Source organism: Phascolarctos cinereus, unplaced genomic scaffold (genome assembly GCF_003287225.1).
Source record: "Phascolarctos cinereus isolate Bilbo 61053 unplaced genomic scaffold, phaCin_HiC Scaffold_4;HRSCAF=312, whole genome shotgun sequence".
NCBI lineage: Eukaryota > Metazoa > Chordata > Mammalia > Diprotodontia > Phascolarctidae > Phascolarctos > Phascolarctos cinereus.
The window spans coordinates 237049428-237121516 of record NW_027555847.1 but is presented as its reverse complement, the minus strand read 5'-3'; the positions used below and the strand labels follow the sequence as shown (position 1 = coordinate 237121516).

The 72089-nt window shown below is 37.8% G+C and overlaps 1 protein-coding gene across 1 annotated transcript; it reads left to right on the top strand.

Annotated features, from left to right (window-relative positions):
• Positions 1–11829: 11829 nt before the first annotated feature.
• Positions 11830–39568, top strand: NXNL2 (nucleoredoxin like 2). Its single transcript, XM_021009522.2, has 2 exons — positions 11830–12777; positions 38360–39568. Exons 1-2 carry the CDS (start codon positions 12476–12478, stop codon positions 38526–38528), a joined length of 471 nt encoding a protein of 156 aa, XP_020865181.1. The 5' UTR covers positions 11830–12475; the 3' UTR covers positions 38529–39568.
• The last annotated feature ends 32521 nt before the right edge of the window (positions 39569–72089 follow it).

Here is a 72089-nt window from a genome sequence, read left to right as displayed (position 1 = left end):
TTCTCTAATCTAGAAGTTTCATGGAACAATCCTCCAGGAAGACTTACCTGATAAGGATTGAATACTTTTAAACCTAGTCCCAGTTTACCCTCTCCTGTCCTTTCTTTCTTTTCCAATATAGAGTTGTCCTGCCCTTTCAAGGGCCTCTATACACCCTGGGATAGTGACCCAGGTGTCCCTCAATTGGCAGGTCTACTTTCTTCTGGGATCAGTCAGGTGACTTTCAGAAAGGGCTTGGGACAACCAGAGGTAGAAATGTTGGGAGATATCTTGCTTCATCACAATCCTAATTGTCTGGGGGTAGGAGAGGGTTCTTACCAAGGCTCAACACAAGAAGAGGACAGCCCCTTAGCAGAGGCACTAAGGGGATCAATGATTAGGCATCATCCTCCTGACAGGGTTCCTGTGGAGAGAAAAGTTATGATTGATGGGTTGGGAAAGACCTAATAGGTGGTGGTATGGGGCAAATCTGGGTACCAAATCAGATCTCAGGATAGGTTTCATACAAGAGACTTATGGCCTATTACCTACCTTAATAAAGATTACCTTGACTCATGGTGAGGATTAATTACCGTCCCAGAAGTAATATCTGTAACCTGATATTTCTGGTGTTTTCCTACTTTACACCAGATATTACCCACCACATGGAATATCTGACACTCAGTCCTTCTAAAGGCAGAATGAAGCCTGGGATTTCTGGTATAATGCCATTTAGTTCAGGTGGTAGACAGACTCAAATAAATATGGAGACCACTCATTGGTTCCCAAGGATCCCTGATGACCACATATTTAATTAGCTTTAAAATGTAAATTGGGAAAAAGCTGACCCAGAACCTACACAGATGAAATACCAGTGGTGGGACTAAGTGGTGGTGACAGAAGAAGCAACAGCTTCAGGAGCTCTCAAGCCAGAGATGGTAAGGGGACCTGGCAATTGGTCAGAAGGAGATTACAGGGTACACTTATGCTAGCGATAGGACCAGATTCTGTTTGGAAATTCTTGCTCATAGCTCAAGGTTGAAGAGAAGCACTTTTAGTTAAGAGGGAGTGAAAGTCTGGAGGAGCAGTATCACCTAGTCCCTTGGAAGAAGGGGCCCTGAGGAGCAGTATTAATTGTAAGGAATGAAGGCCTTTTCCTGGATGAGGACCAGAGTGCAGGCAAAGAAAGCAGTGACCGTGCCTCTTCCACACCCAAAGAACTAGCTCTGAAACCAGCAGTTTAAGAAAGTCTGAAGATTGAGAGAGTGCCCCTGTAACCGCAATTCTGAGAACAGAGCCCAACAGTAACATAAAATTCCAAATCAAAAAATAAGGAAGATGAGCAAACAAAAGCAAAACAAAACACAAAAAGAACTTGATTATAAAAATTTATTATGGTGACATGGACAATCAAGACACAAAGTCGAAAGACAATGAAGTCAAAACAGCTACAAGCAAAGCCATAAAGGAAAAAAAAATGTGAATTGGACACAAGGTAAACAAGAATTCCTAGAAGAGCTAAAAAATGATTTTCAAAATCAAATAAGAGTGGTAGAGGAAAAATTAGAAATATAGAAATGAATATAGAAATATTCATGTACATATGTATATGATATGAAAGCAAAGGAAAAAATTTTCATGAAAAGACAATAGCTTAGAAAAAGAGGCATAAAAATACTGAAGAAAATAACACCTTAAAAAACTGAATTGACCAAATGGAAAAAGAGATACAAAAGCTCACTAAAGAAAATAATTCCTTAAAAATTAGAATTGAGCAAATGGAAGCTAATGACTCTTGAGTCATCGAGAAACAATGAAACAAAGTCAAAAGAATGAAAAAAAGTAGAAGAAAATGTGAAATCTCATAGGAAAAACAACTGACCTGGGAAATAGAAATAAATTAAGAATTATTGGATTACCTGTGAGGCAACTGAGGGAAATATGGGAATTAGACATCAAGCGGTGGTGGAAATTGAATGAACCACAGTGACTCCACCTTTTGACTCAGTTCTGGAGCTAGCTCAGTTCCCTTTCTATTCAGTTATGGGTTTAGTTTAATTTCTGTCCTGTGAGAAAACTATTCAATTGTGAGAAAACTTTATTGCCTTGTTTGAACCTAGCCCTGCATGGCTGGGAAGCTGGACCACCACTACTATTGCTTATAGACTCTTAACTAAGGTGTTAGGTTATGCTGACCAGAAATCAAGTCAGATCTAAAGAGTGATGCAAGGAGTCTTCTCACAATTATATATCTGAAGCAACCCATATGTCAATCAATTATTGTTTCCATATTCCTTTGATTATTCACAGACACTTGGGGGAGTGGGACACCTCTCTTTCTGATTTCAGGGAATTGCACCTGTTTATTCTCCCCCTTCTGACTTGGAAAGTCCCTAATCTTTCCATCAGTTAGAAAGCAGATTACTTAATTTTGTATCCTGGTTAATTGTTTTCTTTTAATTAATTAGTCTTAATTAATTGTTTTTAAATGTATAAAAGTCTGTCCCAGTGCCAAAGCTGAAGAAGTTGACTAATCCTGATTTGTTAGACAATTGGCATGCATTGCTTCATAAATTGATATGCTTGGAAGCTCAAACATTTGTTTCCGTAGTCATTTTATCTTTCATCTACCACACCTGAAAGCCATGATCAAAGAAAGAGCCTAGACACTGTATTTAAAGAAATTATAAAAGAAAATTGTCCTGATATCCTAGAACCAGAGGGTAAAATAGAAATTGAGTCTCAAAATGAAAACTCCCAGGAATATTGTAGCCAAATTCCAGAGCTCCCAGGTAAAAGAGAAAATGCTTCAAGCAGCCAGAAAGAAACAATTAATCTACTGAGGAGCCATAGTCAGTATCACACAAGATTTAGAAGCTACCACATTAGAGGAGCAGAGGCTTGGAATGTGATATTCTAGAAAGCAAAAGAGCTGGGATTACAACCAAGAATATCCCACCTAGAAAACTCAGCATAATCCTTTTTTGGGGAAAAATGAATATATAATGAAATAGAGAAATTTAAAGTATTCCTGATGTAAAGATCAAAGCTGAATAGAAAACTTGACATTCAAATATAAAACTCAAGAGAAGCATAAAAAGGTAAATATGAAGGAGAAATCAAAGGGACTCAATAAGGTTAAACTGTTTACCTTTCCATATGGAAACGTAATACAGATATCTTCTAAGATCCTTATCATTACTAGGGCAGTCAAAAGGATTCTACATAGAAAGAGGGTGTAGGAGGGAGTCAAATACGCTGGGATGATGCAAAAAAAAAATGGATAGGTGAGAAAGAGGGATGCCCTGGGAGAAGGGAGCAGGGAGAGAAAGAATGAGGAAAATTATCTCACATAAAAGAGGCATGCAAGAAAGAACTTTTACAGCAGAGGGGAAAATGGATGGGGAGGGGGGCAAGGTTTCAACTTCACTCATATATATTGGTTTAAAGAGGGAAAATACATACACATATGATAAAATACATATACATATGATAATAGAAATCTATATTACCCAAAAGGGAAGTAGAAGGAAGGGATAAGAGAAAAAGGGAGTCATAAAAGGAAAGGCAGATAAAGAAAGCAGAGATCAGAGGCAAAACATACTTTAGAGGAGTGACAGGATAAAAGGAGAGAGAGAAAAATAAACAGAAGAAAATAAGGTGGAGGAAAATGCCCAGTTAGTAATAATAATTATAAATGTGAATGGGATGAAATCGCTCATAAAACCAAAGTGGATAGCAGAATGAATTAAAAACCAGAACCCAACAGTATGTTGTTTACAAGAAACACACTTGAAATAGAAAAACACAGTTAAAATAGGGGGCTGGAACAGAATATATTATGTTTCAGCTGAAGTAAAAAAGTCAGGGCTATAATCATGATCTCAGACAAAGCAAAAGTAAAAATAGACCTAATGAAGAGGGATAAGCAGAGAAATCACAACTTGCTGAAAATGAGACTACAGACAATGAAATTTTATCAGTACTGAATACATATGCACCAAATGGCATAACATCCATTTTTTTCTGGGGGAAAAGTTTATTGAATTAAAGGAGGAAATAGTAAAACAATACTGGTGGAGGACCTCAACTTTCCCTTCTCAGAGCTAGATAAACCTAACCATAAAATAAATAAGAAAGAAGTCAAGGAGATAAAAAGAACCTTAGAAAAGTTAGATATGATAGACCTCTGAAGAAAAGTAAGTGGGAATAGAAAGGAACATACCTTTTTTTCAGCTGTATATGACACCTTCACAAAAAATTGACCAAGTATTAGGGTATTCAAAATCTCACAATTAAATGCAAAAACCAGCAGAAATATTAAATGTACCCTTTGTAGATCAAAATGCAATAAAAATTATGTTCAATGAAGGCCCATGGAAAGATATGTTAAAATTAATTGGAAACTAAATAATCTAATTCCTTTTTTTTTTTTGGCAAGGCAATGGTGTTAAGTGACTTGCCCAGGGTCACACAGCTAGTAAGTGTTATATGTCTGAGGCCAGATTACTGTGCCACCTAGCTGCCCCCTAAATAATCTAATTCTAAAGAATGAGCAAGTCAAAGAACAAATCATAGAAACAATCAGTAATTTCATTAAAGAGAATGGAGACAATGAAGCAATAATCCAAAATTTGTGGGATTCAGCCAAATCAGTAGGGGAAAATTTGTATCTCTAAATGCATACATCAATCAAAGAGAGAAAGATCAGATCAGTGAATTAGGCAAGCAACTAAAAATACTGGAAAAAGAATAAATAAAAAATTGCCAATTAAACAACAACATGGAAATCCTGAAAAATCAAAGGAAAGATTAATAAAATTCAAATAAAAAGTAAACCATTCAACTAATAAATGAAACTAAGAGCTGGTTTTGTGTGTGGGGGGGAAATCAATAAAACAGATAAGCCATTGATAAATTCGGTTAAAATAAAGAAAAAAACAAATTACTAGTATAAAAAATGAAAAGTTAATTCACCACCAATGAAGATGAAATTAAAACAGTTATTAGGAGTTTTTTCCTCAATTATATACCAGTAAACTGACAATTTAAGTGAAATAGGCAAAAATTTACAAAAATATAAACTACCCATGGAATACTTAAATAGTTTTGTCTTAGAAAAAGAAATTCAACAAGCCATCAATGAGCTCCTTTAAAAAAAATCCCTAGAGCAAGGTGGATTTCTACTAAATATTTTAGGAATGATTAATCCCAATACTATTTAAAGTATCTGAAAAAAAAATCAGCAAAAGAGTCCTACCAAATTCCTTTTACAACACAAATATGGTTTTGAGACCTAAATTAGGGAGAGCAAAAACAGAAAGAAAACTACTGACCAATTTCCTTAATGAATATTGATGCAAATTTTTAAAATAAAATACTAGCAAGGAGACTACAGCAGTGTATCACTAGGATCATGCACTATGACCAGGAATGTAGGGATGGTTCAATAATAGGGAAAAGATCAGCATAGCTGACCATATCAACAAAAAAGACAACAAAGATCATATGATTAAATTAATGGACACAGAAAATAAACGCAACAGTACAGCCAATACAAAAGTAAAATATAACACCCAGTCTTATTTAAACAACAACTAGCAAGCATAGTAATAAGTGGAACTTTCCTCAAAATGATCAGTAGTATCTATCTAAAACCATGAGCAAGTATTATCTGTAATTGCGATAAACTTGAAGCCTTCTATCAATAAAATCAGGATTGAAGCAAGGATGCCCATTATCAGCACTATTGTTCAATATCATGCTAGAAATCCTAGGTATAGCAATAAGACTAGAAAAAGAAAAGGAATAAAAATAGACAATGAGGAAACAAAACTATTATTCTTTATATGTGATATGATGGTGTGCTTAGAGAGGGACAGCTAGGTGGTACAGTGGATAGAGTGCAGAGCCTGGAGAAGACTTACCTTCCTGAATTCAAATCTGGCTTCAGAGCACTTGCTAGCTGTGTGACCCTGGGCACAAAATCACTTAACCCTGTTTGCCTCAGTTTCCTCATCTGTAAAATGAGCTAGAGAAGCTTCATATATCAGTATCTTTGCTAAGAAAACCCCAAATGAGATCATGAAAAATTGGACATGGCTAAAATGACTGAACAACAAAATACTTAGAGAACCCTAGATAATCAATTTTTTAAAAAAATAGATTTTTGGGGTATGAGCTCAACATCTGACAAAAATTGCTTGGAAAACTAGAAAGCAATTTGGCAAAAACTAGGCATAAAACAACATCTCACACCACATACCAAAATAATGTCAAAATGGATAAATGATTTGGACTTAAAAGGTGATATCATAAGTAAATTAGGGGAGCATTGAAAAATGTATTTTTCAGATCTATGGATAAGGAAAGAATTAATGACCAACCTTGAGATAGAGAAGATTACAGGAAATAAAATATACCATTCTGATTACATGAAATTTAAAATAATTGCACAAATTATTAAAAATTAAAAATAATTGCACAAATTATTAAAAATAATTGCACAAACAAAACCAGTATGGCCAAGATTAGAAAGAAATCAGGAAACTGTCTCTGTGTGTGGGGAAACTTTTACAGCAAGTATCTCTAATAAAGTCCTCATTTATCAAATATATGGGGAATTGAGCCAAATTTATAATACAAATCATTCCCCAGTTGATAAAAGGTCAAAGGTTATGAACAGGAAATTTTAAGAAGAAATCAAAGCTATCAACAGTCACATGAAAAAGTGTTCTAAATCACTACTGATTCAAGAAATGCAAATTAAAATAATTCTGAGATGTCACCTCACACCTATCAGATTGGCTAACATGACAGAAAAGGAAATTGACAAATACAAAAATTAGGGCACTAATGCACCACTGGTAAGGTTGTACATGAGTCCAATTATTCTTTTTTTAAAATTTATTTATTTTTAGTTTTCAACATTCATTTCCACAAGATTTTGAGTTCCAAATGTTCTCCCCATCTCGCCCCTTCCCTCATCCAAATCCAACTATTCTTGAGAACAATTTAGAACTATGTCCAAAAGGTTATCAAATGGCTGGGTTTTACCCAGGAATACCAACACAAGGTATGTATCCCAAAGAGATCAAAGAGAAAAGGACCTATTTGTACAAAATATTTATAGCAGGCTTTTTTTTTGTGTGGTGGCAAAGAATTGGAAATTTAGGGGATGACCATCAGTTGGGGAATGGCTGCACAAGCTGTGGTCTATGATTGTGATAGAATACTATTGTGCTATAAGAATTGATAAGGATGGTTTCAGAAAAACCTGGGAAGATTTACCTGAACTCATGCAAAATGAAGTGAACAGAATCAGGAGAACATTGTACACAGCAACAGTAATACTGTAAGGGTGATTAATTGTGAAGGATTTAGCTATTCTGATGAAGACAATTCTAAAGAGTCCATAATGAAAAACGTAAACCACTTCCAGAGAGAGAAATGATGAACTGATAAAAGCAGATTGAAGCAGATTTTTAACTTTATTTTTGTTTTATTTTGTTTGCCTTTTCTTTTGCAACATGGCTAATATGGAAATATGTTTTGCATGACTTCACATGTATAATCCATATCAAATTGCTTGCTTCTCAAGGAAGGGGGAGGGGCAGCAAGGAGGGAGACAATTTGGAACTCACAATTTTTAAAAAAAGATTATAAAAGTTTTACATATAATTAGGAAACATTTGACAAAACAAAAATAATTTTAAAATAATGTAGTGTTATCTAGTATAATTGTGTTTTATTATTTTTTGGATATTTCATTTTTCCTAATTACATATAAAAACAATTTTTAACATTAATTTTTTAAAAATTTGAGTTCTAAATTCTCTCTCTTTCCCTTTTCTCTCTCTGAAATAGTTATACATGTGCAACCATGCAAAACATATTTCCATATTAGTCATATTTTGAAAGAAAACATAGACCAAGTGGGAAAAAAACCAAAAAGTGAAAAATAGTATACTTCCATCTACATTCAGAATCCATCAGTTCTTTCTCTGAAGGTGGATAGCATTTTTCATGAGGAGTCCTTTGGAATTGTCTTTGATCATTGTATTTCTGAGAATAGCTAAGTCATTCATAATTGATCAGCATACATTATTGCTGTTACTGTGTACAATTTTCTCCTGGTTCTGCTCATTTCACTTTGCGTCAGTTTATTATCTTGCTCAACATATTTTATAGCACAACAGAATTCCATTACAATCATATAGCACAACTTGTTCAGCTATTCCCCAACTGATAGACAACCCCTCAATTTCCAGTTCTTTGCTATCACAAAAAGCGCTGCTATAAATATTTTCATACAAATACATCCTTTTCCCTTTTTAAAAAAAATTTCTTTGGAAAACAGACCTAGTAATGGTATTGCTGGATCAAAGAGATGTGCAGTTTTATAGCCCTTTGGGCATAGTTCCAAATTGCTCTCCTGAATGGCTGGATCAGTTCACAACTTCAAAAAAAGTGCATGTGTTTCAATTTTCCCACATACTCTTGAACACTTATTTTTCATCATGTTATCCAATCTGATAGGAATGAGGTGTATCTCAGAGTTGTTTTAATTTACATTTCTATAATCAATAGTGATTTAGAGCATTTTTCATATGACTATTGATAGCTTCGATTTCTTCTAAAAACTATCCTTTGATCATTTATCAATTGGGGAATTAATTGTATTTTTATAAATTTGACTCAGTTTTCTGTATATTTGAGAAATGAGGATTTTGTCAGAGACACTTGCTACAAATTCCCTCCCCTTCCTCACCCCAGCTTTCTGCTTTCCTTCTAATCTTGGTTGCATTGAATTTTTTTTTTTGTGCTTTCTTTGGTCATAAATTCTACCCTTATCCATAGATCTGACAGGTAAACTATTAATGCTCCCCTAATTTGCTTACGGTATCACCCTCTATGTTTAAAGTGTATAGTCATTTTGACCTTGCCTTGGTATATGGTGTAAAATGTTGGTCTGTACCAGGCCTACACAACCTGCAGCCTGCTTACAGCCCATGGGCCACTTGTAGCATACCAAAGGATTTTGGACAGCCCACCAAAAAAAAATCCTCTACATATTTCATGGGCTGCCCAAAATCCTTTGGCATGTTGCAAGTGGTCCACAGACTGCAGGTTGTGCAGGACTGGTCTATATCTAGTTTCTGTCATACCATTTTCCACTCTTCCCAACAGTTTTTTTTTTGTTTTTTGTTTTCTTCTTCTGAGTTTGTGTTTCGATTTTTCCCTGTCAACCAAATAACTTGGCTATGGTCAGATTAATTTTCTTTCCTTCCCCCCCCCCTTATAGTACTAATACTACATTGGAGCCATTATTTCATGACTTTGAACTTTATGTTAAAGTTGGGCTCTGCTTCTGAGGTGGAGGAGGCATTGTCCCAAGCTTCTTTCACTGGAGGCCTGGGGTCTCATTTCTGGCCTGTGCTGGGGTATTGGGCTTTCCTGCTGACTTGCTGGGGCATGGCTTGCTGCTAGTTTGCCTGGCTATCACCTACACCGGACTGTGCTCCCCTTTTATTCAGTGAGACAAATCTTTCCTCCTGACTTTCTAAGTTGTAGTACGTTGGAAAATTGTTTCACCCTGTCCTTTTGTTTGTTCTTCCACTCCAGAATTCATTTTGAAGTGTTATAGTTGTTTGGAGGTGAATTTCTGAGAGCACAGGCAAGTTCTGGCATTCTTCTTCTGTCCTGGCTCAGGCCTTTTAAAATTTATTTTGTTAAATATTTCCCAATTACATTTTAATCTGGCTCAGGCCTCACTCAGGTGTGGTGGGTAGCATGTATTTAACCCCACTTCTCTAGAAGAACTTAGGACCTTGCCACCAAAGTGATGGAATCCTAATAAAGTTGCCTCCAGCCTCAATATTCTAACTTCCATGTGGACCCCACTGAACCACAGACATGCCATGATTTGACTATACAATCTAGCTTTGACTGCATCACAGGCCTCCAAACTCAATCATAAGCCTCACTGAAGAGCAAGCCCACTGCCTCTAGCTAGCCACTGCTCCCAGATTCTATCCTCTAGCTAGCCTCTGCCCCTAGATCCAATTCACATATTTCCCACTGAAACAAAGCATCCATGCATTCAACCACAACCGAATCATCCATTTAGCTCAAGATAGGACCACAATACCTAACTACCTATCTTGACCAGACAGGACCGAAATAGCTAGTCAATAAGAAAGCAGCACCACCTGGAAGCAAACTAGGATGCTTGACCACTAAACCATAGAAGATGCCCCCCAAATAGCACCTATGCAGTAATAGCAAAGAACTGACCTAGAGTAAACTTATGACATAGAGACACTTATTATAATATCATTATCATATATAAATGCCCCCTCTTTGGGTTTTTCTGTATGCATTGTGGGTAGCTGCATGCAAAATTCTACTGAGGCTTTGACCTATCCCCTACTACCTAATCCCTTAACAACCCCCTCCTGCCTTTTTAATATTAATCATATTCCTAAGGTCTATGTAAATTTTGTTTGCATGATCAGCATCATATACTCTATAAATTTGTCTGTCTTGCCTTACTGAAATCACTAATTCCTCTAAGGAACTTAGCCGTTCACTAGAGCATGAAACCTCAAAACCATAATAAATCTCTCTAACTGGCTTAGAGTCGGCCTGAGTCTTTGAAATTCTTTTAAGATGTCCTGCCACAACACAATCTACCTCATCAAAAGGGTATAGTGTGGTTGGAGCCACATATTTTAGAATTCCCACCACACAGCTTAAGATAATTGTTCTTTAAAAGGGAGGGAAGCTTTCTCCAAGACTTGTCCAATTTTCCTTCCTGTATCCCTTGTCTTGTATTCTAAAGTTTATTGAGAAGAAGACTCTCTGCTCTCCACTAAAAGTGAGAAGTGGATTACCTTGCTTGCTACTTTATGCCTTGGCTGTTAGTGAAGAAAGAAAAGAAGTGTTCATAGAATGTCCAGCTACTACCTTTCCAGCTGCCATAGCCGTCAGTGGCTGTGGATTTTGTGAAATATGGAATTCTACAAAACAAGGAATTTGTCTGGATAGTGATTATCTGGGAGGATTAGAAGGTAAAGCAGGGAAGGGTGATGGTAGGGGATGTTGAACGGTCATCAAAACCCTGAAAAACTTGTAAGGAGTCTACTTTCAGGGTCAGTATAGAGCAGTTTCCTACATAGGCTGATGAAGATGCTGCTGCTGCCCACACCTCCAGCTGACAGAAGAAAAATAAACTAACCAACCCACCCACCAACCCATCACTTATCATCAAACATAAACTAGCAACCCTTCCAAACTTCATTCCCCTGTCATACAGTGCTTCTGAAGGTGCTGTAATGAAAAGGCAATTCCAGACAGCAGATGGGGCACAATTCACTTTCCCTCCAGCCCCACCATCTTCCCTTGGATGTGGACTTTGGACTCTGTATCCTGCTTGGGGACATTGATCCCTCCATTCCTGCTCCTAGACCCTAGTACTTGAGAACGGCCCTGGGAAGCTGAACTTGTGGTTGATTCCTTGAGAGTTTCATAGATATTGTTTTCTCCCTTCCTTCCTCCTTTCTTTTCCTTTTTCTTCCTTCCTCCCTCCCTCCCTTCCTCCCTCCCTCCCTTCCTTCCTTCCTTCCTTCCTTCCTTCCTTCCTTCCTTCCTTCCTTCCTTCCTTCCTTCCTTCCTTCCTTCCTTCCTTCCTTCCTTCTTTCCTCCTTTTTTTCCCTTTTTTCCAACGGTACTGATATTAAATAGAAGCCTCTAGACTTCCTTTGGAAACTTGGGCTCCTGCAGCCTTCTCTCCTCTACCCATTTTTTTTCCCTTCAACGGTCATACTTAGCTAGGCCATAAGCTTCTTAATCGGCTCCTGTCATCGGCTGCGGATAGCTTTCAGCTCTGAATTTGTCTTTGTAAGGTCTTTCTGCTGCTTATTTCTCGGGACAGCTAACAAGATAAAAGAAAAAAAAAAGGTTTGGAAGACTGGTCAGCAGCGAAGCCTGGAGAGGGAAGTGATGCCCACCCACTCTCACAAAGGACCGTAGCGGCGTAGACTGAAATTTCCTAGGTCTCCTGCAAAAACGTATAAAGTTTCTGTGAGATTTGGGGACTTGGGAGAGAAGACCACTCCAGCTATAATTTAGCAGCCGTAGGAAAGGGACCGATCTCCTATTATTTAGAAATGTGTGCGTGATTTAGATATTTAGAAATTGGTGTGTGAGCGTGAAGAAAAACTTAGCAATCAAGAAAATTATCCTCCCCCCTCTAAAGTGACACAGAAGACCTCGGAGCTTAACTCCCTGGTGCAGTATCCGTCTAGTTGCGGGACAGGAGGAAGGCGCACTCCCTCTTTAGCCCAGGTTCTTTTCTCATCACTCAGCAACGCACTCGCCTCAGCATTTACAAAGCCTGCGGAGAGAAAGGAGAAACCTCCCTAGCGCCTTCTCCAGCTCCCAGGGGCAGAAAGAGCAGCAGCGGGGAGGGAGAAACGCAGCTGCGGCCGTGAGGATGGCGGACGTCTTCAGCGGCCGGATCCTTGTCAACAAGGATGGGGACACGGTGGAGCCCGAGGAGGTGCTGCAGAACAAAGTGGTGGGGTTGTACTTTTCGGCAGGCTGGTGCTCCCCTTGCAGGGACTTCACTCCACTCCTCTGCGACTTCTACACGGAACTGGTGGAAGAAACCCATCCGCCGGCCCCCTTTGAAATAGTCTTTATCTCCTCTGACCGTAGCCCGGAGGAGATGGTAGATTATATGCACGACATGCACGGGGAGTGGTTGGCCCTGCCTTTTCACGACCCCTTCAAACAGTGAGTAGGGGAAGGGAAAGAAGAGGTTGGGGAGAAAGGGGAGAGATTCTGCGAGAAAGGACATCCCTTTGTAATCCAGCCATATGGTCTCTTCCTCTTCCATAAAAATAGATTAATTAAGTGCCATAATAATCCCTTCCCCGGTAAAATACTCTCTTCGAGTTCACAGAATGTTCTTCTTTAATTGTTAGCTAATGAGCCTATTTCAAGCAGAGATGCTTTTCTTAGCCTCTCCTTACCACACGGTTAAAAGGTGGAACTTGATCTTGAGCACTTGTCAGTTCTTTTGAGGTGTGTTCATAGTTAAGTGTTAGGGCTCTTATAGGTACTATCCAGTATATCTTCTTCTAGCCTTTTGATTTAGTTTTCTAAAGCATCGTGAAACAAAAGCAAATGAACACTAATAGCTGGAACTTTGCAGCTGGAGTGGCTGAACAGTGAATGGTTTGAATATGGAACAGGTAGATGTTTATTGTAGTGTAATAAATATCACTAGTGTCAAGTATCTTGGAAAGTTATTTTGTCATATAAAATCTGCTTAGAATAAATGGTTTGTTTCTTGATGGTTAGTGATCTTAGATTTATAGCTTGTTTTTATTTGTTGTCTCTAAGCTTTTAAGATTTGTACCTTAGGAAGGAAGTGTGATGTTGTGCATAGAGTGCAGGATGTGGAATTAGGAAGACCTGGGTTCAAATCCTGTTTTAGACTCCAACTGTGTGATTTAAGTCACATAACCTCTCTGTACCTTGCCTGCAAAATGAGGATGTTGGACTTGATTACTGTAAGATCCCTTTTACTTCTAAAGCTATGGTCTCTATGATCCAAAGAAAACTGAGAGTCATATTAATCTCTAGGCTTACATTTGAAAGGAAGATCAGAAAAAACTAGGAAGAATCCTGGCAAGGTCCCTTACCCATAGTAAATGTAGAGATTATAGCATCCTTCCTATTCCCTATTTGATTTACTCACTGGAAATTTTATAGCCCACTGCTTTTGCTGTGGTTTTTGCAGTGTTAGTGACGCTGTATAACAAGAGGAAGATTGACTAGGAAGTGATGATTTGGAGTACTTTCTAGTGAGTATCTGTTAAATTATTTTTCAAGGAAGGGTTTTATTTCAGATCACAAGCCTTCTCTGCTTTATTAAATGGTCCTAGAAATTGTGTAGCTAAAAAAAAATCATTATCTGGTGACTATCCTTTAGTGATGAGATTTCCTTCGGGCTTAGCTAGATTGATTCTTGGGGAACAGATATTTAGCTCATAGCCAAGCCTGCTCTCAAAGTCTTTCCTGTTTATAAAACCTACCAGAATTTGTTCTCTAATAGACCAAATGTTTGAAAAACCTAGTTTACTTTGAGGCATCAAAGTAGGACTTCAGCTAGTTGGTTTTTTTTTTAATTTACCTGACACAATCAGGTGGGTGAAATTATTTAAATTGTTAATTTCTCTTATATTTATCAGTTTCTCCCTCTCTTTTGTTCCCTTTTTACCTTGCACATTTAAGCAATTAGTTCAAAATCTTCCTTCTTCACCACCTTTCTGTAGCAAGAATTTTCAGGGTCCTAGCTAGCAGCCATTTCATAAATAAACCAGCATAGTTTACTCACAGACAGGTACATTGCATTTTAACCACTCGAGTGTGATGCACCCACAAAGTAGGTGATTGATATGTGTGTCTCAAAATTCCAAATATTGATGTGCACATATCAGGTAGGTCACATAGGCAGGCTTACAAAGCAGTTCGGGGTAAAATCAAGGTGTCCAGGTAGGTACAGGAAAAAGTACATTTTTAGTAAAAAATAAAAAAGGGATGGTTAAACTGTTACAAAGGCCTTGAGCATAGTTATTTTTTACCAGACCAAAGAAAGTGGTATATTTATCAATCAGTTAATTAACCTCTGTTAAAGCTCCTACTGTGTGCCTTATTAGATAGGATAAAGAGAAGTGGGTAAGTTTCTAGGAACTACTTAAAATTGTATAAATTACCTTTTGTAATTGTAAAGTGATTGGGGCAGCTAGGTGATGCAATGGATAGAGTGCCAACCCTGAAGTAAAAAGACTCATCTTCTTGAGTTCAAAACTGGCCTCAGACACATAATAGCTGTGTGACCCTAAGCAAGTCACTTAACCCTGTTTGCTTCATTTTTCTCATTTGTAAAATGAGCTGAAGAAGGAAATGGCAAACCACTACAGGATCTTTGCCAAGAAAACCTCAAACGAGGTCATAAAGTGTCAGACACAACTGAAAACAACTGAACAACAAAAGTTATTGGGGGAAGGGAGATACTGAAGGAGACATTCATTACTTGCAGTGTCACATAGAAAAAGAAATAAAATAGCAGCAAATATAACACAAAATAGAGTCAGTGATGTTTTCCCCAAATTGGCTTTCAGTACCTCTAACCTATTTTAGTAACTTCATTTTACTATACCCTTTCCTAAGACTTTTTCCTTTGCTTTGTTCTCACAGCTAGGTAGTTCAGTAAATAGAGTTCTGGGATGGTAATCAGAAAGACCTGATTTCAAATGTGGCTTCACACATTTAATAACTGGGTGACCTTAAGCAAGTTATTGAACATTTTTTTGGTCTCAGTTTCCCCAACTATAAAATGGTGACAATAATAACACCCACCTGGCAGGGCTGCTTTGAGGTCAGATGAGATTTGCAAAGGGCCTGGCTTTTAGTAGGCACTATATAAATGCTATTATCATCATCATTATTATTTCTCTTTCTTCTGATTCATGGGCCATGAATCTAATTCTATTCCCTCTTGTGTCCCTCATGGAGACAAAGCTTTTGAAGTACTAGGTTTGAGCTCTCTCAAACTGCAATTGTCTTTGTAGATCACATCCTTTCAATCTGTTATTTCCTGCTGTTCCTGATATGCCTCACTTAGAAAGAGCAATTTACAGGGGAAACAGTGTTGTTTGGTAGAAGTCAGCCTGTGTCCCTAATTGTGAGGCCTGGCCCTGTCTTCACCATGATCAGCCCTCATTCCAAAGGTCATGCAATATCTTCTTTCTGTCTTTATTCACCCCAACACTCTAGGTACTAGTTGCTCCCAGGAAATCACACATCCTGTCTCCCAGGGTAGGATGCCTCCCAAGGAGTCACTACATTCTTAGATAGTCCAGCTTCCCAAAGATCAGACTCTCCCTGGACTAAACCCATCACAAGGACCTACTATCCCATACCCTTCTCTAGGGCAAAACCCACATACTCAATCCCTATGTTACAGTATTTCCCCTCTAACACTTCCATTCCATATCCCAAATCTTTACTGAGAAACTAGAAATATTGCTTTCTACAGCAGCGTTCACCCCAGGATTTAGTAGCAATGCATCACCCCTCCTTTTCTGTTGCCTTGTCCACTTCTGTATATTTATGCAACATCATTGCTACTATTTCCAACCACTGAGGTTGGAGGATTCATCAGTTCAACTCCTCCTCCTTTGATTTTCTTGAATCTTAAATTTCCCCTTAGATCTCTAACCTTCTAATCTAGACTATGGGAAGAGGGTAGTTAGCTAGAGGAAGACAGATCCCCACAAACACGCTGGTAAATAATTAAAAATATCCCAGGATGAACAATGATAAGCAAAACCAAAAAGAGACAGCCATAAGGTTGGTAGAAGGAACAGAGTTCAAGCAGGGCAGACCAGAGCAAGAGATAGGGCCACACCAGTGCCCAGGGCCGGGCTTGAGCAGTCCAAGGCTCAGCCTCTGAAGGAGATACGGACAGATTAGTGTTGGCCTCAGGGCTAAGACATCCTGCTCTGTGAGACAACTCACTGCTGCAGAAGAGAGGACTGAAAGAATGCTCAAGCAAACTGTGTTTAACCCAGCATCCAGGCAGTCCTTGCTAACTCCAGAGCCCAGCTGATCTGACCGGCAGGAGGAGACAATGCTATCCCACTTCCCAGGAACTCTTATGCCCAAGCCACAGTAGGAGAAAGTGAATCACACATATGGTCTTACAGGAGGCCTGCTAACAGCACAACCAAAATCATCTGGCTGGGGAAATAAGGCTTAGTGATAGCCTTTGTATCTAGGATTAAGCAGAGCCTGCCTACATCATCCAAAGAACAAGAGGGAGGACAGTCTGACCCAAACACAAAGCCCCAATCCAGAAACTGAGACTGGGAATTGAAGTAAACAGAAGGAAATGCTAAATACAAAAAAGAAGTACATTGGACTAAGAGAAGCCCAAGGGATAAACCCAGAAGAAAAAAGCAAGTCCATAACAAGTCCATATATAGCCTCAAAGGAAAAAATGACCTGGCCACAAGGACTATAGAAGTAATGAAACAAGAGATACAAAATATCATATTAGAGAAAATGATAACTAGAGTAGGAAAGAAGGGCAAGAAAATTAATAACTTAGAATAGGTAGTGTTATAAAATAAAAAAATTAAAATAAAAAAACAGGAAAAAGTAAAGTGTATACCTTAAAAAAACTGATCTACAAAATAGAACAGTGAGAAATAATCTAAAAATTATGGAATTATGTGACTTATAAAAGCCAAGATGTTGTATTACTAGAAATAATGAATGAAAACTGTTTAGTCCTATTGAGGAATGATTGTAGGCTCAAAACCTAGGTATTGTACTTGATACCTCACTCTTTCTCACCTGCCACCCCAATATCCAATTTGTTGTCAAGGCTGTTGATTTCAGTTTTGCAACATCTCTTGAATGTGGCATCTTTTTTAAAAAAATCATTTTTTACTTTGCTTTATTCTTTCTCCTTTTTTTCTTTAAATTTCATTAATTTATTTTGATTTATCAACAATCACTTCCATATGCTTTTGAGTTGAAAATTTTTCTCCCCCTTCCTCCCCCCCACCCTCCCCAAGACGTTGCACAATCTGATATAGGCTTTACATTTACATTCCTATTAAACATATTTGCACATCAGTGAAGTTGTAAGTAAAAATTAAAACCAACAGGAGGAATTGGTATAATAACAACAATAACCACCTGCCACCAAATGCTACACTTTTTAATGAATGGGTCTACGACCTCTAACTTTTCAGAAAGATGAATTGAATGTGGCATCTTCTCTCTGACACTGCCACCGCTCTGGTTTAGGCCCTCGTCACCTCATGCCCATACTATTATAATAGGCTGCTAGTGGGGCTGCCTGCTTTACATCTTGCCCCACTCTAATTCATTCTCCTTTCAGATGATTTTCCGAAGTCAAAAGACTGACCATGCTACTTCCCTACTCAGTAAACTCCAGTGGCTCACTATTGTCTCCAGGATCAAATACAAAATCCTGTCTGGCTTTCAAAGTCCTTCGTAGCTGAGTCTCCTCCCATCTTTCCAGTCTTCTTATACCTTAGGATGCCCCTTCCCCACCATATACTGTGTGCCAGTGACATTGGCCTCCTTGCTATTCCATGAAGAAGACACTCCATCTCTTGACTCTTGGCATTTTCTCTGGCTGTCCCATGTGCCTGGAATGCTTTCCCTCCTCTTTTCTGCCTCCTCACTTGCCCAGCTTCTTTCAGTTCTTAGCTAAAATCCCACCTTCTACCGCAAGCCCTTCTCAATGTCTTTTAATTCTAGTGTCTTGTTGATTATTTTCTATTTATCCTGTAAATAGTTTGGTTGTATATATTTCTTAGCATATTCCTTCCCATATTAGACTGTGAGCTTCTTGAGGGCAGTGACTGTCTTTTGCCTTTCTTTGTATTCTAGTGCTTAGTAGTGTACCTGGAACATAGTAGGTGTTTAATAAATGTTTATTAACTGATTGACAAAATGAAAAATAGAAAGAATCCATCGATCACCTCCTAAACACAAACCTAAAATTAAACTTTCCAGGAACATCAGAGTCAAAATCCAGAGCTTCTGGGTCAAAGAAAAAATACTTCACACAGCCAAAAATTATATTAATAATGAATGTATATTCACCAAATTCAGGGAGAAAAAGAGAGTAAATCCATAATGGAGGGGGGTCACAATGTATCCCTTTCAGAACTAGACAAATATAATAAAAATCTAAACAAGAAACAAGTTAAGAACCTTAACAGAATTTTAGAAAAGTTAGAGGTGATAGACCCATTCATTAAAAAGTATAGCATTTGGTGGGAGGTGGTTATTGTTGTTGTTATACCAAATGCTGAAGTTGAAGTCATGGGAACTGAATTTGAATCCACTTCTGCCACTTACTGCAAGTATTACTTAATCAAGCAAGTAGTTTAACATCTCTAAGCCTCAGTTTCTTCCTTGCTATCTAGTCATGCCTCTTCCATCTTGCAAAGTTTATTTTTTTAACCAAAGTGTAAGTCTTTACATTTATTCCTACTAAATTTCATCTATTTAATTCATCCCAATGCTGTTGGGATCTTTAACCTTTTTAGGATCTTTTTGAATCCTGACTTTATTGTCTACCATGTTAATTATCCCTTTCATCTTTGTGTCATTTGAAAATCTGATATTTACGTCATTTATGTTTTGATCCAAGTCATTGATAAAAAAAATATTAGCATACAGGGCCAAGCACAGATCCTTAAGGTACTCTATTGAATATCTCTTGCTAAGTTTTTTTTTAATTCAATTTTATTTTCAGCTCCTAATTATCTCCCTTCCACAACCCCCCTTTCATTGAGAACGCAAGAAAACCAAAACCCGTGACAAATATGTACAGTCAAGTAAAACAAGTTCTTGCATTTGCCATGTTCCACCAAACAATTCATACAATCACATCACTATTGTAAGAATGAACCATTTTGAAGGAGTTAGAAACTCTGAATAATAAAATACCTAACCATATTCCAGAGGACTGATGAGGAAACATGCCACTTACTTTTCAGCAGAAAGGAAATAATCATGAGTGCAATTTGAGACTTCCTTCTTTCCTTTCTTCTTTCCTTTCCTTCCTTCCTTTCTTCTTTCCTTTCTTTCTTTCTCTCTTTCTAAACATGGCCAATTTAGGAATTTGTTCTGCTTTTAACAGAAGTTTTGTTTTCCTTTACTTCTCATGGGTAGGGTGTGGGATAAAGAAAAAGTTTATTTGCATTGATGGAAAAAAAAGTTTAATTAAAAAAACACATGACATGTGTGACATGCTGCATCCTTAGTCTTCTGAAGTCATTATTAGTCCCTGCATTGAGCATACTTCTACAGATTTTCCAAGTTTTTTTTTTCCTTTACCTCATTATGGCCATTATGTACATTGTTCTCCTACTTCTGTTCATTTCACTCTGCATCAGTTCATATATGTCATCTCTGGTTTCTCTGATTTTTAAATTTTTTTTATATTTTTACATTTTATATGCGTTTTTACATCATTGCATTCATATACCACAATTTGTTCAGCTATCGCCTTGATAAGCACACACCTTGTTTTTAATTCTTTGCTAAAACAAGAAGTGCTGCAATACATATTTCAGTACATATGGGTCCTTTCCTTTTATCTTTGACCTCCATTTGACTAGATATGTGCCTAGTAGTAATCACTGTGCCAAACAGTATGTATTTTAGTGACTTTTGGAGAGTAGTTCCAAATTGATTTTCAAAACAGTTAGATTAATGCATTCAGTTGTTCTTCAGTCATGTCTGACTCTTCATGACCCCTTTCGGGTTTTTCTTGGCAAAGACACTGGTGTGGTTTGCCTTTTCCTTCTCGAACTCATTTTACAGGTTAGGAAACTGAGGCAAACAAGGTTAAGTGACTTTTTTAGCGTCACACAGCTAGTAAGTAAGCCAGATTTGAACTCAGGAAGATGAGTCCTCCTGATTCTAGGCCCAGCACTCTCTCCACTGTACCACCTAACTGCCTGGACTACTAAATAGTTCTGCCAATAGTGCATTAGTGTGCCTGTTTTCCAAGGCCCCTCCAACAATTACTATTTTCCTCTTTTTATTATCTTTGACAATCTGATGAGTGTAAGAAAGAACCTCAGAGTTATTTTCATTTACATTCTTCTAAGCATTAGTGATTTGGAGCATTTTCTCATGTAGTTGCTCATATCTTATAGTTCTTCAATTGAAAACTGCCTGTTTATATCCTTTGACAGGTTCTCTATTGGGAGATTGATTTTTATTCTTATATATTTTTATCAAACCCTCTTTATTTTGGATATCAATTTACCAGGGAAATTCACTACAAATTATTTTCTCAGTTAATTATTAATCCTTCTAATTCTAATTTCATTGCTGTTGCAGAAAAGCATTTCCACTTCATGATTATCTATGATGAACTCCTTCTTCTTCCCTCTATCTCATTTCCTATCACATAGATGTCTTTTGCCACTTTCTCTTCCTTTGCTCTTGTTTCACATGATGAAGTGGCCTTATACCTTAGCCAGGCTAACTCCTTTAACATGTTTAAGTGATCCCATTCCATCCCATCTCCTCCATCAAATTGCCACCTCTGTCATCCCTACTGTCTTACTTATTTTGAATATCTTCCTCTCTACTGGCACCTTTCCTACTGACTACAAACATACTTCTGTCTCCCACCCTGAAAAAAAAAAACAATCCTTACTTGATCTTTCCATCCCTGCTGTCATCCTGTTTCTCTTCTGACCTTTGTAGCTAAACTCCTCAAAAAGTCTATCTACACTAGGTGACCCCACTTTCTCTCTTCTCATTCTTTTTAACTTTTTACAATGTGGCATCTGATTTTATCATTCCATCTAAATGGCTCTCTCTAAAGGTACTGATGATCTTCTAATTGCCAAATCCAATGGCCTTTTCTCAGTCTTTGTTCTCCTTTACTTCTCTGCAGCCTTTGACACTGTTAATCACTGTCTCCTTGATACTCTTTTCTCCCTAGTTTTTCAGGACACCACTCTCTCCTGGTTTTCTTTATATTTATCTGACTGCTCCTTCTCTCTCTTTGCTGAATGCTCCTCCAAATCATGCCCTTTTACCACAGGTGTCTCTCAGGGTTGTGTCTGAGTTCTTTTCTCTTCCCTCTCTATACCACTTCACTTGGTGATACTATCAGCTTCCAAGGATTTAATTACCACTTTTAAGCTGATAATTCTCAAATCTTTCCTGCATCTCTTCTGGCCTCCAGGCTCACATCTCCAACTGCTTTTCAGATATCTCAAACTGGATGTCTAGTAGACATCTTAAACTCAGTATTTCCAAAACAGAACTCATTACTTTTCCTCCTAAACCTCCCCCTCTTCTTACCTTTCCTATTACTGTAGAGGATAACACATCCTCCCAGTCCTTCAGGTTTACAACATAGGAGTCATCCTAGATTCTTCACTATCTCTCACCACCCCCACACCACCCTATATCCAAATTGTTGCTAAGGCCTGATGATTTCACCTTTGCATCATCTCTTAAATATGCCCCCTTCTTTTCTCTAACACTGCCACCACTCTAGTTCAAGCCCTCATCACTTCACTCCTGGATTATGCAATAGCCTGCTGGTGAGTCTGTCTGCCTCAAATCTTTCACTATTCCAATCTATTCTCCATTCAACCACTAAAGTGCAAGTCTGATCATGTCACTCTCTCCCCAGCCCCCCCCCCCCCCCCCCGTCCCCCCAACACATACACATTCAATAAACTCCAATGGTTTCCTGTTGCCTCCAGGATCAATTACAAAATTCTCTGCTTGGCATTCAAAGCCCTTCATAATCTAGCCACCTCCTACCTTTCCAGTCTTCTTACATCTTACTCTCTAACATATTCTGATCCAGTGACACTGACCTCCTGGCTGTTCACGAACAAGACACTTCATCTCTCAACTCTAGGCATTTTTTATCTTCCTCCATAACTTGAACACTCTTCCTCCTCTGCTCTGACTTCTGACTTCCCCAGCTTCCTTTAAGCCTCAACTAAAATCCCACCTTCTATACTTGGGTTTATCAAACCCTGTGTTACTATTTCAGATTGTTTAGTATTTTTTTTAGTTCTATAGAGTAACTCTTTGGTAATTTGACTGGTATGGAGCTAAATCTATAAAATAATTTAAGTGGTATTATGATTTTTATTATATTTGCATGATGCAACCATGGACAATTAATATTCCTCCAAATATTTGTCTTTATTTTATAATGTTTTGTATTATATTCACATAAATTCTGAGTATATCTTAGAGCTTAACTTCCAGATATGTCATACTTTTTGTAGTTATTTTGTAGTTTCCTTTTCTGTATCTGTTTGGTTTTTGTTCACTACATACAGCAGGACTGATGCTTTTGGTGAGTTTGTTGCTACTTTAATAAAGTTACTATTTGTTTCAATTAGTACTTTGTTTATGGTTCTATAAATATACCATACAATCTTCAGATAATCATAATTTTGTTTCTTCTTTATCTCTACTTACTCCTTCATTTAAATCTTTTTTTTTTATTATAATTGATTTTAGAACTGTGGAAGAGAAAGTGGTGACAATGGACTTTTTTTTTCTTTTCCTTAATCCATGATAGGCCTCTGATCTTTTTCCCTTTCAGAGATTCTGAGTGACTGGATTTGAGAGATTAGAGCAAGCGTGGAACAAAGAATGGACTGAGCTGTGGCAGAGAAGGGAGATAACTGAGGAGTATTAATTCTGGGCTCTCTGGGCATCACAGAGAGAAGAATCCAGGCTGAGGGAAAGTACCAAGAAAAGGTTGGCACTTTCTCCACCTTTACCTCCTGAAGCCCGTCTTTCTACAGATGTTATAACATAACCTGCTGTTTCATTACCTAAATGTTTCCAGTAAACTGAATTTTGCCTCCATTATAAAGAGGTCAGGGGCTAACTAGAGATAAAGATAAACTTAAGGTTGGGCAAAGAAACCAACTTCTGCCTAGCTGTTAGGAATTTTTCCAAACTAGGGGCTCATAGTGATAGTGACTGAACTTAGAACATTTCATCTAAAAACTAACTTTCTCAAGCCAAAGATAAAGAAATGAGTTGGACCTTAGAGGACAATATATTACCCTCTAGGCTTAAAATGAACAAATCATACCTTCTTTTCTTTTTCTTTTTCTTTTTTTGCTACCTCCACTAGAGTAGGCAGAGAGACCAACCAGCAAACTATTGCAGTAGTCCAGAGGTGAGGTAATAAGGGCCTACAATAGGGTAGTAGCAGTATAAGAGGAGAGAAGAAAACATATACAAGTGATTTTATGAAAGTAGAATCAATAAGAATTGGCAATAGACAGGATTGGGGGGAGGTGAGAAAGAGTAAGGAGTCCAGGATGACAATTCGATTTTGAGCCAGGGTGACTGAGAATATGGTGATTCCCTCCCCAGTACTGGGGAAGTAAGGAAGAGAGGAGTGTTTTGCAGGAAAAATAATGAGTTTAGTTTGGGATATGATGAGTTTAAGATGTTTACTAGGCTTGCAGTTCAAAATATGTTCAGTAGGCCAGTTGGCCTAGAGGTGAGGAAAGAAGTTAGGGCTGGATAAGTAGATCTGAGAATCATCAGCATGGGGATCATTGAATTTATGGGAACTGATGAGATCAACAAGTGAAATAGTAGAGAAGGAGAAGAGGAGAAGACCCAAGACAGAGCTTTGAGGAACACTCATGGCCAATAGGCAGGACCTAGATGAAGACCTAGCAAAAGAAACTGAAAAATGGTCAGGCAGATAGGTGTTAACACAGAAATGATTTCATTTGATCTTTACTACAATCCTCTGAGGTGGGTGTTGTTATCACCCTTTTATACATAGGGAAATGATCTGAAAGAAGTTAAGTGACTCAGAGGGTCTGGTAAAATCTAGTAAGGATCTGAGGCAGAATTAGAACTCAGGTCTTTCTGACTCCAAGTCTAGTCACCTCTTTATAACTCATTTTATTTTCTTTTTTGCATTCTAAATGAATCTAAATCAGAGGGAAAAAAGGTATTAGCATATTTTGATGGAGATAAACTCAATAGCTCTGTCAACCATGGAGAAGAGGTCTCTTTTATAGGTGCAAAGCTCACTCCTAAATCTTTCCCCTACCAGCCTAAAAGAATGCTTGAAATTCCTGCAATTAAAATCAGTCCTTTAGGAATTGAGATTGACAATTCTTTGAGTGTCTCTAGAGAACTCCTTTAAATACTGTTGCAGAATCTTACCTAGCAGAGACAACATTAACTCATTAATACCCATTAATACATGAAAATGAAATGGATGATCAAATCAGGTCACTATCATTTCTTTATTGAATATTCACAAAACATTTATTAATTGCCTACTCTAGGCAGGCATTGTGCTGTAGAGATTTTTAAAAAATATCAATGTCCCTACCTTCAAAAGAGTTTACATTCTACCTAGGAGTTTTTATTTTATTAAAATATCATTTAGTGAAAGAAAGGCCCTAGTGGAATGGGATATAGGGCAGTCAAATTTTCATATGAAAAAAGGATTTTTAAAAAGTTGAAGTATGGGGATCTACTGTACCTGGGAAGAGTAAGTATACATAGGACATCACAGTGGAGGGCAAAGGAAAGGCATAAAGAAGCACTGAATCCTAGAGCCAGAAGTCCTCACCTACAGCTAAGTGGGAATCCCTGCTACAACATAACAACATTCCTGACAAGTACTCCTTTAGCCTCTGCCTGAATATATGGGAAATCCATTACATCTTAAGGATGTCTATTATACTTTGAAACAATTTTAATTGTTAGGAACTTTTTCTTTATATCGAGAGGGAATCTACTTTTCTGCAATTTCCATCCAATGGTTTTGCTGTCTCAAGCCAGAGAACAAATTTAATCTTTCTTGCCCATGTCACCATACTTTACCATGTTCTTTTTTCCAGTTTCCCAATTCCTTTAAGTAATTAGGATGTGGCATGTTTTCAAGTTTCTTCACCATTCTGATTATACTCCTCTATATGTGCTCCAGCTTGTCAAAGACTTAGAGGGAAAGTACCTAGAGGGAACAGAGTACTCTAGATGTAGTCAAGAAAGAATGGGAATATCAGCTTTCTTTTTGTGAAGGCGCTAACTTAAGATTGTGTTAAATTTTTTAGTTGTCATGTCACATTACATGAAAAGAGTAGATATGAGGTTGTGTGTATTTGTGTATTTGTATGCATTTGCACATGCATATGCATATATGTATGTGTGTGTCTATATGTGCATATATTTATACACACACACATATACACACACACACACACACACAAAACCCACATGTGTGTCTCTACCTTTGTTAGGGATCTATAAGGATGTAGAGGGCCACAGGCTGTTCAAGAGGTCTCACTGATGGGTGAAGGCCCCTCTCGGGTGCTGATCTTTGAGCAAAGGTCACCTGGTTTGGTGCTTCATTGTATGGATCTGTAACAATCTTTAACTCCCCTAGTTATTGTATGGTCATTAGCAGTCTATTCTGGGATTGGATTCAGATAAGTGCACAGGACGTGCATGCACTGTCCTTGAGCACAGAATGGGCTATACGTCATTGTATCTTGAGAAAGAGTTCCTGTTATTTTACTATATAAGCAAGTGCTTTGCTAAAAATAAACAGAGTTGCTTCCATCTTGTCTCCCACCTCATCAATGCGCATTCGAGATAGAAGGTTAAGCTGGTCTTATTCCTTCAAAGTTAGGATCCTGGCTCTACTGGCGAGCTGAATTAGTTGTGAACAACATACCTTTATCTCTGATTGGGTAAGGATAAGCAGGAAAAGAGAGTTGGAAATAGTGCCTCAAGGAAACTTGTCCTTCCCAATTTAGCCTCAGACCAGCCTTGAGAGCAACAGATGGAATAAATCAGATTACCCTATAGATTAAGCCCCTGAAATCAGACAACACTAAACAGGAGTAGGGATTTCCATAATCTGGCATGAAAGGAGAGAAATAATCTCTCTGAAGGTTAATGGAAAAATTCCCTAAGACAGGGAATTATCACTTAACCTAAATGATAAAGTTAGAAAGAAGTCTGATAACTTCTTGTTGTAGAATAATAGAAAAGGGTAAAAGATACATTGCTTTGGTAGTAATAATGGTTAATAATTCCTTGAATTTATTTAGAATTAAATTAAAGAATTAAAAACATCACGTTTTCACACTTTTAGGTGCATACTCCTATTTCCACTAGAATTGTACTGTTGACTTGTTGAGACAAAGAGGAGACCCTGGGTTTGGAAGGTAATGTTAGTGAAATGCAAGGTCAGACAGGTCCTATCAGTATGGAAAACCTCTGAGTACCATACTGGTGATGGACTATGGCTCTTGTTCTCTGGCCACCATGTTTCTGTTTGTTTGTTTATTTGTTTTTGCTACAGAACTTTATGAAGACTATTCTTTAAGGAATGGAGGGGATTACAAACCAAGTTTTTTTTTTTAATTTATCAGTGGGCATCTATATTGCTTCTAGTTCTTTGTTTCTAGTTCAAAATGTTTGCTGTAAATATTTTTATGTGTATTGGATCTTCCTTTCTTTAAAAAAAATTCAGTTAATTTTATTTTTATTCTGAATTTAATAAAACCCACATAAAATTAGTATTTCCATAAACATTATAGAACAAAAGGGAAGATTTTACATGAAAGTGAATCTCTATTACATAGAGCTTGCTTTTCTTTTAAAATATATAATAAATTCTAAATGTAACTTTCAAAGCTGTCCTGCCTGCCTGTAATTCCTTCTAGCCAATCTCTCCCCCCGCCCCCATCTCTCTCTCTCTCTCTCCGTCTCTCTCTCTGTCCCCTCTTTTGGGGGTGGGGGGTGGGAAGATCCTATCCAACCCTTTTCTATGCCTTCCCTGTTGATGAGAAAAAAAAACACACATGTAATGCATCTAAATACCATAGGGGCAATTATTCCAACTCCTCTCATTGGCAAATTGAGTCCCCAGAGCAAGATTGTCTCTTTCTCCTCAGGGTTTTAAATGGTTGTTTGCTGTTGTCATGGCCGGTTGTTGTTGTAGGACAAAGGTTCTTGACCTGAGGGGGTGGTTCACAGATAAATTTCATAGGGAACCTGTGAATTTGGTGGTTTTCTTTTTTTTAATATTTTAGAACTATTTCAATATAGTTTCCTTTGTAATCCCATGTATTTTATTTTATATATTTAAAAACATCATTCTGTGAAGGATCCATGACACAAAAAGGTTAAGAAACCCTGTTCTATGAATATCCCTGAGATATGTTCAGCTATTTATCTAGTGCTATTGACTCTAACTCCATTCTAATATATTCTCCTCACTATCAATTACCAGTCACATTTAGTATCTCCCTAATACCAGTGATTAGTGTCGCAGTATCATTTAACCAGTTAAAATCAATTAGCTTTCATGAAGGGATATTTGCTGAGAGGATATAGCAAGAACAGAAATACTTCCCCTTTAACTGAGGGTGTACTCTCCCCTGTACCTGTGTCACTGAGGAGAACTGACTCAAACTTGAAGTGATTTATACAAAGCATTCATTTCCCTTCCCTGCCCCCTGCCCACCAAAAAAGATCTCTTTCCGGATTCAGCAGGGTCAGTGCTGCAGAGTTGTCTTGCCGAAGCAGGACACTGACTCTCAGAGTGAACCCACTGCTGCATTGGATGAAGCATACTCAGGGGTCGCTGTTGTCTAACCTGGCTTTCCTGCTGACAAACTCTGGTATGAACTCTGGACCCCTTATGGCTAACCCAGTCTTTCAAAGCTCAGAAGATCACAGCTTAGTCCATACCATCTTCAATATTCTTTCACCCTAGGGCAGGAAAGAACAAATGCAAAGAAACAAAAAAGTACGTAGTCTATGCTCACAGACATGTTTTAGCCATAAGTGGCAAAATAGGAAGCTGGCAGCAAAAGGCCTTTACGGCTCGTACATCCCATCTGGGAGATTTTTTATCGGTTATTGTCTTACTTGCCGCCAGGAAAATGAGAAAATAAGTGCCCCAATTGGAGTCTTTTTGTTATGAATCCTCAGTTTTAGCCCAGCACTGGAATTGGTCATAAAATACCTACATATTTCTGAAGTAGAGAGGAAGGCTTTTCCATGACTTATCACTGCACACTTCTAGATGCAGGCTCACTACGCCTCTCTCTATGGTTTGGCAGCAGGCAGAACACACTGTATAAGTTCTGAAGTTAAGGCTCCCACTGATTAGTTCCCTGTTACACTTGTAACAAGTTTATAGAGCCAAGCAAAAGGAATTCCCTCATTGACCATGTTCATATATGTTTTTTTTCACTTTGCACATTGAGTCCATTACCTCTCTGTCACGGGATAGATGAGATGTTTCTTTATCAGCCCTCTGGAGTTGTGATAGGAGAACATTCTCTCCATCTCTTACCTCCTTGGTATGTGTATTGTATACATGTACATGCATATGCATATATGTGTATATGTGTGTATGTGTACATATAAATTGGGCTGGAAAAATTCCTTGTATTTTCTTCTTGTATTTCCTGACCGCTACTCAGTCTGCTGCTCTTTTCTGATCTTTGTTGGAGTAGTTGTGGGAGAAAGTTTGATCGTACTGCTTCCTCCTACTTTACTGTCTTTACTTATCTTAAAATTAGACTAATGTCATACATCACATATAACATGAATATGCAAGTAAAATGCTATACCATTAAAAATTAGAGAACCAAATCAGGTACCTCTCAAAGCTACATCACAGAGGAGAATTATTCACTCAACAAAGGGATGGAGGAGATCATAAAAGATAAAGCTGATAATGAAACAGAATCAATACAATTAAGACAGAGAGGGTAGCAGTCAGTTGGGAAAACAATTCTCTTCAGATATCTCTGAAAAAGGACTAATCAAGATATATAGGGAACTAACACCAACATGTAAGACCAAGTGCCATTCTCTTATGGATATATATGTATGTATGCATGTATAGGCAATCTCAATCCTCAATTCCTTTGGGTAGTATTCCTAGAAAATGGTGCAAAAGTGAAAAACATGAATACTGATACATTGAAATTGGGGATTAGGTTTCTGCAAACATAAAAAAACTGTAATCTTTCCCTAGAAATAGCTGAAAATACATTTTTGCATGTAATTCTTTATGGCAAAACACTAATTCTGACAACAATGCCTTTTTTCTAGCACAGTAACTGTGAAATAACCCATAAAATGCTGTACACAAAATAAAATTGGCAACATGCAAAACATTTTTTCTCTCTAGTAATTCCCTAGAACTCTGTGACCTTTTATGCTAACATCTAAAAAAATTGATTTCAGACAATATTCACTTTTTATGACACAAAATCTCCACTACCACAGATATTGTACAGCAAATAAAATTCCTAAAACTAAAATATTTTTTTGACCTGAATCTTATCTTCCCCTGTGTCAGGTGATGGTATGAGGTCAGTGTATTGTTTACTACACTGCTGTAAAGCTCTTTACCTTGGCTGCTCTCTGAAAACCAAAGGAGAAGTGGCTGGGACTTTAGTCATTGCTGTTGTAAGACACTGAGACCAGTCTCAACATCACCTCCAATACTCTATCCTCTGCTGGTGAATGGCATTGCAGATTCTGAAGGACACAGTAGCTTGAAATAATCACTCAGCTATGGCTGCTTCATGCACTGTTTGAGATCCTTAAGAATCCTCACAGTATGAGAACATAGCAGAGGTAAGGTGATGTTTAACCTTGAGGCTACAATAGATGATAGGATTGGCAGCCTTGATGTCTCTAGGCAGCTGGTCAATTAGTCCTACGTCTGTAGCTGCAGACATTCTGGCACTAAGTTTATCTAAAAACTCTTTTCTCTCTAAGCGGCATCATTGACTTTGCATGCTGGGGCTTAGAGTCCAAAAGACTTGCACTATGCTTTGGGGGTATGGTTGCAATACAAAACTTGAGTTTTAAAGGCAAACAATGAAAATATGCAACAAATGCACGGGGAGCTCTTTACAATGGTTGGGTGAACAAGATCAATGAAATGTCTAGTAGGATACCAGCTGCTCCACAAACTTGCATGCATTGTGCCCCTCATTTTTTTTTTATCATATTGCACATATGATGTGTGAGGTTGCCAATGTCAAATTGAAAATGAGGTTACTGATAAAATCAAAAGAATGCTTGAAGTTGCAGAAGTTAAATGTGTGAATGTTGAGGACTGATTGTATATGTGTATGCATGTATAGACATGTGTAAACAATGCACATACTACATGCACATACACATATGCATGTAGAAATGTGTGCATACATATATGCACACCTGCATATATGCATACAGTGCAATATGTATGTATATACACGCAGACAATACATGCGCCTATATACACATACACACATATCCATCAGGGAATGGCAATTGGTTTTATATATTTGCGTTAATTCCCTATGTAACTATTAATCCTTTATCAGAGATATCTGAATATATATGTTAATTATATTGATTATGTTTTATGATCAACTTTATCTTTTATGATCTCCTCTATCCCTTGTTGAGTGAATAATTCTCCTCTTTGATGTAGCTTTGAGAGACGCCTGATTTGGTTCTCTAATTTTTTATGGTATAGCATTTAACTTGCATATTCATGTTATATGTGATGTAAGACTTTAGTCTAATTTTAAGATAAGTAAAGATGGTGAAGTAGGAGGAAGCAGTACAACCAAACTTTCTCCCACAACTACTCCAACAAAGACCAAGGAAGAACACCAGACTGAGTAATGATCAGGAAATACAAGGAGAAAACACAAGTCATTTTTTCCAGCCCACGTTAGCATAGGAAGACAGTCAGAGGCTGGAGGGCACTGGAGGGAGTGGAGTCCAACAAAGAAAGTTTGCACAAAGCCTTCCATCATGGACACAGGGTTGGGACTAGTATGAATACTATCTATAAGTTTGGAAAAATGGGAATTGTGAGTAAGGACACCTAGCAGCTATGTCACTCAGACCCTGAAAGTGGATATCTAAAGGTCCTGAAGTTGTATACCAAAGACAAACAGAGATCTCAGTTCTACTGAGGACTGGGCTTGAGTCTATGTATTAAGTTAGGAATAAGAGAAGAAGTCAGCCTCATCTTTGTGGTTTTAAACTCAGAGCAAGGGTTAGAGAGTTGTCCCAGACTGGGGCCTCCCAGGGCAAGGAACTAAGTCATTCTGTACCCAGAGGCCTCTAGCTAGCTGTCAGCGACTAGGGCTGGAAGCAGTATACCGGAGCCTGACTCAGGGGCAAGTCTACAATTGTGTCACCCAGACCCAAACCTAGTTTGAGAGCTTTCAAAGCTAATTCCAGGAAGGCAGTAATCAGGTTTAACCATAGATCAAATTGCTTAGGGCCCACTGCAAGTTTTCAGGCGCCTAACCTGAGCTGCCCTTATAGGATCCTTATAGGATACAATACACAAAACCAGGGGAAAGCAACAGCAGGACCTCTAGTACTAAAGACCAAAACTTCATAATGCTCCCAAATTCCCCCTAGAAGTACACAGAGCCTACTCAAATATGAAGTCCCAATTCAGGAAGTAAGGCTAGAAGAAGAAGTAAAGTTTTAAAAAATCTATGATAAAGATTTTGATCTAGGGACCCAGGAACAACCAAAATCCAGAAGAGAATAAGTTTACAATGTTTATAAGCAAAATTTTAAACAAAAACATTGCATGGTTACAAGTTCACATCGAATTTCTAGAAAAAATGAAGGAAGAGCTTCAAAAAATCACATTATAAATAAAATGAAATCTTTTAAAAACATTTAATTTTTCCAATTACATGTAAAAACATTTTTTTTTCAATTTTGAATTCCAGATTTTCTCTCTCCCCTCATTCCTGCCTTATTGAGAAGGGAAGCAACTTGATGTAGGTTATATATGTGCAGTCTTGCAGAAAATATTTCTATATTAGTTATGTTGCAAAAGAAAACACAGACCAAAAAGAACCTGAGAAAAATAAAGTAAAATAAATATGTTTCAATCTGCATTCATACTCTATCAGTTCTTTCTCTGGAAGAGGATGGCATTTTTCTTCATAAGTCCTTTGGAACTGTCTTGGATAATTGTATTGCTGAGAATAGCTAAGTCATTCACAGCTGATCATTGTATAATATTGTTGTTACTCTGTACACTGTTCTTGGTTCTGCTCATTTTCCATCAATTCATATGTCTTTCCAGGTTTTTCTGAAAGCATCATGCTAATAATTTCTTCTAGTATACTGGTATTCCATCACAGAGACAGCTAGGTGGCACAGTGGATAGAATGCTGGACCTAGAGTCAGGAAGACTCATCTTCATGAGTACAAATCTGGCCTCAGACACTTAACTAGCTGTGTAACTCTGGGCAAGTCACTTAACCCTATTTACCTCACTTTCCTCATCTATAAAATGAGCTAGAAAAGGGCATGTCAAACAACTCCAGTATCTTTGCCAAGAAAAACCCAAATTGGGTCATGAGGAGTTGGACATGACTGAGAAACAACTAAACAATAACTAATTCTATTACAATCATATACCATAACTTCAGCCATTCCCCAACTGATGGGAATCCCCTAGATAGCCAGTTCTTGGCCACCACACACACACAAAAAAAAAAACTGCTATAAATATTTTGGTACATATAGTTTCTTTTCCTTTGCTTTTTAAAAAAAATCTCTTGGGGATATAGGCCTAGTAGTGGTATATCTGTGTCAAAAGTTATGCAAGGTTTTATAGCCCTTTAGATAATTCGAAATTGCTCTCCAGAATAGTTGTTTCAGTTCTCTCCTCCACCAACAATGCTTTAGTGTCTCAATTTTCCACATCTCCTTCAACATTTGTTATTTTCCTTTTCTGTCATATTAGCCAAGCTGATAGGCATGAAGTAGTACCTCAGAGTTGTTTTAATTGCATTTCTCTAATCAATAGAAATTTAGAGCATTTTTTCACATGACTATAGATAAGTTTGATTTCTTCCTTTGAAAACTGCTGCCTGTTCATATCCTTCGACCATTTAGCAATTGGAGATAAATTTGAATCAGTTCTCTCTATATATTTCAGAAATGTGGCCTTTATCAGAGAAACTTGCTGTAAATTTTTTTCACAGATTTCCTTAGTCTTATTTCCCCCTATTTCTCTCTCTCTCTCTCTCTCTCTCTCTCTCTCTCTCTCTCTCTCTCTCTCTCTCTCTCTGCCTCTTCCCTGTAAGGTAAAATGGATTTCTATACTCAACTGAGTGTGTATGTTATTCCCTCTTTGAGCAATTTCAATGAGAGTAAGGTTCAAATGTTCTCTGCCACCACCACTCCTTTTCCTTTCCGCTATAAAACTCTTACTTGAACACCTCTTTTATGTGAGAAAAATTTCCCCATTCTTTCTCTTCCTTCCCCTTTTCCCCAGTGCATCCCTCTTGTTCTCACCTCTTCTTTTTTTTTTGGGGGGGGATCATTCCAACATAATTAACTCATATCCATGCCCTCTGACTATGTAAACTCCTTTTAACTGACCTAATAATGATAAAGTTCTTAGGAGTTACATGTATCATCTTCCCATGTAGGAATGTAAATAGTTTAACTTTATTGAGACCCATATGATTATTCTTTAATGTTTGCCTTTTTATGCTTTTCTTCAATCTTCTGTTTGAATGTAAATTTTTTTATTCAGCTCTAGTGTTTTCATCAGGAATGTTTGAAAGTCTTCTATTTCATTAAATATCTATTTTTCCTTCTGAAGAATTCTACTCAGTTTTGCTGGGCAGGTGACTCTTGGTTATAATCCTAGTTCCTTGGCCTTCCAGAATATCATATTGCGAATCCTCTGTTCTGTGTATGTGGAAGCCACTAAATCTTGGGTGATCCACACTGTGGTTCCCCAGTGTTTGAACTGTTTCTTTCTGTCTGCTTGAAGTACTCTCTTTGATCTGTGAGCACTGGAATTTGGCTATCATATTTCTGGGGATTTTCATTTTGGAATCTCTTTCAGGAGATGATCAGTGAATTCTTTAATTTCTATTTTACCCTCTGGTTCTAGCATATCAGGGCAGGGATTTTTTGGACAATTTCTTGAAATATGGCTCTTTTTTTTTTATCATGTCTTCCAGGTTGTCCAATAATTCTTAAATTATCCCACCTCAATCTATTTATAGGTCAGTTGTTTTTCCAGTGAGATACTTCACATTATCTCCTATTTTTATTTTGTTTTTATTGTTTCTTAATGTCTCATAAAGTCAATAGCTTCCACTTGCCCAGTTCTAATTTTTAAGGAATTATTTTCTTCAGTGAGCTTTTGTAACCCTTTTTACACTTGGTCAATTATACTCTTTAAGCAGTTCTTTTCTTCAGTGAATTTTTTGTGCCTCTTTTATCATTTGGCTTAGTCTGTTTTTTAAAGATGTTATTTTCTTCATTTTTTTTGTGCCTCCTTTACTAAGATGTTGATTCTTTTTTTTTCATGATTTTCTTTCATCACTCTCATTTCCCCCCCCATTTCCCCCTCTACCTCTCTTATTTTATTTTTAGAAAATTAATTAATTAATTTTTAGTATTCAACATTCACTTTCATAGGATTTTGAGTTTTAAATTTTCTCCCCTTCCCTCCTTTCCCCCTTCCCCAAGACAGAGTGCAATCTGATATAGTCTCCACATTCATATTAAATACATTTTCACATTAGTCACGTTGTAAAGAAGAATTAGAACAATTGGGAGGAACCACAAGAAAAGAGAAATAAAACAAAACAACAAAAGAAAAGGAGAGCAAATAGTATGCTTCCATATGCATTTAGATTTCATAGTTCTTTCTCTGGATGTGGATAGCATTTTTCTTCATGAGTCTTTTGGAGTTGTCTTAGTTTTTTGGTTTTGTTTGTTTTTAGGCAATTGGGGTTAAGTGACTTGCCCAGGGTCACACAGCTAGTAAGTGTCAAGTGTTTGGTCTGAGACCGGATTTGAACTCAGGTCCTCCTGACTTCAGGGCCAGTGCTTTACCCACTGTGCCACCTAGCTGTCCCTTGGAGTTGTCTTAGATCATTGTATTGCTGAGAAGAGCAAAGTCTATCAAAGTTAGTCATCATGTAGCGTGGCTGTTACTATGTACAATGTTCCCCTGGTTCCCCTGGTACCACAAGTTGTTCAGCTATTCCCCAATTGATGGGCATCCCCTCAATTTCCAATTCTTTTCCACCACAAAAAGAATATAAATATTTTTGTACATGATGAGAAAAGGACCTAAAAGCACAAAAATGTTTATAGCAGCTCTGATTTTAAAAATCCTTTCTGAGTGGTTTCAGGAATTCTTTTTGGGCCTGAGACCAATTGATATTTTTCTTTGAGGCTTTGAATGTAGCTGTTTTGGTTTTGTTATCTTCATCTGAGGTTTTTTTTTTTTTGAGGCAGTTGGGGTTAAGTGACTTGGCCAAGGTCACACAGCTAGTAAGTATCTGAGGCCAGATTTGAACTCAGGTCCTCCTGACTCCAGGGCTCATGCTCTACCTACTGTGTCATCTAGCTTCTCCTTGAACTGGTTTTTCAATCTTCCCTGTCACTATAGTAACTTTTTAATGGTCAGGGTTTTTTTTGGTGTTTGCACATTTTTCCAATTTACTTCTTGACTTTTAACTTTATATTAAAGCTGGACTCTGTTACCAGGGTAGAAGTGGCAATGTCCCAAGCCTTGGGTTTTTAGTACTGTTTTTTTTTTCAAAGTTAATTCTGGGGAGCTGTAAGTTTTCCATTCTTCCAAGGCGGTATTATCTAAGGCGAGGTGTGTGGTCGCTGGCTCTCCTGGTCCATGAGTGACCCCAAGCATCCTTTCCTGCTCTGGCACTGTGACCACAATTCCCAATCCCCTGTGGCAACCTCTAGTGTACTAATACTCCTCCTTGCCCTGGGACCATGCCCTGGAACTGTATGGGCTGTGCAACAGAGTCCTACATCCAGTCCCACAAAGGATCCCCACTAATCTTCTCCTGACCAATGGCCAGACCCCCTTGAAATCTGTGGGTAGACAACTCTGGAAGCTACCAATGCTGATTCATTCTCCCCTAAGGTGTGTTGCTGGCTTACTGAGGTAGGGCCTCTGCTGGACTGCACTCCATTATCACCCCAGTGAGACAGAACTTTCTTGCCTACCTTCTAAGTTGTCTTCAGCTGGAAAATTGTTTCACATTGTCTTTTTGTTGATCCTACTATTCCAAAATTCATTTTGAGGCATTATTTTGAAGTTGTTTGGAGGGGAATTTGGGAGAGCTCAGGCACCCTGCCTTTACTCTGCCATCTTGGCCGTAAAATGAAAACTTCTGAGGAAAGAATTATAAAAGAAATGAGAGCATTCGAGGAAAAACTTAGGAGAATTAACAGCTTAGTACACAAAATATAAAATTTTACCCAATAAGCACCCTCCCTAAAAATTAGCATGGATTAAATATGAATCAAGAAGAAATAATAAAATAAAGCCAAAAGACTAAACAGTAGAAGAAAATACAAAGTACTTCATATCAAAAACAACTGATCTGGAAAACAAATCAAGGAGACAAAAATCTAAGAATCATTGGATTATCTGAAAGCCATGACCAGTAAAATTGCCCAGACACCATATTTTGAGAAATCATCCATGAACGTTTTCATAATCTAGACCTATTAGAAATACAGGGCAAAATATGGTCAAGGCACTCAAGGAAAATAAGTTAAAAAGTTGGAAGGAGAGGGCCTAACCGTATCAAATTTTAAACCACATGACAAAGTAATAATCCACAAAATATTTTTATGTCAGCAGAACAGACTAGGTACCCAGCATACTGAAGCAAACTAACATAGTAGCCTCATGTTCTCTGAACCTAAAGGCTCCTGGTACTGGGGTAAGTACTGTGTTTTTTTGACAAAAACTTCTGGAAAAACTGAAAAGAGGTCTGGCGGAAATTAGGTTTAGACCAACAACTTCTGCTCTGTGTTAAGATAAACTCCCAAAGGATAACAGCACTGTAAGGACAAACAACTTTGAAAGATTTAAGAACTCTAATCAGTGCAGTGACCAGCCATAACTCCAGAGGACCAATGATGAAGACTGCTACCTTTCTCTTGACAGAGAGGTGATGGACTCTACACGCAGAATGAGAAGTGTATTTTTAGATATAGCAAACAAGAGAACTTATTGCTTGACTGTGTGTATTCATTACAAAGGTTCTGCTTTCAAGGCTTCCTTAGCTGCATGACTTTAGGCAAATCATGTAACCTTTCTTATTAAGGAAATAAAGGGATTCGACTACATGGCCTCTGAGGACCCTTTCAAATCTAGATCTATGATTCTATGATTACGCCAAGCTGCTTTTCAATTTTCCCAGCAGTTCTGGTCAAATAGAGAATTCTTTCCTGAGTCATTTATGTTCTTAGGTTTTTGAACATCAGATTATCCAGTCTTTTTCACTGATCTGCTTTTCTGTTTTTAAACAGTATCCAAGATTTTAATAATTACTACTTTTTCAAATAACTTAAATTCTGGAAGTGCTGTTCCTTCTTCATCTCTACTTTCTCCCATTATTTCCCTGGAGATTCTAGACCTTTTATGCCTCTGAATGAATTTTGTCATTACTTCGTTTACAAAGGTTTTACTTCCAAGGCTTCCTTAGCTGCTCTATAGCTATAGGGCTTAGCTCTATAAAATATACCCTTGGTAGTAAGATATAGCACTTAGGTAGTGGTCTGTGTTGAGAGAGGGAACACTAATCCTTAAAACATTGAAGTAAATATAGTCATTGTAATAGCTAATTCTTTGACTTGAAATGTTAACCATTTTCCTGTATTTTTCTGTCATTTCCAGTGATTTGAAGAAGAGGTATAATATCACAGCCATACCCAAGCTGGTGGTGGTGAAACAAACTGGAGAGGTCATCACCGACAAAGGACGGAAACAAATTAGAGAACAAGGCCTCTCCTGCTTCCAAAACTGGTTGGAGGGAGCTGATATCTTTCAGAATTTTTCTACCTGAATTTGTAAATAATGGTATAGACACCAGGAGACTTTAGGGTGTGATCATTATACCATTTTCATAGTTCTGAAGATAATTCTTATACTGAAGGCAAAAGTAAAGGGTAAAATATTAATTTTCCATTATTTATTAGTATTTGTTTAATCATATTTCATGACAGAGGTACTAGGAAAGAGCATTAAGTAAATATTTCTCAGGAAAAATATCTTCCCTGCTCTGGTTATGTAGGCTCGTTTATTATTTTTATTATTCTTAGAGTAATTCTGTTAATAATACTAAGAGCTGAATGGATCATTCCTGAGTGATAGCTGGCTGAATAGACTAGTATGTCAGTCTTTTAAAAATCTATGCAAAAATTCACATGTGTAGATCTGTTCAAGTAAATTAATATATTTCTTCATATAACAGATTTCTATTGATTAATCTATTTGAATGATATAAATTGACAACTATATTAATAAAGTTTGTAGTCTTTGTGCTTTAATAAAAAACCTATTTCTGTATTATTAGTCCCTGATTATCCCCTTTATAATTTCAAGCAAATGACATCAGAGAGTAAATGAATAAATGAATCCCCCAAACTAGCCATTCCCATGTTCTTCACAAAGGCCATATATTCTTTCCTCTCTTGAAATCTCTTCTTTCCCTTTTTCTTTTTCTGAAGTCTCTAATAGTCAGTAATCTTACTGTTTAAAAACATTGTATTTTGGAGCTAGAAAGCACTTGATGTCTTAGTCACCTTTCCACATCCACACCACTTCAATACAAAAAAAAATAATTAAGTGCCTTTTATATCATCGTCCTCAGCTCTTCTCTTCTCTCCCTACTGGAACCTTGGGTTCTGCCTCTGAGACTGAAGGCTCTGATAGGTGAACCTTATCTTGCCCCAAACTAGGTTCTCTTGGCATTTCCCAGCTACCATTTCCAAAATTTTGTACCCTCTCTTTCCAGTTCCCCTTTACGTGTTGTCTTCTTCTGTTAGAAGTTAAGCATTTTGAAGACAGGAACTATCTTTCTTGCTTGTGTTTGTATCCCCAGGACTTAGCACAATGACTGGCACATAGTTAATGCTTAATAAATATACTCTCAATCTGTCTTTCTGTCTCTTTCTCTCTCTGTATATGTGTGTGTGTGTGTGTGTGTGTGTATACATAAATTTACTATATTGGAAAAGCATTGCGTTAGGCCCCGGGGATAAAAAGGAAGAAAAAAACATCAGTCCTTGACCTAAAGGAGCTTGTATTTTATTGGGAAGATGTAATATATACATAAATGAATATAATAAGAGGTAGGGAGTTAAGCAGCGAAAGGAAAGATCAGATGAAGGGTACTAGAAATATTTAAGCAGAGAGAAAACACTAAGACATAGCTATATGAAAGAGGTACTACCTGAGCTCACTTGCAAAGGAAGATAATGATTCTGAAAGGTGGAGATGAGAAGGGGGTGCATTGTAGGCACAGTAGACATCCTGTAAGAATGCAAAAAGCTCAGAAAGAGCATACTGCAGGCTGGTTCGACTGGAATGTAGAATGCAGAGTAGGGAATAATGTGGAGTAAGACTGCAAAGCCAGTTTGGAGCCAGACTGTATAGGGCTAAGGAGCACATGTTTTATCCTAGAGGCTAAAGGGTGCCACTGAAGGTTTTGAGGCTCAGAACTGACATGATCAGACCTATACACTAGAAAGTTCATTTTGACAGCTAAGTAGCTAATGGTTTTGTGAGAAGAGAGACTAATTATAAGAATAATTATAAGGTTACCATTGTATCCTAACAGAGTGCTTATGAGGTCCTGAACTAGACTGCTAGCAGTATGTATGAAGAGAAAGGGATGGCTGTGAGAGATGTTGTGAAAGCAGAAAGGGAATGAATGAACAAATGAATGAGAAAGCATTTATTAAACTCTTAGTATATGTCAAGCACTGCTAAGCTTGAGAGAGACAAATATGAAAACACAGGTGGCCCTAAATTCAAGGTGTAATGGGACAAGATTATACACATAGCACAATAATAAGCAGGGAGTTACACCTTATGGTTTGGAAATTTACAGGAGTGGTGAGTGAATCTACCTGGAAATAGATTGACACACTCCTTCCAAGAACAATGGAAGAGTTTATTTAATTGTGCTTCTAGAACTAGAGAGGGGCTATGGAATGGATGGAGTGGGTGCCCTGTTGGTAAGGTGAAGTTGTAAAAAAGATGGCTGGGAGAATGTGGTCACCAATCAGAATAGCAGGCCCCAAGGTAGAAGCTTCCAAGAAGAAAGGGTTAAAACTTCCACAGAATGGTTTCTTGTCCATGCAAAGAAGAGGAAAGAGTTTAATATGAGACAAATGTCAAACCTGGGTGACTGGGAGGATGGTGGCACTCTTAACAGAAGTGGGAAAGTTTGGAAGAGGTGCTCATTTAGAGGGAAAGATGATGATCTGTTTAGTCTGAGATGTGTTGCCTTTGACTTTGGACTGGTCCTAAGTGGAGATAGCTAGCAGGTGGGTAGAGATGTGAGAATGACATTGTGGAGAGAGATTAAGTCTTCATACATAGATTTGGGAATCATTTATGTAGAAATAAAAATTGAACCCATTAAAGCAGATGAGGTCACTAAGGGAGAGATCAGAGAAAATAAAAGAGAATCTAAGAGTCTTGGGACATCCTTATGAGGCAAAAGGTAAATGATTATCTGGAAAAGAACAGCAAAAAGATATGGTAATGTAGAGAGTAGGATAAACAGGAAAGAGTGGTATCTTAATGAAAGCCAGTAGAGGAGAGAGTGTCAGGAACAGTGCATGGCCAACAAGAGTAGATGGGAAAAAACTGCAAAAAAGCCATGGAGGATGAGAACTGAGAAAACATCATCAAGAGTCAGGTATATTGAAGAGAGGTGAGAAGAATGGCAGGGCAGGCTACTATTTAGACAGATAACAATAACAAGAGTGATGATAATAATTTTTTTGTTCAGTTGTTTTTCAGTCACCTCTGACTCTTTGTGACCCCATTTGGAGTTTTCTTGGCAAATATACTGGAGTGGTTTGCTGTTTCCTTCTCCAGCTCATTTTACAGATGAGGAAACTGAGGCAAACAGGGTTAAGTGACTTTTCCAGGGTCACACAGCTAGTAAGTGTCTGAAGCCAGAGTTGAACTTGGAAAGATGAGTCTTCCTGACTGTAGGCCCAGCATCCCATACTGTGTCATCTAGCTACATGATAATAATAGCTAATATTTATACAGTTTTAACATTTGCAAAGTCTTTTTTTTTTTTACATATTTGTTATCTTACTTGATTCTCGCAGTAACCTTGTGGGGTGGTACTATTATAATCCCAATTTACAGATGAGGAAACAAAGGCTCAGAGACACTAAGTAACTTGCCCTAGAGTCACACAGCAGCAAAGTGAACCAAATGGGAATTAACTCTACAATTCCTTCTCCATTGTACCCAGATTCGGGGCTTTTCTCAAACCGTAAGTCTATCCAATTTTCAAAGATAACTGAAAAATATTCCATAGCTTTCCTTGGCTAATTATTATTCTTACTATCAGTATCCTACTGACTTGGGTTCAGTTTGTTGACCACCATGACTCTTGGATCCTTGCCAGTCTTATATGACCAGTTATTCTCTAGTTTATTCTTTCCATTGCTTCCTGATAATTTAGCCAACTTTTAAACAACACTTTAGAAGTACATCTTACCTTCAAATGTATTGACCACCCTTGATTTATTTTTTAAAAATATGTTTTATTAATGCATTTTGTCTTTACAAAAGTCATTTCCCAAATACCCCTCCCCTACATATTGAATTTTCTTTTAAAACTCACTGCAGTGACTATGCTGCAACATATACCTCATTGTAGCCTCCACCTCCCTGCCTTTATGAAGGAGGTACTATGCTTAGTTATCTATATTCCAAAGTCTCCACTAGAATTCAACTTCCCTTTAGTGATCTTTTCATTTATTTGTCCATCCTATATTTATTGATACTCTATTTCTTCAGTCTGATCATTGAAGAAAATATGAAACACTAGGCTCAGGACTCAGCAGTCTTACCCATTTGAAATATATAATTTCCTCTTAATTTAATAACAATTCAACAATAATAATTCTTATTAGCCATAAATTCACTTTTCATAGGAATTGTGTTTTTCCAGTGTAAAAACATTGGCTCATTCCTAATAACAACAATCTGAGTTGATACTTTGGTTGTCCACATTATTTTAAGTTTTCCTTGTGTCATTTCAAACATCAAAAAGAAATTAAAGCAAAAAAAAAAAGCGAGTCACTTAACCCTGATTGCCTCACCAAAAAAGCAAAAAAAAAAGTTAAAGCAAATAGCCTTACAAAAATTTAAGTAAATGACAAATCTGTTACATTACCAGTTGCAAATACATGGAATAATAGAACTTACAATCGGATGCGACCTTAGAACTTATCTAGTACAACTTTTTTTTTTTATTTTATGAATGAGGAAGCTGAAGCCCAGTATGGTGAAGTAATTTAGCCCAGGGCCACACAGGAAGTTAATGTCAGGGTTCAAAGGACCTCTGCTTGGCTCCAAGTCCATCATTTACCCCTATCATTTACTTCTTTTGGCCACAACATATGTACTGTTATTGACTTGGTTTATTGTTAGTAGAGAAAGGTCAGGAATTACAGGGCTTAGTCAAATCCGTCTTTTCTGCTTTGTAATCAAGATGAAATCCCTGTCCTTTGAGAGTTCTGACTCAGCATATTCAATCCCTTTCCTGCATTTTCATTGAAGGCGGGAGAGGTACAGACATGGTCCTATCTATAGTTTTCTCTCCATTTTTAAAATGATCTCTGAATATATCAACTTAACATAAACCATTATTAAATAAAATCAAAGCTTCTCTGTAACATATTTCTCTCTTCAATTGCATAAACACTAAGCAATTTATGATTCTGTTGGCATGGGAACTTCTGCCACCGTCACATATCATATCCACTCCATGACTTGTATAATCTTAGACAATCTCTTGTAATTATAGGCTAGATAGCATTTTAATTTAATCATAAATGTTTTCTACAACTTCCACCAAAGAAAATCCTACCCTCATGCCTCATCATGGCATGGCAGTGTCTCTGGAGTCCTGAAATCTATACTAGCAGAGCATAATCTCTGTAAGTTTGTACTAAAGCTAATTAAGACTGTGAATATGGATTTAGTGGCAGACTTTGTTAGCTATTGCCTAAGGACCAGTCTGGCTGAGTTAGGAAAGGCATCAAGTGATGAGTGATGATCTTGTCTATACCAGTACTTGAAGACCATCTGCTATTGTGTGTAAGGGTTTGCGTCATTGGTGATAGGCTCATTATCAAACAAATTATATATCTTGGAAACACTGCTGAATGCTGGATTACTCAGCAAAGGGGTGTGACCATTACTCATTAAGTAGGCAGGCCAAAAATTATATTTTTCTTAAGCTAAACCCATAAAAATCTCTAAAAGATGGGAAAATATATGTTTCCTCAAATAATGGAATTAACAGGTAGAATATGAAGTTACCATGTGGCAATGTCAATGTGCCATTTTGGGAATCTGTATTTAACCCAGTCATTTAGGATAGCAAGGCCAAGGCCTTGGATTTCCTTGGAGGTCAGCTGACTTCATTCTGTTCCATGATCATGGACTTCATAGTTCTGATCAAACAGGGAGAGATTAGATGAATCCATGAAATCCATCATTACTACTGGCAATGAGTGTACTGACCAGTGAGACCTCAGTACTTGGTCACATGGTCTTCAGAACCCAGTTCCAGTCCTGATGACTCAGGTTGAGAACTATATGATGATAATAAAAAAAAAATGAAACACCTTATAATTGGCTTCAGAGCCAGAAGGACCTAGGAGAGGCTGAACTGGAACTGAGTGTGTATTCAAAATATTTAAGAAGACGATCTGTCACTCATTCCTGACAACTTTTGAATGAAGAGGATTGCTTTGAACTACCTGTGATGATGGGGGGGTGAAGGTGGGAAGGTTTGGAGGAAGAGAGCTGGCTGATTCCCCCACCCCCACTACAACCCCAGCCAGCCAATGACAAGTGGCTGGTCATAGCATTGTCTGGAATGGTGTGGAGGTCTCCAAGAACAAATGGGAAAATAGTGATAGTAATGTTAGGAAGATAAAAGTTGTAGTAGAAACTCTGCATCCTCATAGGAGCCAGCTGAACTGAGCAAGGGGAATGACTTTTTCCGTCATCAGTCATCAGTGCCATGGCCAGGAGAAAGAACTTGTTGGGGATTCTTGAAGAGAAAAAAGGACTCACAGAACAAGTAGTAAGAAGATAACCCTTGCACACACATGTGCATACATAAGGGGAGAGTGTGCTCCCAGTTTGGGGGAAAGGTTCTTTATAACTTCTATTCTTGCTAACTATATCTTTGAAGTAAATATTCTTTCGAAAAATTAATTGATGTCAACTGGTTAATTGTTATGCAGGAAGCATACCAGATGAGGGCTCAGGAATGCCAGCATTAGAAGTGATAATTCCTCAGGGTTACTCATAAATCTGAAAAGTGCTGTTATGGAGCATGTTGGTAAATGTTTAAGAATTAGCTTTCAAGAAAATGGTATTGGCCTGACACCCTTTTTTTTTCTCTTTGTTTTTTTGCTTTTTGCTGAGGCAATGGGGGTTAAGTGACTTTCCCAAGGTCACACAGCTAGTAAGTGTTAAGTGTTTGGTCTGAGATCAGATTTGAACTCAGGTCCTCCTGACTCTAACGGCAGAGCTTTATCCACTGCGCCACCTAGCTGCCCCTGCCTGACACACTTGTAAGTTTAATCTGCATTATTAACATTTTATTCATCACTTTCTTAAGTACATAAATCAAAAGTCCACTAAATCCAGCCCTGAATTATAGCATTTGCTGAAATTTAACAATAGCTCTTGGAAGCTGATTTGAGCTGGCTTCATCACACTCCTGCCTTTAGGAACCTAACCTGAAATACAGTATAAATTAGGTGGTTGGGCTACTGCAAAAATTAACTTAAATCACAATAAGTAGGAGTTACATAATACTTAAGGATTACAAAACATATAAATATTTGTTTCATTTGATTTTCATAACCACACTGTGAGACAAATAGTGCAAATATTATTGTCCCCTTTTAACAGATGAGTACACTGAGCCTCAGAGAAATTAAGTGACTTGCCCAAGGTTATGTTGTAAGAGATGAATCTGGGAGCCAAATCTTGTGTTCTGACTCTAGGCGTAGTGATTGTTTTCCTCTACACTCAAATTGTAGAGCCAGTTACCAATAATTAATAGCCCTTTAGATGAATATTCTACATGAAAATCACCTTATGACAATGAGTAGTCAAAAAAGAGATGGTGCCCATGTAAATGGAAGGTAGTGGTTGTATGCTAGAGATGTAATAGAGAAAGAAATAGTCAGATTTTGCAAACTAGTGAAAATGTGGAGTCAGCAAAAAAGGAGTTGAGGATGACACCAAGCTTTTGCTCTTGGGTGACTGGAAGGATAAAAATTCCCTAGAAAGTAATAGGGAAGTTCAGAGGAAGGGAGGGTTAGTGTCAGGGAAGATAATAAGTTGTGTTTTGAACAAGCTGAGTTTGAATTTCCTATGGGATATCCAATTCAAAATATCTAATAGGCAGTTGATGAAGCAGTACAGGAGCTCAGAAGAGAGAAGAAGTTTGGGTAAATAGATCTGGAAATAAGCTATCTAGTCATGATAACTGGACCCCTGGGAGTTGATGAGATCATCAAGGGATAGAGTATGAACAAATAAATGGAGCTAAAAAGATTTTTTTTTTGCCTCTATGAGCCAAGAACTGCCCTAAAAGTTCAAGACAAGTAGACATTTTAAACTCAACATGTCATGAACAACTCATTGTATTTCTCCCTAAACTCTCCCTTCTTAACTTCACTATTACTGTGAGGCTACCACCATCCATCCAGTCACTTAGTCTCACAATCTAGGTGTAATCCTCACTCTCATCCTTATATCCAATCAGTCAAGATCTTCCATTTCTACTTTTGTAATGTCTCATATATAATCCCTTCTCTTATCTGACTTAGCCACTACCCTGGAGCAAACCCTCATCACCTCACTCCTGGACTATTGTAAAAGCCTTGCTGGTAGGTCTCTGTGCCTCAAATCTAGGGAATTTCCCAAAGTACAGGTCTGACCATGTCATCCCACTATACAATTCGGTAAACTCCAGTGGCTCCTTATTGCCAACAGAATCAAACATAAAATTCTCTGCTCAGCTTTTAAAGCCTTTCATAACCTGGTTCCTTCCTACTTTTCCAGTCTTTATATCCTCCTCCATCCCATCCCCACCCTCATGCCTCATACTATGTCATACAATGACACTGGCCTTCTTGTTATTTCTGGAACAAGAGGCTTCATCTCCTGAGTAGGCATTTCTACTGTCTGTCTCCAATGCCTGGAACTCATTCCTTTCTCATCACCACCTCTTAGATTTCCTGGATTCCTTAAAGTTTCATCAAAGTCACACTTTGTGGAGGAAGCCTTTCCCAGTCCTCTTTAGTCTTAGTGATTTCCTTCTGAAATTATTTCCAACTATCAAACTCTGAAAATAAGCGAGCAAAGAGCCACAGTGAGGTTATGCAACAATTGTTGCTTCTGAAAATACCGAAGAGCTCACAGAGGTTATACTTCAGCTGTTAACTATGAAAAACAAAATAACCAAAGCCACAGAGATTATACACTGACTGTTAAACTCTGAAAAATAAAATAAAACCAAAGAGCTCACAGAGGTTATAGGCAAAAATCTTTCTTTATTCCATTGAAGGAGGTAGACTAGGCACACATGCTGGGGTCTCCTCTAGGAGACCCAAGGCAGCAAGGCTGTCTTGATACATACAGCTGTGATTAGACAAAGAGCCAGGTGGTGAGGGCTAACAGCAACAATGAGGCAAGTTTACCTAGTGAAAAAAAAGTTTATTCATAGCAGGGCATTATGACAAGAGAAGATAAGAACATGGTTCCTGCAGGTGCTTGTCTGAGCGCAGGGACCACCTGGGGCTGGCTTGAGCCAGTTCTGTGATTTGGCTGCAGCAGAGCTCATGCTTTCTGGGCCTTAGTTCTGGAAAACTGGGTGTCTCCTAATAGTAAAAAGATAGGGGTAGTCGTGGCATGGGGATCCTGACACAATTTATCTTGTTTATAAAAACAATATGAAGATAAAAAAAAAAAACAGTGTTGTCTCCTCCATTAGATTGCGAGCTTCTTGAGAGCAGGGATAGTTTTTTTTTTAACTTTCTTTGTATCTCCAGAGCTTCACACAATGCCTATTAATAAATACTTATTGACTGACTGAAACACAAAAAAGCCCCTGCCAGCAGGAGACTTACATTCTAATGGGAAAGACAATGCATAACAAGGGTCCTGAAAGTTACTGGGATGGGAAAGTTTCAATATAGCAAAAAAGAGGAGACAGCCCAAGATAGAGTCTTAGGGGAAAACCAAAATTAGTAGGCATGACATGGATGAAGATCCAGCAAAACATTTAGAAGGAATGGTCAGTCAGTGAAGAGAACCAATACAGAGCAGAGTCACAACAATCCAGAGAGGAGAGTATTTAGGAGAAGGTGTTTATCAGTGTCAGGTGCTATAGAGAGGACAAGAAGGGTGGAAATCAAGATGAGATTATTACAATATTATAATATTTGGCTATTAAGAAATCATTGTTAACTTTAAAGAGAGCTCCCTGGGGGGTGCTGGAATGATCCAGGGGGACAGTAGTAGTACTCAGGTGCAATTGAGGGATGTTGAATAAAAATAAGGGGTTGGTGGAACAGTAAGGAAAGAAGAGAACAGAAGAAAATTTTGAAAAACCATTCTTACATATTTCATCTGTTGTGTAAGAGAATTAAAATCTTAGTAATTACATTATTTTCCAAATAAACACATGCAAGCTATAACCAATCAATGGTAAAGTCCTCCAACAGGTCTTAACAAGCAAGTGTTGGCAATGTGTGCTGCCCATTGTTGTGAAGTCTGGCATGCATCAGCAGGAATATGTGCATGTAATGACTTGTTTACAATACTTAGGGTTACATGACACAATATTGCATCATCAAAATTTCAATGCAGGAAACCCCCCCACAAATTTGCACTAAATTATTAAATTTAAGATGTATCATTTTAAAAATATTTTATATATTTTCTGAAATGACACAATTTCTTTAAAAAAAACCATTAAAGGGTTAAAGAAAGTAGGTTTCATTTTTTTTTAAAAAGTAGATTTCCAGGAGGGTGCTGAGTAATTTGTTTTTTCAAGGGGGTGGTAGGCCAAATGAATTTGGGAACCTCTGTGACTACCAAACTGAAGGTCTATGGAGCCACTGTGCTTATCTTACTGTTGTATGCCTGTGAAACCTGGACAGTCTATAAGCACCAAGCCAGGAAACTGAATCACTTCCATTTGAATTGTCTTAGGAAGATTCTGAAGATCATCTGACATGATAAAATACCAGACATTGAGGTCCTTTCTTAAACTAAACTGCCAAGAATGCAAACTCTACTGCAGACAGCACAACTCCTATGGGCTGGCCACATTGTTTGAATGCCAAAGGCAGGCTTGCCTAAAAGACCATTTTATGGAGAATTCACACAGAGCAAGCAATCACATGGAGTGGTCAGAAAAAACGATACAAGGACACTTTCAAGGTCTCTGTTAAGAGCTTTGGAACTGATTGCATGTCATAGGAGACACTAGCACAGGACTGCCCAGCATGACATGCCCTCATCAGAAAAGGTGCTGTGCTCTATGAGCAAAGCAGAATCCAAGTAGTTCAAAAGAAATGCGAGATGCACAAATTTAGAGAATCCATCCCAAATGTTCATATGGACTATTTGTGCCTGAACTGTGGTAGAACATTCTAAGCTCATCTTGGTCTGAACAGCCACAGTTGGACACACTGTAAATTGACTCTAACAGTAATGTCATTTTGGTCCTCTTTGAGAACAAAGGACAACATAGGACAATTAACAAATTATTAGTAATTAATATTTTGACAGTACTTTAGTCTGAAGCCTTGGGTCTTATTTGAATGAAAAACCTTATCAGAAAAAAATACCAAAGAGACAATGACCTCAGTTTTATTTGAATCAAAGATCTAATTAATTTCTCTTTTTTTCATTTAAATAGCAAATTCGATCAGGATGAGGATCTTGTTTCCCCGAAACTAGGAGATTTTGACTTGTTTATAGTGACTACATTAAGAATAGAAATGTCTTTATTTAATTCAGAGAAGTATCTCTTTGTTTACTTTTGACCAGACTGAGTAGTTAAAAAAGGATTAGTTGATTTATTAACATTACCATTCAAATAAAAAAAATGCCTAACTCAAACTTTGTTTTATATTTTATCATGGAATTTTGCCTTTTGTCTCATGATTATTATAAAATTTAAATAGAACTTGCCTGAGACAAGAAGAATTTCAATTAGCAGGCAAAACTGTCCATTTCAATCTCTCTTCAAGCGATAATGCTTGTGTGTGTGTGTGTATACATACATATATATATATATTATATATATATATAATATATATATATATATATATATAAATGGTCTCTGATAGACATTGGTTAAAAACATGAAATACAATTTTTCTAAATTGTACTAAATAAAGTTATTGAGTAAAGTTCTTAAATAGAGACACTTCCTTGGAGAGCAAATCTGTCACATTCATTTATGTATGGTTATTCTGCCATATTATTAAAAAACCATCTCATAAGATGTGACAGAGAGGTCTCACTCATTATCACGCAAAAAAAAAATCTCAAGAAATTTTTTTTCCTTTATTGAAAAACCTTGAATATTACTGATCATTTTGCATCATATGCCAAAAAAGAAATTAAGCAAGGAGACTCTGGCCTTCTTTGTGCCTCCAAAGATAAGGTATGACTTTTTTTTTAACTTACTGATCATTCTCAGCATTGAACACAAAGTCATAGCAAGAAATGTGTATGCCAGGTAGAATTTTCAAAGAAGATCTGGCTGGGGAAAAAAAAATCACAAATTCAGTCCAATATTTATGCTAATACAGAGCAGGAGTGGAAATTTTCCTTTGATTATAGGACACATCCAAAGGTGTATTAATAAATGTTTAATAACCAGCTTGGAGGCGGGGAAGGGAAATGTATTAGGTTTAATCTGCATCATTAATATTTCCTCTCTCACTTTCTAGACTCTAGACGATCAACAGAAGAATAAATTAAGCCCTGATTTGTTGCATTTGCTGATTTCTGAGGTGTAAATGCTCACTGCAAATTTAACAATTGGCTCTCCCCAGCATACCCCCATACATCCTTCAGTAAAAGGTATAATTTAAGCCAATAAATTAAAAGTGAAATATGGAAATGGTATCAATATTTATTGCATCAAAAGGCAAGGAATACCACAGGGTACAGCATTATTTATTAATCTTTTAGGAGCAGAAGCACATTTCCTTCCTATTTTGTCCCCTCTGATTGCATTCTCTCCTCCCACTCCACTCTTCCAATCTGAGAATTTACGACAAGAAAAAATGATATCAAGATAATAAATTGACATAATATTTCCTCATCTTTGCATCTAGCATTCTTGCATTGTAAAATCATTATTTTTTGAACTAGTGATGGAACTTTTCCCCCCCTTTCTGTCGTTGCAGGACTCTTGAAGTTATTGCAACAAATTTTGCCTTTGTGGCTACAGTTTGTCCTGTGTCCCACTTTATGCACAAGTCTGGTTATAAACGTATTGGTCAGGAGGTAGGGAATGATATTGTTAGAGAGTTTCTCAGCCTGGGTTCCTGGAGAGCCCAGATAGAAGCTGTATGTAGTCTGTAGACCAGAGGTCAAATGCAGTGAGAAGCCAAACTGAGAGGAAAGGAAATTTATTAGCACACTTTGGGAGAATGCTCAATGGTAGCAGCTTCAGCCTTCTTGGCAAATTGTTCTTGGTTATATAGCTTACAGAAGAGGAGGGTTTAGATTACACAGCCAATAAGAAATATTCTGTGGCTTTTAGCTGGACCAATGGGATATTAGTCTATGATACAAAGAAAGCTGATTGCTGGACTTCGCTCAGAGTCCCATAATGGGAGGCTCAACAGTTTGTTGCTTCACCTGCGTGCTCAACCATTCTGTTAGTGCCAACATTCTAGCTTGCAGTAATTCCGGATGGTTGTCTGGAAAGCCCCCCACCCCTCAGAAAAAGAACATCGACATTTTAATCACACAAAATTTTGTCAAAATGGCATCTCTTCTCTCCTCTCACAGTGTTGGAAATATTTTCCTGCAAGGGCATTTTCTTCAGCTCCTGACTACAATAGGAAATGTATTTCGTATCCTTTCTACTTAAATTACTAAATTGGTTTTAACTGAGCTTTGTTGGTCATAAGTACCAATTGCATTTTAGCAGCAAAAATAAAAACAAAATAACCTTGAACTTACTCTGTAAGCCAAATTTAAGCTTAACTTACAATATTTGGTGCTGTGAGCAGAGATTTATTCATTTTTTTGCTGTTGTATATTTAAGTTTTTGCCACATGTAGTGTCTTATAAACTCTGAGAATCATTACCTCCCCATAAGCTTTTTTTTTGGGGGGGTGCTTCGTTTAGAATCCAAGGAGAACCTACTTTATGGAACACAGAGAAAGTTCCTACTGATCAAATAGGATTATTAAGATACATATTAGAAGAAAACAGTTCCAAAAATGCCAGAAGCATTAACCATCTGTTATCTGTGGAAAAAGTTTTGCCAATGCAAGAAGAAAGAACATGTTACCTTTAAAGATTAAGCAGAGGCAGAGGTAAGTAGGTTTTAATTTTTAAAAAGTATGTATTTGAAGGGGCAGCTAGATGGCACAGTGGATAGAGCAGCGGCCCTGAAGTCAGGAGGACCTGAGTTCAAATCCAGCCTCAGACCAAACACTTGACACTTATTAGCTGTGTGACCGTGGGCAAGTCACTTAACTCCAATTGCCTAAAAAAAAAAAGTATGTATTTGAAGTCAAAGAACCACACAGTGGTTATGTTTATAATCAAAGTGAAGAGGTCAATTTTAATAGAGGCAAAGACTATCAAATACAGCCTGCTCTCTGTTTTCGTATGCTAAGAATTATTTTAATATTTTTATTTAATATTATTATTCTTATTTATTTTATTATTATTATTATTTAATATTTTTAAATAAAGTTTTATTGGGACACAGACACATTTATTTCTTTACATACTATCTATACTGTCAGAGTTGAATAGCTGAACAGAGAATGTATGTGGTGATCTCATCTCTTCAAATTGCCACTCTTCACCTCACAAATCATAGTAACACAGTTATAATTCAACATCATCTTGAGTGCTACATGTATTGCAGTACTGTGACATTTTGTTTTTTACCACCAGTGCATACCCATCATATCAAAACAAAAAAGACAATTTTTTAAAATAATTTTTTGAGGTTAGGGCTGGGGTTGAAATTTTTCTGAATGTGAAGAGCTGCTCTCAATCACTATTATCAAACACTGAATTGTTGTGAAAATTAGTTTTTGCTATAGACTTGATCATGTTTCTTAATGAATGCAACCTAAAATTGCATGGCAAAACAATGCTTACGTGTGACATTTATTCTGCAATAAAGTCAATCCAAAAAATAATGTTCATTGAATTAAAAATAATGTCAAGGTGTTCCCTGTGGTGCCAAAAGTTGAAACAGGAAGTGAGATCTCCATTCCCACACAGATTTACAGTGGATATATTTTCTGAGCTCAAACTACAGTTCTAGCAGTGTTTTTCAAATTTTGATATATAAAATATGTAAGAAATATATATTAAAGAATGTCTAAATATAAGAAATTTAAATATAAAATAAATATATATATAAAAGAAATATAATATAAATATAAAATATAAGAGAAATATAAGAGAAATTTGCATATTTCAAAATCCATTTAACTTTGAAACTGAGGAGCTTCTACCTAACCTTCAATTAGAAGTGATTAATTTGCAATACAAATGACATGTTAAAAGGCAATTGTCAAAAGAAAATTTAATTCTATAAATATCTTCCAAGAAATGAACATGTTCAATAAAAAAATCCTATTCTCTTGGATTAATGTTGGTATTTGGCAGCATGTATCTGTGTGAAAAGACATTTTAAAAGATGAAATACGTAAAACCTCATTACAAAACATCATTAACAGATGAACATTTGTAATTGCTTTTGATGATAGGGAATACTGACTTTGAACCCTAATTAAGCAAAATGTTATTGCCCCCCAAAATATTATATGTATGCACACACACACATACATGCACACTCATTATTGTATTTTGAATTTTGTCAGTAATAATTTGTGGAAATTTGTTTTCTTTCTTGTTATAAAAGTACCTACATAACATCCTCTATTTTGCCTAAAATATTTACTATCTGCCCCTTTACAGATCAAGTTTGCTGACGTCTGAGCTATAGGATGCTTTCTGATCTAAAGGTTTCTTTGCAGAATACCTTAGATCATATGGAATCTAAGCCTGTAAAGCAGGATTATTGGGCTAATAATGATTGGGAATTAGAATAGATGGGGAAAGAGCCTCAAGTTTATCCTATTATTACTCTGGGGGATATTATTTCCCAGGGATTCTCTTCTAGTTTAGGGGAATCAGAGTGGGAGGGTTTTTAACATTAAGGAACTTGGCTGTTTAAAGAGAAATTTAAACATAGCAATGAAACTTCAGGACAATGGTTCATGGAAATGATTTAGAGTAATTGTCAGCTGCAGAATTCCATTAATTTGGGGAACTTCCAGATAATAATAGCTAGCCTTGCTCTAAGGCTTAGAAAACACTTTACGAATGTTATCTCATTTGATCTTCACAGAAATCCTGATCAGTAGCTGCTATTATTATCCTCATTTCACAGATGAGGAGACTGAGGCATGCAGAGGTTAAGTAACTTGCTAGTAAGTATCTGAGAACAGGTTTGAACTCAATTTTTTCTGATTCTATATCCAATATTCTATCCATTGTACCACCTAGCTGTTTTGACTGATTTACTCTCGCAAAATAAGTCGAATCAGATGGAGGTCCCAGATGGGGATTGTCCCTCATCCTTTCTCAAGTGGATAAGGTGGGGAATTGTGCAGAGGCTGGCCCCATAGTGAATTCCATCTATATACATTTTCAAGACAAAGGACAAAAAAAGGAGGAAATGAAAATTTTAAAATAGATGATTTGGTGAATAGGATTTATGCTCCCTCCCCAAAACTCCTCACTTTTTATTTTTGGTTTGGCTAGGCAGTGGGGTTAAGTGACTTGCCCAGGGTCACACAGCTAGTAAGTATCATGTGTCTGAGGCAGGATTTGACCTCAGGTCCTCCTGAATCCAGGACTGGTGCTCTATCCACTGCGCCACCTAGCTGCCCCCTTAATGAATTCATTTCTGCGTTAGAATTCATCATCATCATCATCATCATCTTCTTCTTCTTCTTCTTCTTCTTCTTCTTCTTCTTCTTCTTCTTCTTCTTCTTCTTCTTCTTCTTCTTCTTCTTCTTCTTGTTCTGCAATTGGGGTTAAGTGACTTGCCCAGAGTCACACAGCTAGTAAGTGTCAAGTATTTGGTCTGAGGTTGGATTTGAACTCAGGTCCTCCTGACTTCAGGGCCGGTGCTCTATCCACTGCACAACCTAGCTGCCCTCAACTCCTCACTTTTTATTATACACCTGGTTCAGGTGCATTAGGTATAATACACCTGTTATTAGGTCATATCTTTTTATTGGTCCCTTTGCCGCCAAAAGCATCAGGCCTTAGGGATGGGTCTTCACTACTAACAGAAGAAGCTTGGGCAAATCAATTGATGACCTTTGAACAGGGGATTGGGACAGCCCAGTAGCTACTTGGGGAAAACCCTGCTGTTTACACATGTAGCTACTCAGAAGATCATAGGAGGAGGCATGATGCCTACCATCATATTAGGTGAGCAAAGGATGATTATATTCCCTATCATAATGAATTTTGGGTATGGCTTTTAAATCATCAGGTAGATAAGGAGATGATTGATAGATAGCTCAAGAAAGTATTAGTAAAATTGCATTGAGACATTCAGTACAAAGTAAATAGGGGTTTTTCTGCACCGTCAAAATTGAGAATATCCTTAAAAGCTCCTGTCCTACCTCATCATTTACAAGAATGCAACAACAATGTCCACACTTGAAGGAGTGTTAGAATTAGTCCCCTAGAGTGAGGACTGAGGTTTCCTCAGAGCTTGGGCTGTTTTAACTATAGAATCCTGGTGGGACCAGAAGTCATATGCCTGAGGTATTGTGATATGGAAAGGGTGGGTGAGCGGGGAACCAAACTTGTGAAAGCTTGTTATATGCTGGCGGCAGCATTACAATTATACCAGGAAACCCTCAATAGCTTTATAAGATACCTACTTTCAGTTTCAGGCTTTGGAGGACAAACCACTGAGGACAGGAGTACTCTTGTTTAGGTGGCAGTGAGTGGAAGACGTCTTGTTTGGGCTCCAGTTACAATGTCTGATCAGGGAAAGTATATTGTGGGCATAGATATTACAGGTTCTTGGGAGTCAGTGTCTGCCTGGGAATTTACAGTAACTTCTGTTCCAGTGATTGTGATGAGGACCATGTGGAAGCTCCTGTAGTTATTGAACCATGTGATGTATTTAATATTAAATAATATTGGATCATTGGGGGAGGATCCTTCCTACTAATGAAAATGAATAAGGCTGTATTACTCCTTTATACAAATTCCCCTTTTAGTAACACCAATTAGTAAAGAAGGTGGATGTTCCCCGGCAATTAAGAGGAGATAACTGGAAGTTGAATAAAACACTTAGTCCTATCACTCCAGCTGTTTCTGATCTTGGCAGTATGGTGGATTGGATACCCCAGGCCTAAGGTGAATGGAATGGTGGATTTTTTTTAATCTTGCCAATGTTTTTTTTTTTTTCCTCCAGCTCTGTGGCTGAGTCCAGTAAAGAACAATTTGCTTTTATCTGGGAAAGAGTTCATACACTTTTAGCCCTTTCCTGGGGTTATTGAAATTGCCTTCATATTGCTAGTTTAATGATCACAAACCTCAGGAAAAAAAAAAGCCTGTGGGGACAGAAGGGGAGGTGGGCAGACACTAACTCTGGCCTATATCCTCTTAATTTAGATTTGGTGTTGGAATAAAATGAGATATCTGTAGGTCATTCAACAGTTAACAAAAGGAGGCTTACTTATCCTTACAGTGAAAGGATATTCAACAAGGATACCTTAGCATGTAGTTTATGGAAATATGTCTGGTACAAAGGACTCGGTGTGGCTACATGCACAGCCTTAGCATTACTAAGAAATCTGAAAGGCCCTGTCCCCACATGGATAACTTTTTATGCCTGTAGGTGACTAGGAAGCTATGTCAATAAGAACAGAGACTGCCAGGAAGCTGTCAAGGGAGGTGCAGCTTAAACCTTCTCCCCCTCCTCTTCCCAGGCCAATCTAGTTCTAGGGACAGCTCTGTTGTGTCTCTTTTTCCTTTTTCTTTCTTTCTCTCTTTCTCTCTTTCTCTCTTTCTCTCTTTCTTTCTTTCTTCCTTCCTTCCTTTCTCTCTCTCTCTCTCTCTCCTCTCTCTCTCTCTCTCTCTCTCTCTCTCTCTTTCTTTCTTCCTTTCACTAGGCAATGGGGTTAAGTGACTTGCCTAGGGTCACACAGCTAGTAAGTGTCAAGTGTCTGAGGCTGGATTTGAACTCAGGTCTTCCTGACTTCAGGCCCGGTGCTCTATCTACTGTGCCACCTAGCAGCCCTGTTTGTTACTCTTTAGAGAAAAATTAAGCTAACCCATGTTGGGGGTGGAGAGAGTAGGGAAGGACAGAGAGCAAAGCTTTACCCTCTCCCACAAGCGCAATGAACTTTTGCCTATGTGGGCCCAGATCATGAAGAACATTATTTTGTTTGATTTATTGACAGTTCTGCCTCCTTGAGGAGGGTATATGTAATTGGACTTCAGCAACAACAATTGGATCTGTACTGGGGATATCTTGAGTGATGGGTGTGTGGCAGGTGAAAGATGAAATTACTGAGGAAACAAAGGTTTGAGCTTCTGAGCATATTGATTTATTAAGCAATGCATGCCAATTGCCTAACAAATTGGTATTCCTCAGTTTTGGCATTGACTGATTTTTGTATATTAAAAACAATTACTCAAATAAGACCAATTAATTTAAAGAAAACAATTAAACTATACAAAATTAGGTAATCTGATTTCTAATTGGAAGAAAGATTAGGGACTTTCCAAGTTGGGAGGGGGAAAGTAAACAAGTCCAAAACCCTGAAATAAAAAGAAGAGGTGTCTCGCTTTCCCCCCACTACCCCAGGGTAGCTTCCCCCCACCAAGTCTAATCAAAGTAACATGGAACCAATAACTGATTGACCAATATGGGGCCAGTTTTCAGATAAGACATGAATTGCTTGAGATATATAATTAAGATAAAACACCTTGCATTGCTCTTCAAATATGACTGGGCTTCTGGTCAGCATAACTGTCCTAGAGGGCCACATGTGGCCTTGAGGCTGCAAATTCCCCACCCCTAACCTAGGTCTTTAGTTAAGGGTCTCTAAGCAGCAGGTAAATGTGGTCCAGCTTTTCAGCCACATAGGGCTAGGTTCAAACAATGAAATAAGGTTTTCTCACAAGACAGAAATTGGACTAGACTCATAATTGAATAGAAAGAGAACTGAGCTAGCCCCAGAATTCAGTCACAAGATGGAATCAGTGTAGTTCACCCAATTCCCACTATCACTTGCTGTTCTAATTCCCTCAGGTGTCTTAGAAAGTGGCATGAACTGTGATTTGCATGGCTGTTTCTGAGAGAGACTTGAAAGATGGAACAGAAAAATTTATATTTATATTAGCACCTCAGTGATGGCTGTGAGTTTGCCCAACTGTTCTGAGGCTAAGAGAGAACAGAATTGAGCAATTAAAAGCTCTTTACTTTGGGGTCAGGGAAAAAATTACTGATATCTCCCACCATATGCAGTTGTTTATGGGGCATGTTAATGCCCACCAGAACAGAATTAAACCAGAACTGAACCAATTGAACCACAAGAGAGACTATAGGCCTCTGCAAAACTGAATAACCAAGCTGATACCCTCACAAGCACAACAGAAATTGTGGATTTGATACACTATCATTTGGGATATGGGGGCTCTTGCTACGTTGTTATGGGTACAGGACCATATGATCCCCTTCATAGAGGATGAGGTAGCCAACAGTGTCTTCCCAACAATGCTCTTCCAGCCAGTCAGAGCAAGCAACTTTGAAGGATCGGTATGACCTGATTCCACATAGTTCTTGAACTGCCTCTGGTTGGCAAATTGATTCTACTGGCTCTCTTCATCTGAAGGCAAGAGGACACCTATTCAGGATATGGGATTGCAGTGTCAGTTAAGTTTGCTACCACCACAGCCACTATCAAGTCCTTACATCCTTCTTCCCTTGTACTATTGCCTCTGATCAGGGTATACATTTTACCTTTGTTGTAAGAAGGTTCAGAACTGATCCCATTGTCACCATATTCACTGGGTTTCCCATGTTCCATATCACCTCAAGCAGCTAGTATTATGGAATAATGAAATAGACTTTTAATAGATAGCTTCATTAGAGTTTTGAGATATTTATACCTTTCATCTTGCCATTACTCACAAGTGTTCCACTTCCAGGTTCCTGAACACTAAAATTCTTTTATCTAATCACAATCTTCTGTCATCTTGCCTTTTCATCTGCCTTGCAATCCCTAACCCCTTTCTTCATCCCCACCATGAACTTCATTCCCTTCATTCCACAGTTCTTTTTCCAGGACACCACTCCTGTACTGGCTACCCTCTCCTCATCTTGACCCCTCAGGGAACCAATTCCACTCTGTACTATTCTCTTCTCTCCAGTCTCTTGGCTCCTTATACTATTGAAAATCTTGCCATGCCAAGCCCCGGCTTTGTATTGCTCCTATTCATGATGCTGACTAAGCTGGAAAAAAAAAATCACAAAACCAAGCTGATTGTGTCCACTACAAATTTATGTTACATAACCTCAGCTGGATCCTAACTGATGTGGGCAATCCTCTCAAATACTGCCCTGATTGATTTCACAATTCCACTCACCACAGTGGCTTTTCCAAACTTCTCCAATCTCCCTCTTCTTACTTTCTAAGCTGAGAACCTTACTTTATATTTTGCTGAAAAAATTGAGGCCACTTGCTGAAAGCCCCCTCATCTCTTTCTTTTCATCTCACATCATGCCAATGCCTTTTGCAACTCTCTCCTCCTTTATCCACCATCTATAGCTCTTCTTACCGAGGCAAACCCCTCTACATGCTCAAGTGATCTCATTCCATCCCTCCTTCTCCTACAAATTGTTCCCCTTACTAACCCCACTCTCTTACTTATCTTCAATCTCTCCCTGTTCACTGGCTGCTTCCCCTTTGCCTATACATTTACAGACATGTCTCCCCAGTTCTTAAAAATAAAAAACTCTCACTTGATTCATTCATATCTCTCTTCCCTTTTATGACTAAACTCCATGAGAAAGCAATTGATGCCTGCAATTCCTTTCCTCTCACTCTTTTTTTTTTAACCTTGGAGTCTGGCTTCTAACCTAATTATTAAACTGAAACTGCTGTCTCCAAAGTTGACAATGATCTCCTAATTGTCAAATCTAATGGCTTTTCAACTCTCATTCTTCTTGAACTCTCTGAAGTCTTTGATACTGCCAATCATCATCTCCTTGATACTCTCTTCTCCTTAGGTTTTTGTGACATTACTCTATCCTGATCTTCTTCCTACCTGTCTGATTCCTCAATGTCCTTTGTTGGATCTTGTGATCAGGGAGGACTAGCACCTCTGGTGGCTTATTGAGCCCTCTTTCATCTTTCATTCATCCATATTTGGTGTCCACTTGTCACCCAACTCTCACCTTTGGCTCCAAGAAGCTATAACATGCACAGTGACCACAATCCATGAAACCATCTTGGCCGATTGGCTAAACCAGGATGAGGGTAACCAACAGGCCTCAAACCCATTGGTGAATTAGGGGGATGTCTACCTCAAGCATGTGAAGATTCCACCAGGTAGAATGGGCAGATGAGAACAATGGCCACGAATGTAGCTGAAGCAGCTGCTGCGGATCTCAGAGTGAATTGCTCAGAGCTTGGTCAGACATCAAAGACACCAGGTCATCCACTGCATCCTGGGTCATCACCAGTTGTCTTGACTTTTGTCTTGCCACTGGACTTCAATGACTCTGGAGGAGAGAGTAAGGCTGACAACTTTGTGCAACTTTGCCTCACTTAAATCCAATTCATGCTAGAGTCAAGACATCACCCATCTTGATGTCATTGGTCCTCTTCTAAAAGAAAGATGAATAAAAACAATTGACTATAGTTATCCATTAAAGCTCTATCCTAGGCTATCTTTTTTTCCCTCTTTTTCTGTACTATTTCACTGAATGATTTTATCAGCTTCCATGGCTTCAATTTAACCAATTCTTACTTCTCTGCTGATTTCCAGTTTCACATCTATAACTGCCTACTGAACATCTCAGCTAGACATAAAAACTCAACATACCTAGACATAAACACTCAAATATTCAAAGCTGAACTCATTATCTCTCCCCCAAACCATTCCCTCTTTCAAACTTCCCTGTTATTGTCAAGCACACCACCATCCTCTCAGACACTTAGGCTCATAACCCTATGTGTTGCCCTAAATCTCTCTCTCTCTCTCTCTCTCTCTCTCTCTCTCTCATTCTCTCTCCCTCTCTCACCTCCTCCTATATCCAATCTGTTGACATGTTTGGCTAAAGTCAAACAGTTTGCATGGCAGGGAGAAATTCAGGGAAGGGATTGTGAGCTTCTTGAGGGCAGGGACTGTTTTTTGCCTTTGTTTGTACTACCAGTGATTGGCCCTCGTTGACTTGAATTATCACATCCTTTATTATGGGTGTTGGTTGTCCTATTTTAATTGAAGCACTGCCTTTACTAAAATAGCAATACCCTAAGAAGGGATATGACTCTCCAATCCAGTGATTTTTTGAACCTGCCCTTCAAAAGGCTTTATCATACCAAGATGTACTAGTTTTGGGCATAGTCTTTCTCAGTTGATTTCTTCCAGTCTTTCCTTATTCCATCCTCTTTGTTGGGTCAGCCAGATATCAATGTTTTTGTCCGTCAAAAAGATCCATGCAACTCCCAAGAAAATGGTTCACATCACACTAAAGGAGGTTTTCTTAGGATGGTTCAGTTATTTTTTTCCCAGAAAAGTTTTGGGGTATCTAGTGGTGGAATTTTGGGAATTGGAAAAATGACTTTGCTTTTTTCTTTTTTTAAAGGCAATGAGGGTTAAGTGACTTGCCCAGGGCTACACAGCTAGTAAGTGTCTGAGGCCAGATTTGAACTTGGGCCTTCCTGACTCCAGGGCCAGTGCTCTATCCACTGCACCACCTAGCTGCTCCTTACCTTACTGTTTAATGATATGAGGATATTATCTTTTTATGAGTGTGGTGGTCAAGAGTTTATTTGGAGCAAAGAGGTATTCTTGGCCTGTTTATTGGTGATTTTAAGTCTTGAATGAAGGTGAAGCACAATCTTCATCTAATCCTCATGGCACAAGAGGTATGCTCTTATTAAAGCTCTTTAGTAAGGTACAAATTTGGTATAATCCCTTTGAGGGATTCTTAATCCTTAAGGAGGAGGAGGAGGAGGAGGAAGAAGAGGAGTAGGTTTTGACTGGTGAGCCTGGGAACAATGAAAAAGTGTTGGTATAAGGTGAGTAATGATATCAACTTAGGCCCCTGAGTAGATTGCATGCAAGAAGCCTAGCTGTTTTAATTCAGATGGTCCAGAGTGGGACTGGTGAAAACATCAGGTCTATGATCCACTCATTAGACCTAGTGTTACTATTGGCTATCATTATTATTTTATCCCAGAGAATCCCAGAGGAACTAGCTCTCACATTATTTCTCCACTGTTCTAAAAATATTGTTTATATTGTTTTACATTTTTGTTTTTAGGGTTATTTGCTATTGTTTTAATAGTGAAATGCCTTTTGAGACCTTGTCACCAAGGAGTGTGAACTCTACTGCAGTTGTTGTGGCCATAACCAGTCCTCTGCCTCTCTCCTTGGCTTAGCCTCAACTTACAAAGCAGGGCTTTTAATTATAGGAGGATTGATAGGGACAGGAAATACTGTCAAATATTTTCTTGAGCTCAGACTACCTTTATAATATTTCCTTCAACTTCTAATTGTGGAATTTGTTGTGTTTTATACACTTTAAATTCCTATATCATGTGTTTTTTTAACTTAAATTACGAAAGTAATTTAAATTGGATTTTATGATTCATGATTGCCCTTTAGTGACAGCAACAATCTTTGTCCCTGCTGGAGGAAACCAAATTTAGAATTAGTACAGAATACACAGTCTGGTCAAGAATTTAATAGAAAAGTTTGAACACTCTTACTTCAATATTTTGGTGTTCATGCATATGCATTCATGTACACATGCATATGTACACATACAGGGATTCACCTAAGCCTTTACTTCTTCCTCTAAGGGCATATGAAACTAACAGTTCTTTGTCTTTGCCTGCCCCTTGGTGAGATCAGATCATGTGGTGTGAGACAGTCTAATCCCTCATCCTTTAGAATCCTGATCTCATTATTAACTGGGGAATAGAGGAAGACAGTTAATGCCACATACTTAATCAGAATGGGAATGATAGTGTCTCTACTGAATAAGAAAACTTTAGTAAATAGTCAGAAGGAAAACTCGTGGTATTCCTTGGGGTTTTACTTATCAGGTGCTGGTGCATGCATCCATCTGGTGATGTGTGTGCTTATTTTCAAGTATTCTCTCAAGGAGAAGGAGGGAAGTGAATGCAAAACAGAAGGGCAGAGAGTGATGGCACATTGAGTCAGGAAACTTGCACCAGCAATGAGAAATACTTGCTTAGATGAGATGATCAAAGACCCAACATTTAAATTTGAGAAATATAGTTTACCTCAGAAATGATGATGATAATGATTTTCTTTATATAATGCTTTAGAGTTTGCAAAGCACATTACATATCTCATTTGAGCCTCACAACAACTCTGTGAAGTACATGCTATTATTATAATCAATTTCAATTATATATTTTATATATATAATATATACATTATATATTATATATATAATCAATTTACAGATGAGGAAATAGGTTAAATGATTTGCCAAGGGTCATACAACTAAGCAAGTGTCTGAGGCAGGCTTTGAACCCGTGGAGGGTTCACACGTAGGCAATAAGATAAGTCCACAAATAATTTAAAAATTTTGTTTAAATCTTGTTCAAGAACTAAAGGTCACATTCTTCCCTCCTCACCACTAACCTTTTTACCAGAGTGCCTAAAAACTTATAGAATGGGCAAATCTGAAGTTTTCTTTCCGTTTCTTTGCCTAACCTCTCTCTGGTTCAAATAAGCAATGAAACAACCCAAAAGCAGGAGGTTGGAAGAAAATTCACAAAATAAGTAATTGGCCTTTCTATAATTGAAAATCTACTACAAAAAATACCAACTTTTTGCCTAATTTGATAATTAAAGCAGCTTTTTAAAAAAAATCATGGTGATAATGGAGAAAAAGTCAGACAACACAGAATGAGGCTCTGTGTAATCTATACTGATTCTCACAACATTGTGAAGTGCTATTATTATTATCAACTCATAGATTAGGAAACTGAGGTTGAGATAAGTTGTGATGGGAAAAAAAATTGTAGAGACTGTGGGAGGACTTAACTAAAGGAGTATGTGATTTTTTCTCATTGGATTCAAAGAGCCTTTAACCTTGGTCTGGTCACTTAACATCTTAGTAGCTCAATTTCCTTATCTGTTTAATGAGGAGGCTGAACAATTAGATGGCACGTTAATTCCTTTTTAGCTCTAAATCTATGTTCCTTTGAACCAGGAGTTCTTAACCTTCTTCTTCTTCTTCTTCTTCTTCTTTTTTTTTAGGGTGCATGTAACTGACCCTTTTGGCAGTATGGTAAAGCCTATATTTCTAGAAAGGAATATAACAAAATGCATACGATGACAAAGGAAATGAGCAAGAGAGAGTGTCCATGGACACCAGGTTAAAATGCTCCTGCTACACAAAGCACAATTGTGATTATAACATGCAGTTACCAAGGTCTAAAGGGGAAACATGTAATATTGTGGTGATTATCACTATATATGGAGCCTATCAAGGACAGATTTCTGAGCTATGGAACTTACGTTCACATATATAATGACATAAAATTACTACAATTAATTCCTTTGTTCTTTGGACAAATACTTGTTGATGGCCTACCACATATTACTTATCATACTGTGTGGGGGGGGGGAAATGAATAAAACATGCAATCATTTCTCTCATGGAGCATACAGTTTAGTGTGAGTTAAAACTTATAAATTGAAAAAAAAACCCAAATCATTCACATTACCAGATTTTCATTAGGTTCACTACATTTATTCTGTATCTGCTAAAATACATCACTGAGAATCAGAGAGTTTAAAGAAGTCCTTTTACTAAAATCTTACTCTGATATCCTCAGGTAGAAATAATTATCAAAGCAGGTTAAAAGCAATCTGGAGGATAAAAACAAATCAAAACTTCCCACAAGAAGGTTTAAAAAACGAATCCAACACCATCAACAAGGAAGTTCCCTAGTGTCTTATGAATTACCCATGAAGTCTCAAAAATTACTTCTATACTCCTCTTCCCCAACAGCCTCACAGCTGGGTCCTAGACCTAGATCATTCCATCTGGCAGCCACGTTAACCTAACCCAGGTCTGCCTCACACCTTCCTTGCTTGTAACAGTCCTGAATGGTTTTGTAGGGGAGGGTGTGTGATGATAGGGGAGATAGTTAATTCACATCTTCCCAGTTTCAGGCCCACAAGAAGTGCCCTCCTTCTTTACTGCTATCCCCTTCACTTTTGGTAACTCCTCATTAAGCTAAGAGAACAAAAGCATCTGATTGTTGGCCACTAATTCACACAGTGTTTCTTGAAAACGGTGCCTTCCATTAAAAACAAAGAAGAAAGAAACAGAAAAAGGAGTAATAAGATAATGAATGTCTTTTAGACCAGTTGCTTCATTTCCTTCAGGCCTGGCCTGATTTACTTTTAGTCCTTAGCATATGGTTACATATTTGTTGCCATGACTACAAAAGGAGGCGCCTTATCTCCTCTGTTTTTGTTAGAAATTCTTTTGCTCATGGGTCTCTGGGGGCCTCATTGAAGTTCAAAACAAATGAAAATTATATGCACTAGTTAATAAGATAGTTTCAGCAAGGTCTAGTATAATAATAAGCAAATATCTGGGGACCAGAGACTAATTGTAGTCTAACATGAGGAACATTCCTCTAATGAACCTGAAAAATACAAGTAACATGAAACCCTCTTTCAAAATCTATAACTACCACTATCTACCTGAACTCAGCCCACCCAAAAGTCTGCAGATTCCAGATTGATGTCATCTGAAATACTGAGATGTTTACCTCAAACACAAGTATTATACAATTTTATGGAATTTCTATCATAAATTTAAATTCTATTCCATCTATATACCATACTTTAGGAAAATTCTCTTAGACATGTTCCATTTTTCCATACGCTTGCCATGGCGTTAATGATAAAATATTGAATGATAAGATTTTCCCCATAGGAGAGAGCTCCAAAATGCAAAGCAAAGATATATGCATTATTTAGATAAATTTGGAAGAAATCTCCTCAAGCTATACAATAGAAAGGGAGAAGCAGTATGGTGCTGAATTTGTGGTGAGAGGACCTGGATTAAAATCCCAGCTCTGCTACTTATTGCTTATTTTTATTTACTAATTATTACTTGTTTTATTTGTTACTTGTTTCACTTGGGCAAGTCACTTAACCTCTGTGGGTCCCAGTTTCCTTATCTTTATGTAATAAGAACTCTCAAGAGAGCCCCTCACCAATTTGCTCAATCTCCCAATTAACTTGATGAGATTATAGAGCGTGTACTTTTGCTGGAAGGGATGTGGAGTTAGATGTGTGGTTTAACCCCTTCCAGAGAGGACAAAAGGAGCTCCTCTGATAGGAGGAACCTAAGATTTGGGCTGCTCCAAGATGGTTGATGATAGTGGCCAGGTTGGAGTAGTTGCCTTCTCTGTGATTTATAAAAGAGAACTTAGAAACAGCTGCCACCCTTTCTCCTTTCATCCAGGAAAGCAGCAATGGGCTAGATGAGAGGTGGGAGTGGCAATACTTCTGCCTTCCAAGGAGATAGCAGGAGATGGCAACTTGGAGAAGGTGAGAGACCATGTACATACATCAGACATTTTTCATTATGTTGGTTAGTTTTGCTGAACTTTCCCCCTCTCTTTTCATTTATTTATTTTTATTATAAGCCCTCTGGGAGAGTGCTAAGAGAGAGATACATTTAGAAATGTAGGTGATGTAAAAATAAATGACATAAGTGAAAAATGAAAAATAAAAGGCATGTCAAGAGACAGCCCTAACACCAGTCTGGCATTGGGAACTTTCCTATCACTGAACAGTTAACAAAAAGAGGGTTACTGTGCTCTGACACAGGAAGGATATGCATTCGGGATACAGAGGCACTGGGCTTCTTCAAATGAGGCTCCCCACCCTCATCTTCATATGGAAGCATGTCTAGTCATCAGGGTAAGGTGTGGTTACTTGTGTGGTCTTCATACATCCCTCAAGTCCAAGGGCACCAAATCCACATGGATGGGACTTTTTTTACACTTTTAGGTGACCAAGAAGCCTCAAGGGAGACAGGGACCATGTGACTTTTAGGGAAACCTTATCCTTGTTGCTGGGAAATGGGAAATCCTAGTCCTAGCTGAGCCTGAGAGGGGGGTTTCTGGACTCCCAATTCCTTGATGTTTTCTTCTGCCTTTCTGTTAGGTGGCACAGTGCATAAAGGATTGAATTGAGAGGAAGGAAAGCCCAAGTTCATATCCTGCCTCAGATACTTGCTAGCTAAATGAATCAGGGCAAGTCAGTTTCCTCATCTATAAGATGAGGAAATAATAGTACCTGCCTCTCAAGGTTGTTGTGAGAAATAAATAAGATGACATATGTATGTGAAATAGCACTTTACAAACCTTCAAGCCCTATATCGTTAAAAGTAGATTTTGGGGGAAACCTGAGTGATTTCATTTTGTTCTGCATTTGCCATTTTGCTGTGTATAACCCCTGCATGAACTGCAGGGCCAGTCAAAATAGAAGATTCCCTTTAAGTGTCTTCTTTGCTCTTCTAATTTGTACAAAAAGACTTAATTGAGAAAAAAAAAAGGAAGACTTCAGCATTCTTTGGAATGACTGCTTCTTTTATCTAGTCTGTTGGGTAGTTCCCTTTGATTCAGTGCAACTAGCTATACTAACGAGGACAGCTCCCTTTTCTGTTTCCTCTAGCTAATGATATGCATTCTCCTTAACAAGCACAATTCATTTTTCTTTGTATAGCTCACTATTGAACAGATAAGAAAATTTGTGCAACAATATAAATGTTTCCTGTTATTATTAGCTATTATTTTCTGAACTCAGATCAGTCCCTCATGCTCCAACCTTGTCTGTGCGAGCTCAGAATCCTCGGGTAGGGAGTGGGCCAAGGGTGGCACTGAGGTGATTGAACCAGATGACCCTTAAGGTCCCCTTTCAGTTACAAATCTGTGATCATATGGGAAGCCTACAGGCATTTGTATTTTTAAATTGGCAAAAAATGTCCTTGAGGACCATGCAGTTTCATTTTAATTTGTATCCTTGATGCCCATTACAATGGCCTACACATAGTAGGCATTTCTTTAATTTTTGTTGGGTTGCAATATGTTTAGATTTAGCTAGTCTGTAGTAAGTAGGTATGATCTACTTACAGAGTACAAAAACATTAAATGGTTTGGTAATTAGTGGAAAGATTCACCTTACTCTTTAAATCTTATGTGATAATTAACTTTTAAAAAAGTTTATTGATATCTTCTGTCTTTACATCAGTCATTTCCAGATATAATGTGCTCCTATTGACCCACCTCCACGGTGTACTCTCTCTTTTTTTTTCTTTTTTCCTTTTTTTTGGTGAGGCAGTTGGGGTTAAGTGACTTGCCCAGAGTCACACAGCTAGTAAGTGTTATGTGTCTGAGGCTGATTTGAACTCATGTACTCCTGACTTCTGGGCCGGCACTCTATCCACTTCACCACCTAGCTGCCCCTACGGTGTACTCTCCCTAATGTAATCTCATTTGTGCCCAGGGTGAGCAGTTTCCTGATAGACAGTCCTTTGTTACTAAGTACTTAGTCCACAGTGAGAGATATGACTTTTGATTGGCTACAAGATCTCTGAGCCTGCAATGCTCTTTAGAAAGGATTTTGAGAGAGACTGGTCAAAAGAGCGCTCAAACTTTTGAATGGTTGATAGAAGATCTTCCTGGAGTCTCTGACACAGCGTAAAGGCAACATGTCCTTTGATTTCCCGGTGCCTGAAATCCTAGAGTCATATCCCCTAGCCCCTCATTAGAATAAACCCACCTCTAATTATAATAATCATTCTCATTAATTGTCACCTAATCAGAGTTGATCTCTACCCTCAGGAATACCCACTCTTCAAAGAGCATATAAATGTTAAGTGTGTTCCATGGGAGGTCTTTGGCATTCAAGAGTTCCACTGACCCCTTTTATTAATTATCTGCTATCATGATTAATAAAATGATTGATTATCCAGAAGCTATATCTCTCAAACTTTTTATATGTCACACTAATGACAGATTCCCTGGGGTATAAGCTCAATAATGGTGCAAAGTCTATGGACATTTTAACCACTTTATTTGAATAATTCCAAATTGTTTTTCAAAATAGTTGTATCTTTTCACAGCTCTATCAATAATATGTTAATGTGTCTTTTATTCTATAACCCCATCCAACATTGAATATCACCATTTTTTGTCATCTTTGCCAATTTACAGAATGTGAGATGAAACCTTAGGATTGTTTTGATTTGAATCTTGCTTATCCTTAGTGACTTAGAATTAGTGAGTATTCTTTCATGAAGCTGTGAATACTGACGTAAAGGATTTTAACACTGACTGATGATGTACTGTATGTCTTTTGTCCAAGGACCAATCTAGCTAGGATTAGACAGAGAGGCTCATTGCCAGGTTAATCACAGAATAATGGATTTTTTTTTTACCCACAATCCATGTTAGTGGAGAGAATTCTCCCACCAATACAGTAACAAATCCTTTAAGTACTGAGATATTTTAGGGATCTTAGATAACTAGTTCAGACCTCAAATTTTATATAGACATGAATGATATAGATATATGATAGACAAGAGATGAGGTATATATAAATATCTAGATAATCAAGACAACAGATGAGGTAGGAACGTTCAGGCCTTTGCTGCTAAGAATGCTAATGCATATATATATATATTTATATTTATATACAGTCTGTTAGGAAAATGATAAACTAATTCAAGCTAAAGGGATAGTGATTGATAATTGGAGGAGTTTTTCCTCATTTCACATTTACATTTTAATTGCTATTTCCAGGACCTTAACCTAAAGGAATTAATAATGATAGAATTTCAGGCCCTAAGGAAGGTCATTGGGAGAGCTGGTTTTGGAGACTATAAGGCCTTTGACAAGTCATTAGATCAAACTCCCTGGATATGAGCTATTGATTCTGATCTATACTTTTGAATGAAGGTGGAATCAATTTTCTTTCAGTGAAAGTTTGAGGGATAATTGCTCTTCTTTTCTCTCACTCTCTCCTGACCATAGCTTCACATCAGTACTATTGCAGGATCAAGCCCAATGCCCATAGACTTGCAACACTTCCACTCTTAACTCATCTCTTCTAAGAAGCACATTGTTCTTATTCTAAGCTGGTTCTGATTTCTATGGCTATTGCATAAGTCCCCCAAAATTTTCCAGTTCCTCATTTGTCTCAAAAACATATTACAAAGTCCTACTAATACAAACATATGTTTTGAAACATGCAATATTTACAAGAAAGAAGAGCCACTGTGTTTTAGAATCATTCTGGGTTTTATGACCAGTCATAAACCAAATCCCACAGGAAGAACAGGAGAATCAATCTTTTTCATTATATGTCCTCAGAACCTACCTCTTGCTATGCTACAGGTATGGGTCATCTATAGTGTACTTTATTGGATGAACTTCAGTCAGTAAAGCCTGATACAGAGGGTTTGGAATATTTCTGGGTCATAAATCAAATTCTAATGCATGATCTTCTTATCAAATGTGCCTTTAAAAGATTCAAAATATTCTTTTCTCAAAGGTCAAACCTTGGTTCTTTTAATGAAAAAAATTTAGTTGGGTTATTTGTTATCTATTTTTCAAAGCAAGAAGCAGAAACTGTTTGGTGACAGAGGATTGGGTATATTATGAAACTAATAACCCTCCTTTAACAGCTGTTCCAAATAACGATGACCTTTCTATGTATTTGGCAACAGAATACTATTTTAGGACCTAGAAATAGCAGATTAATGTTGTGTGTGAAAGAACTACTTTAATTGCCTGCCTATCTAGTGTAGAAACATTAAAGTAAGGGTGGTCAGAGTCAGATGAATAATATCAGGGGCGGGAAACCTGTGGCTTCAAGGCCACATGTGGCCTTCTAGGTCTTTGGGTGAGGTCTTTTGACTGAGTCCAAGTTTTACAGAACAAATCCTTTTACTAAGGGGATTTGTTTTGTGAAGTTTGGATTCAGTCAAAGGGCCGCACTTGAGGACTTAGAGGACCACATGTGGCCTCAAGGCTGCAGGTTCCCTACCCCTTGTAGTTTCTTACAGGTCACTAGGAAAGAGGCAAAGGCAGATGGTCAGGCCTTAGTGGTGATAGGACTGGAGAAAGAAGAGACAGTACTCAAAGCATGAACAGAGTTATTTTGTTAAATGAAATTTAAATCCATATGGTTAAAAAAAACAATAAAAAAACTAGAAACAAAGTGGATGCTCATCAATTGGCTGAATATATTATGGTAGGTAAATATGGTGGAATATATTGTACCATAAGAAATGATGGAGTTAGAGAAACTTGGAAAGACTTGTTTATTGTGGCTATGAATATGACAGTTGTCTCTTTTCTTCCCCTCTCTGAGCTGCTTCACTCCCCTCAGCCTGCACTCGTACACCAGAAGGTCTGGAGGATTCCCAGAGAAGGTTGCCATGCTGTTATAACTTACTCTCAGAATTCTATGGGTGTCCTGGAATATTCTGTTTTATACCACAGTTCCTGAACTACCACCACTGCGCTTCCCATTAACATATCAGCTTAGATGGCATCATTAAATCTTAATCAAATACATACACTAAAATAGGGGACAAAGCAAAAATAATTAAAACATAATATTCCACTTGAAACCTGGAACGCATCCTCCTACCATTGTACATAGTGTCCATAGGAAATTACAAAATCACATCAATGAGATTTGGGACATATGCCTAGGAGAGGTGTGGGGAACTCTCAGCCCCGAGACCACATGT

Excerpts from the sequence above, each read along its gene's own strand:
- NXNL2 (XM_021009522.2), top strand. The coding sequence starts at position 12,476 with ATGGCGGACGTCTTCAGCGGCCGGATCCTTGTCAACAAGGATGGGGAC. Across the intron at positions 12,778-38,359 it reads TTTCACGACCCCTTCAAACA|TGATTTGAAGAAGAGGTATA; the intron begins GTGAGTAGGGGA and ends TGTCATTTCCAG.